Source organism: Pseudorasbora parva, chromosome 11 (assembly GCF_024679245.1).
Source record: "Pseudorasbora parva isolate DD20220531a chromosome 11, ASM2467924v1, whole genome shotgun sequence".
Classification (NCBI taxonomy): Eukaryota; Metazoa; Chordata; class Actinopteri; order Cypriniformes; family Gobionidae; genus Pseudorasbora; species Pseudorasbora parva.
The window spans coordinates 39024912-39095705 of record NC_090182.1 but is presented as its reverse complement, the minus strand read 5'-3'; the positions used below and the strand labels follow the sequence as shown (position 1 = coordinate 39095705).

Genomic DNA, 70794 nt, shown 5'->3' with positions numbered 1-70794 from the left:
ATGTAACATGAATGAGAGGAGAATTCTACAAAACAGTTAACTGTTATGCTCCTTTTACAATAACTGCTTATATATAGTATGACTATGTTGTAAGTTAGTGAAAGTATGTAATAAATGTTGGAAATCCTTATGTGTGTGAATTTATATTTTAGATTGTGCAACAAGTGTGTATTCAATCAATCAATCAATCAATCAATCAATCAATCAATCAATCAATCTTGTAAATCCTGTAGGGCTCTTAAAATGTAAAACCTACAGGATTCCTACAGGTATGTAAAAAAAAAAAAAATGTCCTGCAGGAATGTAGGATTCATGCAGGACATAATGCAATTCTGCAGGATAAGTCAGTGGACAAACCTACAGGATATAAAAAAAATCCTGCAGGAATCCTACATTCCTGCAGGACATTATGCAACCCTTCAGGACAGTATGTGGACAATCCTACATGACTCCTGCAGGAATGTACCCTGTCCTGTAGGATTTTCATTCTGTCTTGCAGGATTCCTGCATGGCCCCAGCACAGTCCTACAGGATTGCTGCTGGACATTTTTGTAAGGGGATATTGCTAGTGTGCAAGAAAGTGTGAAAGGACTGGAAATTCGGTGTAAAGGCACTGAGGACACAGTAAAGAAGATGAGTGACCAGATGACAATCCTGCGGGAGAAACAGGAAGAGTCTGAACGGTACAGTAGGAGATGGAATCTTCGCCTTTTGAATCTTCCAGAAAGCAGTAACGAGGATGTGAGGAAACAGGTTCTGGAGATTATTGCAGAAATCATTCCAGAGGAAAAAAGCAAGCTTGGATTCTTGGTGGACACCGTGCACAGAGTCGGACGCCCGAGAGAGGATAAAAGCACACGACCCGTTATCATTCAGTTCACCATGCGCACCTTCAGATTCAATCTATGGAGAGCTTCCCTCAACGCTGATGTCATGAAGAAAGGGAACCTTCGGATGACTGAAGACTTAACTCAACAGGAGAGACAATGCAGAAACAAACTGTGGCCTCTTGTGAAGCAAGCGCGTGCTGACGGAAAGAAAACGAAATGGCAGGTTCCTGCTGTCATCATTAACGGTGTGAGACACACAGCTTAACAGGTTAAAATGACTTTAACGTAGGCTACAATTTTTCAAGGAAGTGCCACTTATTCCTGATGGGTTAATTTGCTCTCTTTGTTTGCAACTATAAGAGCAATATGTTCACTCCAATAGTTATAAAAATAAAAATAAACAAAAAGTTTTACAAATTAGTTACTTATTTTTCCTGACTACAATGTGTTCAGAAGGGATAGAGGTGTAGGAAGAGGTGGGGGTGTATTGCTGTATGTTAAAAATAATTTGGAGTGTTCACAACTAAGTGTGCCAAGTGAGGTTAAAATTGAAAATGTTTCTGTAAAAATTTCCCTTTCTGCAGAGATGACTTTTACTTTGGTTTGCCTTTACCGTCCTCCATCATCCAAAGTGGAGTTTTATGAACAACTACAGGTACTACTTAAACATCATACAACACACAATAAGTCCAATGAAATCATTGTTATTGGAGACTTTAATGTGAACTGGGACTGCAAGAAAGATAGAAAAACACTAAAGCATACAATGGACAAATTAAATTTTTTCCAACTTGTTCAAAAACCAACGAGGATTACAACACATTCTAAAACTAAAATAGATCTAATTTTTAGTAATAGATCTGAAAGGATAATTAGATCTTATAATTTTCTGACTAGTCTTTCAGACCATAATATTATACTTTTTTCTAGGAAATTGTCTAAGTCGCGAGTAAATAATGATCTCTCTAATTCCACAAATAGCAGGTCTCCTTATGAGTTTATACCTAACAGCCAACGACAAAATGTGGCAACAGCTTTGTCATCTCTGGACTGGGATATAATCCTATCTGGTGATAATCCTGAATGTTCTAGTAGTAAATTTATTAATTCTCTGAAAGATGTAATTTCTACCCATTCGAGCAAAGGGAGATACAAACGTAAAAAAAGGTGCCACTTGCCATGGCTGAATAAAGAATGTAAAAATCTGATGTCAGCTAGAGACCTGCTATTAAAACAATTTTTGAAATCAGGTCTGACAATAGACCGTCAGAAGTTTACCCACATGCGAAACATTGTAACACAGAGCCTGAGACGGTCCAAAGCAAATTTTTTCATTAAAGTAATAGAGAATGCGAACGGTAATGGAAAATTGGTTTGGCAAAATTTAAATAAATTGCTTGGCCGTCAAACAACTAAAAATAATAAGGAAATGGAGCTTCACATTAATGATTCGATTATTAAAGATCCACTTTCCATAGCCACCAATCTAAACAGTTTTTTTATTAATTCTGTGAAAGAGATTACGCAGCATTTTGGTCCATCTCTGTGCTCTGACAATGTTACTGATCTACAACAGTCTGTATTTAACATCACTGAAATTACGGACTATGAAGTCACACAAATTATTATTGGCATGAAAAATTCAAAAGCCGTCGATGCATTTGGTCTTAATATACATTTATTGACAGAGTACAAAGACCATTTGGTACATCCAATTACCCTTCTTCTTAATATGTCTTTTAACCATTCTATAGTCCCTGCAGATTGGAAAGTTGCTGCAGTGACACCGATATTTAAATCAGGTGCTAAAACAGACATGTCAAACTATAGACCAATTAGTATACTACCCGTTATATCAAAGATCGCAGAGAAGTGGGTAGTCAGGCTGTTGACGGCCCACTTAGAAAAGGTCCACCCTTCATTGCATCGACTACAATTCGGTTTTCGGACCCATCACTCCACGGATAGTGCCCTATGTGTGTTAACAGAAAACATAAAAGGTTTACTTGACAAGAGTCCTTATGTCGGGGCTGTCTTCTTAGATTTAAAGAAAGCCTTTGATTCTGTAAACCACCAGATTTTAATATCTAGGTTGACTCAGTTTAACATCTCTGATCAAGCACTTTTATGGTTTAAATCTTATCTGTCCGACAGGAAACAGTATGTGGTAGTAGATGGTGTCAAATCTCCTTGTTTAGATTCGGGAGTAGGTGTCCCTCAGGGGTCTATCCTTGGGCCGGTTCTGTTCTCTCTTTTTATTAATAACCTACCAAATTCATGTCCAAACGTCTTCTCGCAGATGTACGCAGATGATGTAGTAATTTACACTCAAGCAAAAACTATTCAACAAGCATCTGTTGATCTCACAGCTGCTTTATCTCATGTGCAGAATTGGCTCAAGGACTCATGCCTCATGTTGAACACCAGAAAAACTGTGTGTATGTATTTTTCTAAACGTCATGTGGAAATAACTAGATCAAGTGTCTTTCTGAATGGAATGGAACTTGAACTGGTGTCAGAATTTAAATATCTTGGGGTAGTCCTTGATCGAACATTTTGCTTCAAAAGTCACGTAAAAAAAGTAGCACAAGTTGTTAAATTCAATCTCCAAAATTTTAGACATATTCGAAATAATTTAACCGTGGGTGCGGCTAAAACATATTTTTTTGCAATGATTATTTCTCATTTTGACTATTGCTTGACTACCTGGTCTCTTGCATGCCCAGCAACACTCCAAACAATAGAAAGTCTCTACAAAAAAGCATTAAAAATATTTGATAAAAAAACAGTATCACATCACCACTGTCATGTTTTGAAAAAACATAGACTATTGGGTTTTCAGAATATGATAAATTTGAAAATGGCCTGTCAGATTTACAAGGTTTTACATTCCCTCGCTCCTCCACCTTTTGAAGGATTTTATCAAAACTAAAGATTCTTCACAAAGAACCACGCGCGCCTCCACCAGAGGAGACTTGATAATACCCCACAGGTATACCACCTTTGGACAGACAGTCCTGTCTGTCCGAGGTGGGAACATGTGGAATAGTCTTCCTCTAACATTGAGAGAATGCCCTACATATAGTTTGTTCAAAGTCCAATTAAAAAAATGGTTATGGGCAAACCAAAGTTGCACACATTAGTGAGTATGTTGCGTCGTATTTTAACTTTTGTATTTCGTCTTGTGCATATGGATGTATTTCTGATGACTAATTAATTTTTTATTTTTATGTAAATATAGTTTATAGGACATTAGATAACGGTTGTTTTTGTGAGCTATGTGACCTTAGCTCGTGGGACTACGGATGGAAATTAGCCCTCGGCTACAATCCGGCATGTTTACATGCATGTACTCCATGTTGTGTTCATTAACATGCACTGTCCCAATCAAATAAATAAATAAATAAATAAATAAAAATACTTAAAGTACTCATGTTCAGAGCTTTCTACTTAGTGGTAAGCTAATCTCTGAAATTTTCTATCTCAGGTAGTTTCTTTTCTCTTTCTTTCTTAACTTGTTCTTATAACTAACAGCCATCTAGTTATTTTTTCTTTTTTTTCCTTCATTATGACAGACTTCCATTTTAGTTCTTTAAAAATAATATCGTTGAATGTCAGGGGGATTCGTGACAACATCAAAAGGAAATCAATCTTTTTATTCAGTAGACGAAAAAATGCTGATTTGATTTTTCTACAAGAGACTCATTCGGTGGACAATGATGTGAGGTTTTGGAAAGCACAGTGGGGTGATGTTTGTTATTTTTGTCATGCCTCTCAACAATCTGCAGGTGTTGCTATTCTACTTAATAACTTTAAAGGAGATATAATTGAATCGATGACATCAAATGAGGGTAGATGGATAATCTTGGTTTTCAAATTAAACAATTCCTTCTTTATAGTTTGCAATTTATATAACTATAACAATACAGCTCAAGCAAAAATAACGTTCTTACAACTTTGTATGAAACTTGAAGCCTTTAAAAACAAATATAAGAATGCACACTTGATTATTGGAGGCGATTTTAATGATGCTCCAGACGATCTTGTAGATAGAATACCTATAAGAGTAATCCCACATTCAAGATTCAAAAGTACAGCATATATTTGTGAACAGCTGGGAATTATAGATGTTTGGCGTTTTTTGAATCCTAACATTAACGAATTTACCTGGACTAATGTCAATAGATCCTTACAGTCTAGAATTGATTTATGGCTTATATCTCCATACTGTCTGCAATTCGTTTCAGAATCATCACATAGCTATGCCCCATTTTCTGATCATAAACTAATCTCGATCCATTTAGCAGGAACAAAACAACAAAATGGTAATATACGTGGTTATTGGAAACTAAATAATAATTTATTAAAAGATAATGAGTTTTGTGATTTAGTCAAAAAAACAGCAAAAATCATATTTGATAATAATGAAGTGAATCATATACAAAAATGGGAACTTTTCAAATTTAAAATTAGAGAAATAGCTATTAAACGAAGCAAAGTAATTAAAAAAAATAATATAGCCAAAGAAATAAGTATTATGGATCAATTAAACATTTTAATGAATAAGGATAATCTTTCAGAGGAAGAAGAAACAACAATGAAAAAATTACAAGAGGAAATAGAAAATATGTATGTTGAAATGGTTAAAGGTGTATTTATAAGGTCTAGAGCTAAATGGCTGGAACAAGGGGAAAGAAATTCCAGTTATTTCTTCGCTTTAGAGAAACGAAATCGCAAGATAAATAATTTAACTACTCTTAAAATTGATAATAATAACACTTCTAATTCTTTAGACATTTCAAAATACATTGGTAAATTTTATAGCAATATTTACAAGTCTAATATTCAATTTGATGATTGTGACAGTTTTATTGATTCAATTAAAGCATTTACACCAACTATATCGAAACAATTTAAAATGGAATGCGATCGTCCCATTACTAAAGAGGAAATCTCAGAGGCTGTTAGCTCAATGAAAAAAAGGAAATCTCCAGGTAATGATGGGCTTTCGGCTGAATTTTATCAGCACTTTTGGGATGTTATTGAAAATCCTCTATTTGAACTATTTAAAGAATGCATCTCAAAAAAGGAAATGTCCACGAGTATGAAGCAAGGTTTGATATGTCTTCTCCCTAAGCCTGACAAAGATCATTTAATGATAGAAAACTGGAGACCTATTACCCTCCTTAATATTGACTACAAAATTCTATCATTAATTTTGGCTAAAAGGTTAAAAAGAGGACTTCATGAGATAATAAGTGAATCACAAACAGGTTTTATGTCTAATCGTCACATCAGTTCTAATATAAGACTAGTTTTCGACCTGCTGGACTATTCTGATAACATCAGTACTGATGCACTAATAGTATTTCTTGATTTTTATAAAGCATTTGACACGGTAGAACATTATTTTTTATTTAAAGCACTTAAGATTTTTGATTTCGGACAAAATTTTATATCTGCAGTTAAAATGCTTTATAAAAATATTGATAGTTCTGTGATATTATATCCAAACACCACTAAAAGATTTCCTGTAATGAGATCAGTTCGCCAGGGATGCCCTATTTCACCGTTTTTGTTCCTGCTGGTGGTTGAATTATTATCATTACATATTAGAAATAGTCCTGTTATTAAAGGATTATCTATCTTTGGCAAGGAAATTAGAGTTACTCAATTAGCAGATGATACTGCTCTTTTTTTGAGCGACAAACATCAGATCGAGAATGCTATAATTCTAATTGGTCAATTTTCAGCTGCTTCAGGTTTAACACTTAACAAATCTAAATGTGAAATATTATGTTTGTATCAGACTGAAGAGAATTTTTTTTTAATATACCTGTTAAGAAATGTGTAAAATACTTAGGTATTCATATCTGCAAGGATCATAAGGAACGACAACAACTCAATTTTTTGCCTAAATTGAAGAAAACTAAAACAATACTAAATTTATGGCTTCAAAGAGACATTTCCATTTTAGGAAGAATTATTTTAACTAAAGCTGAAGGGATTTCAAGATTTGTCTACCCTGCCCTCTCTCTTGATGTCCATGATTCAATATGCAAAGACATAAATACCATATTTACGAATTTTGTATGGAAAAACAGACACCATCACGTTAAAAAAGCAGTGCTCTCCGGCTCGAAGGATGGAGGTGGATTTGAACTTTTGGACTTTTGGGACTTGAATTATACCTTTAAGGGGAAATGGTTAAAGGAATGTTTGAGAGCACCAGAGTCCTTATGGTACTTTATCCCCAACAACATTTTTAATAGAGTAGGAGGCCTAAAATTTTTACTGAAATGTAATTACAGTATTACAAGATTGCCACTGAAACTATCCCAATTTTATCAACAAGCTCTTTTGGCTTGGAGGCTTTGTCATTCTCACAACTTTTCTCCACACAAATCTATATTATGGAATAATGAATGCATCACTAAAAGGAACAAGTCATTATATTTGCAGAAATGGATCGATAGAGATATAATTCTTTTAAAAGATCTTTTTGATTGTAATAATCATTTACTTAGCTATGAATCTTTTCTCAGAGAGAAGGCATTCCCAATAACTTTCAAAGAATATAACTCAGTTTTCAAATCTATACCTAATGGCATATTAGAACTAATGAAAAGTTATAAAAAACAAAATGAAGCTCCTGAATTTAACTGTACTCTTTATATAAATGGAATGGATATTATGAGTAGCAACTGCACTAATAAACATATTAGAAAATGTTTTCTAAATTTAAAGAAAATAACACCTCGTGGAAAAATTTTCTGGAATTCTCATTTTACTGAGATTAATTGGCATGCGGCATGGCTTGTTCCTTTTAAATTTTGTATTACAAACAAAGTCAGAGAATTACATTTGAAAATACTGCATAATATATATCCCACAAATCTATTTATCTCTAAATTCAAGCCTATTGATAGTAATTGTAGCTTTTGTAAGACTGAACAAGAATCGTTAATTCACCTCTTTTATGGTTGTTCGTATTGTATAACATTCTGGAAAAGTGTTGAAAATTATCTAGCATCTAAAACAACACATACGATAACAATTGGAGGAAAACAGATTATTACATACTTTGATTATAAAGACAGAAATGTATGTAATGTTGTAAATCTCTTTATTTTATTAGGAAAGTTCCATATTCATAAAGCAAAATTCTCCAAATCAAGACCAATTTTCAAATTATTCCAAATTGAAACTGACATGTATTTTGAGTCTCTTAAATTGGTAAAAAACAAGAAAGCTATGGCAATAACTGATATATTTTCCAAATTTCAATCTTTATTAACAATTTGTAAGTCTGTTTTTTATTTGATTTTATTTTATTATTTAAAAAAAAAAAAAATTTAATTTAATATATTATTTTCTTTTTTTTACTATTATTATTGTATTTACTCTAATTTATTATATGTAATTATTTGATGTATTAATAATGTTTGCTACTGTGATGGCTGAATGTTTGTAACTTGTTTTCTATAATAATAATAAAAAAAAAAGTTTTCAAACGTGAGTATTACAAACTAAAATCACGATTCTCTTTTGTTCAAATCACATTTGTTGAACTTCTGTAGAGTAAACCTTTGAATTGTTGAAGGTGCAAACTTGTCTGAATAGTTGTGATTGTGCTGTAAAAACACGTTTTATTGTGTATAGCTAACAGGGGAGCTCCAGTAACACACATACGTCTCCAACGTGGATTACATATACATCTTTAAGATAAAGATACTTACTAAATGTTTATTTAACACCTGACAGGCATTTTTTATAAGTTTTGCAGATGAGCACATCACAACATAAAATAGACATCTGATACATCTGAATAGATCAGAATGGTGTGTGTGTGTGTGCTATAATGTAGAGTTCGCTGTTGACAACTCTCCTTATTTTACATGAACCTGAGCAATGTAAATAAACAAATCTACATAAAGTAACTAAACATAAGTTATCAATTTAATTTGTCCATTAGTACTGTTGATAAACTGAGGAACATTAACACATCAGCAACTACATTTAAATGTAGTATTGAACATAAGTCACATAGGTAACATATCTTAATGTTACAGGGACAGAAGAGCTCGTGTGTCTGTTTATCTGGTGGAGAGCGGCTGATGAAGGAATGCTGTCATCAAAGGCTTTGAGTCAGTATACTACAGAAATGAATAAAACATCTATTTAAATCTTAAGTTTGTTTCAAAGAGTTATTTCAGCACTTTTCTGATTCTTGATGGCTTTGCATTTGCTGCAGAGCTTTTGTGATGGAGCAGGGCCTGCAAGACACGGGTGTCATGTGTGGGGAAAACCTGAAACAAAAATATAAAGTAATATCATTTAGTTACTTCTAATACAGAAATCAAATGACATTGTGCTATTTAAATGAGTGATTTTGTATTATGTTTGTGCATTTTTATAGGATCTGAGATGTCAGCATGCCAGGCGTGAGCACTGAGGATCCTGGACCCTTCATCACTTCACCGGCCCTTAGTGCCTCATCTGGGCCAGATGTTGCTGTGGTCTCTTCATCCTCAGTAAACCCAGAGCCAGTGAAACTTCTAGAAAAAGACCAAAAGCAGTGCACTTATTACAGGGACGATCCCCCTGGAGCTAAAAGCCTTGCTCAAGGACACACTGGTGGTGACGGTTACGGAGATCAAACCAGAAAGCCTACTACACTGCTAAAGTCAAAACGCTATGAGGGACATGATGGATGGCTAGGACAGGCGAAGGTGTTCACGCTGGTCAACTGCTTCATCAATATAAAGCTGCAGAACTGGCACACCTGTGTTGAGACGGTAGCAGATGTGGCGTTCACCTTCTGTGATCGTTAGAACAATACATTTGAATAAAGCTTTGTTTCATGTGTTGACTTTTATTCATTTCTTGTGATGTTTACTTTTATTAATTCTTTTACTCATTCATTCATGTTTCCGCTGTCAGTAAATAAAATTATTCACATCATAATCACATTGGCTGCATTTGTCTAATGTGTATTCATTCATGGCATGCGTCGCTATGTCATATGACAAGTTGCCTTTTGCTCGTTTTACTAAAACGATATAAAAAAAGTAATATAATTAAGTATTGCTCAGCATTTGTCATTATTATTGTAAGTGTCTGCTGGTGGGCTAGCAGTGCAGTTCATTCTGGGGGAAATCGTAATTTTTTTTATAGTGATACTTACATTTTTCGAGTATAAAATCAACAGTTTCCTCCAAAGGCGAGATCTTCGAGCAGCTGATAGACGTCTCTGAGCAGACATTACAAACACTGAGGGAAACCGCACAGGTCGGGCTGTGGAGTTACTGATGCTATGAGCTGTTACTGCACCGGTCACTCATCTGTTATTCTATTGTTTTATAATTGCATGGTGGTATATTTAACAATGAACAATCATAGTGATAAAACTAATGGGTTTGTGTACATTATATACAGAGGAAAAAAAAACAATAACAGGGTTAGATATCTTGAATAAATCATAATGCATTCATTTTTATTTATTTTTTTGTTTTAGTTGTTGTTTCATAAGCCTGGCATGAAACAGGAGTTAAATTTAACAAGAAAAAGGGAAATATAAAGGACATTTAGCCCACTTTTGCTTGTGGATGACATTTTTTGGCATATAAAATAAAGAAATTAACAAGAGATCACGATTTTGGGTTTTTGCAAGGATAAAAAAGGATGAAACTGTCAGATTAGTAGGGTTAAAATGTATTTCTTATACTATAATGACAAAATAAATGGGCAGCTGTTTCTTAAACAAGACCAAAAAAATGAGCACGTTTAAACCAATATACAGATGAATTAAACCTGTCACACGAGTTGTTGCGCTTGTGATATCGTCATGGCTCACATGATAACGTCAACATGGCGCATAAAGTGCGGATCGCATTCATACTTAACGAGATCTGGATATATAGTACCTACTCTTTTAGCGCTCGTTAAGTAAGTACTTATTGAAATTGAGTACCTACTCAATGAGTATGCGGTTCCGAACGCAGCCAATGAATTTAGCCCTTTGAAAGATTCAGTTCGAAGGCCGGTAAGCGCCCTCTGGAGGAAGAACACTGTATCGCATCTTTGGGACAGATACGGATAGGCTTCTGTGCATTTGTGAATCAAGGCCACGGAACGACAGTCTCAAAACATTCCACAGGTACAAAAGCGCATATTCAGGGGCATTCTAAGAAGAACACCAATGCAAAAGACTGTGCATTAAATTACAGGTGTGTAATTTGCACATAATTAAATGTGTGTGTGGATCTCTCGCGTGCATTTGTGGATTGCTTTGTGTGTGTGGATCTCTCGCGTGCATTTGTGGATTGCTTTGTGTGTGTGTGTGGATCTCTCGCGTGCATTTGTGGATTGCTTTGTGTGTGTGGATCTCTCGCGTCCATTTGTGGATTGCTTTGTGTGTGTGGATCTCTCGCGTCCATTTGTGGATTGGTGATTAACCTAACTAATACAAACAATGCAGTTCAATGCAGCAAACGCGGCTCATGCAGTCTTCACACAGACGAGCGCTTTAATCTAACGCTTAACGCCGTTGCAGAGACTTTCTGTTTGTTCCGGTCAGATCGCGAAACAAAACCCACAAAAACTGTTCCTGCTCTTGATGTACAACCACTGATGGTATTCGGTTTTGATGAGAGAAAAAATAGACCACGAGGGCAGATTAGAAACGAGAACTTCTGACAAGTTTAACAGACTAGACCTCACCAGGGATTAAGCAAAGTGTGCAAATCTATTTGCCTTTATTCACGTGAAAATTCTTTAGATGCAATAATTAAACGCAATTAATAAATTTAATTATAAACTCAGTATGTCTCATTTAGTTGGTAACTTTAAATTGGCCACAGTGTGAAATGACAAAGTCATTTAACCCTTTAAAACCGAACGTGTCGTCGACGACACAGCCAACCAAGCTGTATTGAAGTTACCGTAACTCTTCAACCCTTTGCACTATCATAATAATTTAAATTGCTCCTGAAAGTAGACAGCCTGCGCTTTCCGCCTATATGCGGCTTATTACGGTAATGTCATGTTTTCCATCGGCAAATCACCGCGGCTTTCGGGGGGGAGCGGGAAGGGGCGAATAGAACGGAGATACGGAGCGCGGCAGAGTTTTATAGGATTTTTAGATTCCAAAACATAATTAAAAAAGGACAAAAGCATGGTGAAGACAGTGTATACAAGATAGGAGGCTATTGAGTTTATCTTTGACACTTGGAAAGCGGCTGAGAGGGACTCTTCAGACCCAGAGACTGCATATTCAGATGTTGAGGAGGCATTTGTTGCTACCCTTGATCTAGACATGGATTGGTAAGTGAAGCTTGTCTTTTCTATGCTGAAACTGTGAGAAATGTCGGTGAAATAGGCATAGATTCAATGTTTTAGTTCAAAATATCCCTGTTTCATGCATCATAGTGTGTGTGTGTGTACACGCCCGTATGCGTTGCATGTGTCGTTCATGTGTTTACATCCACTACATTCATGTGTTTGCGTGTGTTCAAATGTGTTTGCATGCATGTCGTTCATGTGTTCATGTGTTTGCATGCATGGCATTCATGTGTTTGTCTGTGTTCATGTGTTTACATGCATGTGTATGTGTTTACATGTGTGTGATGTGTACATGTGTGTGTTGGCATGTGTGTAAGTAATTATTTTGTATTATTACGTCATTGTTATTTGGTTGCATTTATAAGTGTTTATTTTGTTTTTTTTTACAATTTTGCTTCAATGTATTATTTTATAATGGAAAATACATTTATACATATATTGTGAGTTTGTAATACAAGCTTGTTTTGTTTTTTTCCCCAGTGTGGCTTGTACAAAAGCAAACGGGCCCTCCACAACACCACCTCAGAGGGGCCGTGGGGTAAAGAAAAAGGCTCCTGAGTGAAAACTCTGCATCCCAGTGTCACAAAAAGACTTGTATATATGTATTATAGTTTATTCTTCAAGTTTAAAGTGTTAGATTCTTTCGTTCAGTGGGTTTCTGATTTTTTTCTCAATAAAAAGCAGTAAAATGTATTCCCGTTTTTGCAGTTTTTGCCTATTTAAATTCTATTTTCAAACTTACCATATACAGTGAGGGTCAATAACTGTAATTTATTGAAAGCCAGTTGTCTTCTGAAAAAAATAACACCTTGCACTTGAGGATAGCACATTGTGTTATAATTCTACAGTCAAAAAAACAAAATATGTGAAAACGCCCCTTTTTAGCTTTAGGTTCTAAAGGGTTAATAGAATATAACAGTATACTGATAACTACAAGCAGGTAAGCACTACAAGATGTTTTTGAAATCATTAGAGAAAACGACAAAATTACTTATTCACAAAATTACGTGTGTGAATAAGTGCTGTTTAAAATGTGCTTGCACCCGATCATATTCAGTAGAAGGTAAAAAACAAAACAAAATTCCCTTAAACTTTAACATCCCGCTCATGCCCATCGCCGTGATCATCTGTAGCTATAACGCTGGTTGTTTACCGTGAGTTCTGAACACTGCACCATGTGCTTATTTAAATCTTTTCGTTTCTACACATATTAGGCTACATATTCCTCATGTCTGAGGCAAGCCTGCCGAGTTTCAGTTGGAGACGCGCTTCGGTTCATGATGAAAGCGATTGCTTCCGCGACCTAGTCTACTTATTTATTTCTTATTAATTAAATACATGCAATTAACCGAAGAACCCTTTATTAAAATTAAGAGACAATTTGTACAAAACGAAAGAAAGGCTTTTTACAAAACAAAACTTAATATTAAACTAAATATAACCACCAAAATCATTTCTGACCCACTCGCATCTTTGCACATATAGCCTATCATAATCAGATGAAATCTAAAAATAATATTATAATATTTAAACATAAATATGAAGAAAAAAAAACATTGTTTAATGGCTACAACAAGTATAGTAAGCTACAGATTTATGTCATGTCTGAGCTGGATTTGAACGAACATCATTTTACCGGTGGGTTCACAGTAGCCTATATAAATGCATGCGCACTCGCCTTTCAATTATGCAATGCGTCGGCATAACATGTTTCTTTGTTTCATAATATAAGAATAATGTTGGGAAACTTGTGTCATGTGCTCTCTGCTTGATTTTTAATATTTATATCATGTTAACCAAGAATAGTACTTTAAAATGTATTTCTACTGAGTGCGCCATACAAACAGACACAGATCGGAAGTTAACTTCGGGCCAGGCGCGTAACCGTAGCAACGCGCGTGCGTTCGATGAAACCGACAATAACGGCCATTTAACGTCATCAACACTCGAGGTCACCAAACATGTACCGTAAGTACAGATTTATATCACACTTTTTAATATAAAAAGCCATTTTTAAGCTATGTTGTTGTTTATTAAAATCTGTTTTAATCTAAAACTTCGTTTGACGTATAACGTTACTAGTTGAGGAAGCAGAAGATGAACCATACGATCCGTTGTTTCTTCCATTGTCGAAATGTGAACCTAAACTGCGAGGCCGGGGGTTCCTCCGGCGCATGGGCGATGTGCTCAGATTCCCCTGGCTTTCAAACAAGTCACCCGAAGTGAGCTTACAAGTTTGCTATCCTCTGCTTTCTATTCGTTTATTGAGATGAACGCATCAAAATTCCTTGGATTAATGAAGTAACGTCCGATTGCATGCTTTTACCTTTTACCCAGGACGTCGAAGCACTTCATCAACGGCTGCTGCCCTCTTTTGCAGGCAGATGCGTAGAGAACAACGACTATCTGTCTTTACAGGAGATTCTCAAGCATGTAAGATCTCTTCTCTTTCATATGACCAGTTTTAAAATTCTTAATCCATGCTCATAGCCTGACAAGCCAGACCCACATCGAGATGTTTGGCAGATGTGCGGGCAGATTAAATTTGCTGCCGCAGGGTGCGTCTAGATTTCTAGGCTACCATGCTCAGGTTTGGGAAGGTTACTTTTAATATGTATTTCACAACAAATTACAAAGTACATGCTTTAAAAGGTAATTTGCAATGTATGTCGTTAATTACACCCGTTTAAAAACGTTAGAATGCTTTGGGATACTAATAAGACATCTAACACGAAAGGACCACCAAACGTTGGACTTGGTTTTCCTCTGCATATTATTTTAAACAAAAATATTTTTCGAAACAAAACATGCTCAAGAAGCCAGAACGATGCTGCATCCATGTTGGGAAGAGGTAAAATATATAACATTTTACAGTATAACAGCATATAAATGAGGGAGAATTGTTTTTATTCTGATGCTGCATTTACATTCTTTCACAAAGTAAAAATCTATCTATCACTTTTTATATTGAACATAGTCATTTTGAGTGTGTTTTTTCCCCAAATCAGCGACATCATCCTAGATTTTTTGAAAACATTTAGGCCTAGTAGTTTTGATCAGGAGTGAGGTTGATTAACAGATTTATGCAAAATAAAAGTTGAAAGTATTTATCTGATACATTTTGACAGCAGTTTTAGTGGATACTTTCATCCCAAAAATAACTAAAATTATTATATATTTTATATTATTGCACACCAACTGAAATATTTCAGGTCTTTTATTGTTTTAATACTGATGATTTTGGCATACAGCTCATGAAAACCCAAAATTCTCAACAAAAAAAAGCATATTTCATCCGACCAATAAAAGAAAAGTGTTTTTAATACAAAAAAAGTCAACCTTCAAATAATTACGTTCAGTTATGCACTCAATACTTGGTCGGGAATCCTTTTGCAGAAATGACTGCTTCAGTTTGGCGTGGCATGGAGGCGATCAGCCTGTGGCACTGCTGAGGTGTTATGGAGGCCCAGGATGCTTCGATAGCAGACTTAAGCTCATCCAGAGTGTTGGGTCTTGCGTCTCTCAACTTTCTCTTCACAATATCCCACAGATTCTCTATGAGGTTCAGGTCAGGAGAGTTGGCAGACCAGTTGAGCACAGTAATACCATGGTCAGTAAACCATTTACCAGTGGTTTTGGCACTGTCAGCAGGTGCCGGGTCGGGCTGAAAAACGAAATCTTGATTCCCTGCCCTTGATAAAACACAGTGGACCAACACCAGCAGCTGACATGGCACCCCAGACCATCACTGACTGTGGGTACTTGACACTGGACTTCAGGCATTTCTTAATGGCATTTGGCATTTCCTTCTCCCCAGTCTTCCTCCAGACTCTGGCACCTTGATTTCCGAATGACATGCAAAATTTGCTTTCATCCGAAAAAAGTACTTTGGACCACTGAGCAACAGTCCAGTGCTGCTTCTCTGTAGCCCAAAGTGGCTTGACCTGGGGAATGTGACACCTCTAGCCCATTTCCTGCACACGCCTGTGCACGGTGACTCTGGATGTTTCTACTCCAGACTCAGTCCACTGCTTCCACAGGTCCCCCAAGGTCTGGAATCGGTCCTTCTCCACAATCTTCCTCAGGGTCCGGTCACCTCTTCTCGCTGTGCAGCGTTTTTTGCCACACTTTTTCCTTCCCACAGACTTCCCACTGAGGTGCCTTGATACAGCACTCTGGGAACAGCCTATTTGTTCAGATATTTCTTTCTGTGTCTTACCCTCTCGCTTGAGGGTGTCAATGATGGCCTTCTGGACAGCAGTCAGGTCAGCAGTCTTACCCATGATTGCGGTTGTGAGTAATGAACCAGGCTGGGAGTTTTTAAAAGCCTCAGGAATCTTTTGCAGGTGTTTAGAGTTAATTAGTTGATTCAGATGATTAGGTTAATAGCTCGTTTAGAGAACCTTTTCATGATATGCTAATTTTTTGAGCCAGGAATTTTGGGTTTTCATGAGCTGTATGCCAAAATCATCAGTATTAAAACAAAAAAAGATCAGAAATATTTCAGTTGGTGTGCAATGAATCTAAAATATATGAAAGTTTAATTTTTATCATTACATTAAGGAAAATAATGACCTTTATCACAATATGCTAATTTTTTGAGAAGGACCTCTGTGTGTGTGTGTATATATATATATATATATATATATATATATATATATATATATATATATATATATATATATATATATATATATACAATTGGTTGCTAGGCAGCGTGGGGGAGAGGACGCTGGCGTTGTCTGTTCGCCGCTTCTCCACCCACAAATCATGTTACTGTACTATTAGATTTTGATTTTATTTTATTTTATTTTATTATGTTTGTGACTAGCCTAACAGTCAGAGCTACAATTGGGACTGTTGTTGATTGCTGGCAGTCACTGAGAGGACTTTGTTCGTCGCTTCGCCGTTTTCCACCGCTTCTCTGATGTTTATGTTTAAATTGCCGCGGTTGGTTCTGGTTTGAAGGACATTTGATGTTGCTCGCCGCGGCTGCTCACTGGTGGTCTCCCTCAGGCTTGAGCTGCTTGGTGGCTGAAGTTTGCAACGGGCTAGCGTCATCCGGGCCAGCGTCATCGGCGTCCGGCATGATGTTGGGATGTTCCGCTTCTCGGCTGCGCCGCTGTTCCGTCTTGCATTGCGGCCGTGGAGCGGCTTGGACTTCTGCGCGGACCCTGGTGTGTCCACAGAAGTGCCCGGAAAAATGTTCTGCCTCCTGCATGGTGCTGCGGTGGTCCCTATCGTCTGAATCGTCATAAAGACCCATCATCTGGTCTTCAGCTGTCATGCCTCGACAACATCATCAGGACACTGCCGCTAGGAGAAATTTAAAACATGGAGTGGACCACAGTGTGCTGCGGAGCTAGCAGAGACTACCACCATCAGCTGTTTTCTGTTCACCATCAGCTCTGTTTCTGTTCACCATCAGCTCTGTTTCTGTTCACCATCAGCTCTGTTTCTGTTCACCATCAGCTCTGTTTCTGTTCTGTTTTCTGTGTTGGTTGATTGTTTGTAGTATTCTATATTTTTACTTGTTTTTTTGTTATTTTTTTTCCCTTTGTTGCACTTTGAGATTCTTCGGAATGAAAAGTGCATTATAAATAAAATCTATTATTATTATTATTATCCACAACTTTCCTGTCAGTCTTAGTGGGCGTCGCCATGACACTCGATACTTCCGGTTGACGGTATCTCAGTTCCGGTTTAGCACACATAAGTTATGCAGCGTTCACACCAGACGCGAGTGACGCGAATAAATAGCTATTCGCGCAAAGTTGGACGCGTGAACATTTTGAGTCCATTTGCTTTATTCACGTGTGACATTCACAACACAAAAGACGCGAATTTGCGTCATGGGAGGGGCTTCTGCCAGGCAGCGGCAGTCAGAAGGAAGGCTGCTTGGCCGGGGTTAATGAGCGCTGAGCGCCTGGGTCTCACACATAGACTGTAAAAAAATATGGACGTAGTATCCATGATGTCACCCATAGGATTCTGATAAGCCGTTCTGAAGCTTAAAGGGGTACTTCAGCGCTGGGAAGATGAATCTGTATTTAAACTGGGTCATCAATGCAGTAGAAATGTGAAATTATTTTTGAATTTGGTGTCTTCTAGACTGAGAAAAGACAGAAAAAGTATTTTTGTCCCATGGGGATGAAAGACTACATTTCCCCGAATGTTTCGCTGCCCTGTGAGGCCATTCCCAACGCCACCAACTTGATTACTGTGACTGAGTTAGAGAAGACACTACAATTAAAAACTGAACGTGTCTGTTCAATATAATGAGTGAGTCACCGCGCGAGTATCACAGCACTGAGCACTAACTGCACGAGTGATGAGAGCTGAGGTAATCACGACTACACTCGCGGCATACATTCACAACGCGAGTTCAGTCTGGCGCGTTTCAGTTCATGCCTTTGCAAGCTTAACTTTCATAGAAATTAATTTGAGAAGTTAAAAGACTTACATTGCTCACCATAGCTCCGTTTAAATGAGTGCCTGTAGCTGCGAGCTGAGCTCTCCCTGCAAGCTGAGTGTGATCTCCATCCCCCATGCGCGGATTCAAAACATGCGGAAATGGCTCCTTCTGCTGGCTGTAGTCTTTAGCCTTTGGGCAAACATTCCTCCTATGATGCAAAAATCATCAATTTGCATCATAGGAGGAATTTTTCCAGAAATAAAATGCATAAATCTCTTGTCTCAGGGAGATATGAGGAGGGAAAGCACAATCATTTGAATATACTCCAGGGTTTCTACTGATACAAAGCCATATGCTAATCGCTGAAGTAACCCTTTAAAGTAGGGGCGAGTTGGGCATTGCCATCTTGTGAGCGAGTCATCGCGTGTCACTCCCGGATAACAGAAAATGGGCAAAAAGGCGGGATGGGGGCGGAGCTACGGTGACGCAATAACTATAGATGGCGGATAAATGGCTATCCACCTGTAACCACGCCCTTAATTATGCAGAATTTTAAGGCTTTATATAAACTAAACGAATGAGTTAGAAAAAAATTCACCCCCCTCACAGTTGTCATGAAGGTCAAAATTAGCCGTATAGGCAAAAACCACAATTTGTACCAGGCTGTAAACATGTTTTTTTCTGCTGTAAAGTTGGGCACTTTAACATGGGGCTCAATGAGATTCTTCTCCCTTCTGGAGCCTGCCTCTAGTGGCCAGTTGAGGAATTGCAGTTTACATTACTTCCGTATTGGCTTCAAGAGAGATTGTGGGAGGTTGCCGCTTGGTCTCACACCTCCGAAACATTGCTTCCATAAACCATGCAATATAAACGGACCCGTTTGACATGTTGCCTATCACCATACGCACTCCATTCAATGCCCAACGAGCTTCAAACAAACTCAAGACATGTGATGTAGAAGTAATATTTGTATTTTAATATTTGTAATTGTTGAAATGTTGTTCATGTCAGACATTGTCAGTAGACTTTTTTTAATCAACATGAAAATAGATGCATGAACTTCAATGAATTTTGCATTGTAATAAAAATGAGCATTTCATTGCTGTAAATGTAATTATTTAGTTTATATATTAGTTTAAACTATTTAAAATACTGCAGTAAAAGTGTATAATTTTTGCAAGGGTATGTTTATTGTTTTCAATAATTTACAGATTTAATGTGTAGCAAGACCGCTCTAACAGCCTGACGTTTCTTTCCAAATAGGCAACTGCACTCCTGCGGGACCCAGCACAACCGAGTGCGGCACAGGATCATATTTGATGGGTGAATGCGTATGCGGGCGGCAAGATATTATTGTGTGCGAGTTGCGGGAAAATACAATTATTTTGCGGGACTTCCGCAAAGTGGAAATGTATAAAAAAATAAAATAATTAGTTTGAAACAACTAAACCTTTATTTATAATAAAATAAAACCGATTTACAGGCGCATGGACGGAAGGTAACTCTCGCGTGGTTTATAGCCTACCAGGTGAGTGCATTATTATCGATCCGTTATGAACGATATTTTGAATAGATTATCAGACGCACTTTCATTCTCTCGTCTGCACTGGCTCATTTGTGTTCACAGAGATCGCAAAGAACAGCTTTCAGTTTAGCTCTTAATTCAAAAGTCCTCATATTTGGAGAAATATTGACATCACGTTTGCAAAATATTTCGTCATACAGAATACCATTTCTATTCATTTCTATATTATTTGATATAAAAGAGTTAAAACATGCGCAGACCTCTCTCTGTGTCTCTTCTTAATGATATGCATCGGATATCAGTCATCAGGCGTTCATTCGCCCTCTGATCTGTCAGTCTTTTGATATTGCTCAACACCGCCCTTGCATGACGCGCTCCCTGTCTCGGATATTTCCTCATTCTGGCTCTGTAAAGAACGAGTCTGTTCTACATTTCTACGCGTGAACTAAGAAGCTAACAAACACACAATAACTATGGAATAAGGTTTTTGTGTGATTGTTCATGTGATTTCGGCTATTTTATATCAATAATGGATGTTTACATTATGACTGCTAACAGGTGTAGTGATTAGGTCCATATAAAATGATAAATATAACATATTTTAACATCGAGTTTTGATTGATATTGCAGATGCTACGAGTCATTTAAGTTGATCATCGCATCAAATCAGCTGGTACACGGCACGACTGTTTGCACCGCGAGCCGGCCGCGATCACACAAGCTTTCGTGTTAAACACAGACACCAGAGCTTTCAATGTTGCTGCTATAGCTTCAGATACAAAAAATAAAGAAAAAAATGTGTGCAAATGATTTGTTGAAAAGCAGAGAACTGGTAAATAGTTAGATAACAGGGAAATAGACCATCTACAACAGCAACAGTCACTAAAATAACTACTCAATGGTAGGCTGAGGCTCATTTAAAAATGATGGTAACTGTTTGTAGACTAGCGCTACATCTACTAGACCAAGGTTAGGCATTTCATGTATTGCTATCTCCTGAATTAATGAATCAGTCCCTCAAGGCTCAATCATCATGTTAACTATGTCTGAATCCCAAGCAATTTACTAGCGATGCCATAGAAACGCTTCGGCTTTTGCCACCCGGGAGAACGTTTATTACCGTTGTGACGTGACGTCATGGTGAATTGTCCTATAGATCGAGGCCAGACCGAACTGCCCGACCTAAACACTTTGTGGGCGGGGCTAAATTCGGCTGGCATCCAGGCTACCATAACACATTTTCAAACATTTATTTTAGCATTAATTGTAAAAATCCATTCCAGTGAGATTTTTAAGCACTATATAAATGCCTCATTCATTCATTCATTCATGTTTAATTTAAATAAATGACAAAGTAATCACTTTGGTAATCTAAAATATTTTTTGGATGTAACTAATTTGTTTAAAATCCAAATATAATGAAGTACATTTACTTGAATTTTGTATATCTTAAATGAGCAACAAGTTACATGTATTTGTTCACTCCTCAACCCTGTCTATGCTTTATCTCGTGCTTTCTTTAGATGGACATAGATGATAGAGACTATGATGGCAACACTGCAATGCACAGAGCTTGTGAAATAGGGAACACTTCCATGGTATTGCAATTACTGGGTCTTGGAGCAACATACCAAATAACAAACCGTTTTGGTTACACACCTCTACATCTTGCCATAAAAAACAAGTAAGTGGTTGGAATAAATTAATTTAAAGGGTCAGTTCACCAAAAAATGAAATTTATGTCATTAATAATGACTCACCCCAATGTCGTTCCACACCTGTAACACACCTGTAACTTGCATAGTGTGCAAGTGTACACACACTACACTGTCCATGTCCTGAAAGGTAATAAAAAAAATCATCAGAGTAGTCCAAATGTGACATCAATTAGTTAATTAGAATCTCTTGAAGCATCGAAAATACATTTTGCTCCAAAAACCCCCACAAAACTCTTGTGAAAAACTGAATTTTATTCAGCATTTCTCTTCCAGGTTTGTTTTCAATCCTCAAATAAAGATTTGAACGGTTATGAATCAGCGTATCGATTCAGAATTCGTATCACCAATGTCACGTGATTTCAGTAGCTTGGCAGTTTGACGCACGATCTGAATCACGAATCAATAAGCTGATTCATAACAGTTTGAATCTTTATTTGAGGATTGAAAACAAACCCAGAAGAAAAGACAATGCTGAATAAAGTCGTCGTTTTTGTTATTTTTGGACCAAAATTTATTTTCGAAGCTTCAAGAGATTCTAAACTAACTGATGTCACATATGGACTACTTTGATGATGTTTACCTTTCTGGACATGGACAGTATAGTAGTGTCCATACACTTTCAATAAAGGAACAAAAAAAGCTCTCGGACTAAATATAAAATATCTTAAAATGTCTTCAGAAGAAGAACAGAGATCTTATGGGTGTGGAATGACATTAGGGTTAGTCATTTAATGACATAAATTTCATTTTTGGGTGAACTAATCCTTTAAGTAGCCTATATTTCATTATTTTACACCATTACCTTACATATGCCAGGCACTATGACACGATCAAGTTTTTGATACAGCATGGAGCCACAGTAACTCAACATCCTGTGCGAATGGCCATGGACCTTATCAAGTCAGTCTTTCAAACAACAAATTAAATAGCCAGTTTGCTGTGGACATTTGCATTCAACTGTTCTCTCATATTTAGGGCAGTTCGGGCTAAAGACTATAGGCTTGTTTATGCATGGCACTTGGCTGGTACAGACATGAACCAGCGTGATTACAACGGACAGACTGCTTTACATGTAGCAGTGGAGAAGAGGAACGAACTCATGGTGTCCAAACTTCTTCAATGTGGCGCTTCCCCAGAGGTATAATAAAAACAGAATTTTGTTAACATACTGTATATAGTGTGAACATTATGAATGCATAATCTGTTTTTTGTAATATTTCTTTTTTGTTTAAATTTAAAACTTTTTTTTTTTTTTACTATTCTGACTTGTTAAACTAATATGTCAAATATTTAACGCTTATGCTCTCCTGTAGCTATAGCACCCCCTTCCCCTGCTGGTCAAAATGACCCAAGGCCCTAAAATTATTATTAGGGTTTTCCATGTGGTTGATGTCCAATGTCACTAGCTGAGCAGAAATACTTAATCGTGTTTCACTTGCTCCCCTCAAAGTTGCATTGTATTGTCTCCTTAGCATTTGATGGCCCATATATCACATTTTTCCGTTCATGTAGGCTGTGTGCACGGCTTGTTAAAAATGGTGGGTGCTATTTCGCATGCATTCTACCTGTCAGCGTACACTTTTGTGACTGGTAGTTCCTATTATGCTGGGTTAATCCCTACAATGAAGTATTCGCCTCTTACAGCATAACATGCTCTAAACACCTCTTAAGTATGCAGAATAATATAAGTGCTTTTTTTTGTAATCGCAGCTTTGAATGATTACATGTTCTTGGCATCTGTAATCATAATCACGATTAGATATTCAATTCATTGTGCAGCCCTACTCTAAATTACTAGACTTTATCAATGATTTAATTTAATTCTTCACATTCTTTTAACTTAAACACAAAACAACTCCATAACATGCAAAAGCTTGTTAAAACTGTTCAAAGTTGCACATTAGGAAAAGGACGTAACCATGTCTTGAACATTGGGGACGGGATGGACGATAGTTTATTTTTATAAAGCATAAAGAAACAGAATATAATCATTTTGGAACTATTTGCAAATAATATTTTCATTAAACATTTAAACATAAACATTGAGTTCATTAGTGGTCTGGTGGTAGAATTTTTGTAAACTGTGTCGAAGGTTACAGGTTCTAATCCACCAACATAAAGTTTACCTCTTCATTAAAATCAAAGATGTTCATCAATGATTGCATATTAAGAGCATGGGCACATTTGTGTGCATTTTGTTTTGTGATTTCACCAGAAAGAGTCCCCACATTGGCATATAGAATGACACGCTCGTCTATGTAGACTGCCCGAGCCAAAAGAGAACGTAAACCCTGCCCATCTAAATAATTTTGACATTGACAAGTGCCGTTAGACCTGAGGCAGACCAGACTAAAAAAATGTTATTTTAAAGGGGTCATATAAGGCCATTTTTGTGATTCTTTAGTGTCTAAATGAAAAGTTTGTAATATACTTAATTAAAAATTTTCCTTGGTATTGTAAGCAAACACTAATTTTACCTGGACAAAAACAGCTCTGTTTTCACCAAGCCATTTCAGTGCATACAACTTTAAATGATAATGAGTTTTGTTCACCCCGCCCCTCTGTTGTGTTGCCCTTGACAACCGTTGCCGTATGAACTTAAAGGTGGTATGAACTGGCTTATATATATATATAATGAAAGATTATATTATATAATCTAAGATTATAAAAGATTATATTCTGTTTCTTCCGCAGTGAAATAAAGCGAACTATATTAAAAATAAATGTAGTATCACACGTTCCTAATATTAGGATCCGAAGGAAGCATATGCAGCGACTGTTCTTCCACAATATCTTGCTATCTTCTTCAACATGTTTATTGCTGCTGGCTAGCATGATCCGATGAGTCGGTGGGCGGGGCTACTGAATTACATGCGCTTATTATTCTGTAGAGCAGGGGTCGCCAACTGGCGGACTCCAGTCCGGATCCGGACCGCGAGATGCATCCATCCGGACCGCGAAGCCTTTTGACACACTGAAATAACTAAATGCCTAATGCGATTTAAAATAAATAAATAAATAATCACATTTATATCAGGCAGCTCAGTAGAACCGTTTTTCCTGTGTTGCCTATGTCGCGCATTTCCTATGTCGCGCGCATTATGCGCGAGCTCAGTTTTGAATCGACTCCTGACAGAAGAACTTCACGATGAGTGTATCTCTTGTAGCACAGGGTGAAATCAGTATGTACATGGAGGATTTGAGGGAAATATAATATAAATGTAATACATCGTGCAGCTCTTCTGTCAGAAGTCGATTCAAAACTGAGCTTGCGCGTATGTGAGCGTCCAGTGTGAGATCCTGAGACGCGCCCATGAGCTTCAGTCCGGTGTGCGGCTACGTTACTATGCTCACTATATGTTTAGACGCGCAGTGAAGAGACTGAAGAAAGCGGCGCGCAAAACAGAGGCTGAATCAGAAATTGGCCCCTTAACCCTCATCCACTATTCCCTACGTTAGTCCACTATTACAGTTCACTTGAAGGAGTGAATGAAAACGAGTGCGTGAAGTCGGACAGCTGTTGTGTGTACATCGGCTGTACACTCGTTATTGCGGTGCAACATGTGAGTACACTCAAACATGTCCACTGTGACATGTCCACGCCACTACAAATGGCTGTCCCCTCAAATAATGCCCTATTTAGGGTATAGGGGCGATTTCTGATTCAGCCATACACATTTTAAAGACCCCTTTATCCTCAGCAGTCTGAGGTAAGGACGCAGAAAATAAATGAGCCAATTTCTCACATGCACTGAAGTTCAGACAATGTAGCTATATTCACTTTTTTATTATTATTATTATTTTATTTTTTTGGAACAAGGAATGTTTATGCTTCCATTCCATCTTTAAGTTCAACTCAGCTCAGCCTTTTGAGAGGTTATTTACGTTTTTCTGGATTTAAAGGAACAGTTGAAATAAAGAGATAAAATATTTTGTGGACTTTTTCATTTTTCCAACACTGGTGGCACCTTATTTTTGCCTGTTTGTGTTTCTGGATGATATTGCAAATGATTTTTTACCAGTGCAATTTGAAGCACAGAGAGAGCAGTGCTGAAGATAGTCTCTACCTAACTAAATGTAGGCTATACATGTGAATGAACATAACATTATGTTATGAGATTTCTGTTTTGTTTTTTTAACCAGGAGGGTTTGTGTTCATTGATTGTTACTGTTTATCTCAGTTCAGCAGAAAAAGCACTTTAGTTGCTAGTAATGTTGAAATTAATGTATTTTCAGTGCAGATTTAGAGATGAAGGCATTTTTTCATTCATCATATTTTTGTCAGACATGGCTACTGGTTGAATTAGATATTTTGTACCAAAGCAAACAGAATAACCTCAAAATTAAATACATTTTTTGAAGGATTACCTATGTTTGCTTTAAAAAAATGAAAAGACATACTTTATCTATATGAGAACATATTATATTTTGTTCAATAAAGACATTTTAATCTACACTGATTTCTTTAGTCTGGCAAAAAGACATCGATTCATGTTTTTAGGTATATAACTGTCCGGACCTCGGCCGGTGAGAAGGTTTTTTTTCTGGACCCCAAGCTATTTTAGTTGAAGACCCCTGCTGTAGAGGCTTGTTTCGTCGCACGATCACGTTAGGATGAAGCACATGATCGTTTTCTGGGCCTGGTGTCTATAGAAGCTTTTCTTTGACTAACAAGGATGTTTTTTCAGCTCTGTAACTTACAGGATATTCTTATATTACCATGACCTTTTATATATCAAAGCTCAAGCGAAAGTAGATTTCTCAATTCATCACCCCTTTAAGTTAGAAAATAGGAAGAAATTCTCAGTTAAGAAGAAATTTATTCTTAAGAATTTTTTGTGAATCCGGCCTCTGGTCTACAGTCAAAAGTGCAGTATTTGTGTCTTATATGTGCAGTAATATGCACCTATTTGCGCTGCGGTGCACACCACACATACACTCTGCACTGCACAACTAGCTTTTAAAGGGAATGGGTGATAAGACTCTGATTGGGTTATTGCACGGTATGCCCAAAACACACCCATGACTCATTAAGAGACTAGGTACAACCCTTCTGGACCATATGCCTGGACTACACAGACCATTTTTCCCATCGTTAAACTAACGTGTGTTAGTTGTGTATTCAGTACTCGGAAGTGTATTCGGACACACGTCCTAAGTGCACCTGCGTCATGCACTTCAGATCATGCACTCAGTTCGTTAAAATAGGGCCCTGGGTGTCACTGCCAACCCCTTGTGGAAAAAACATATAACATGATATTGACTTCTGCCACTAGATTGCTTTATAGCTCTATATGGAGCTAACAAACTGTTCCTCTGTGTCCTGAAGTCAGTTTTTTTTCTTCATTATGCATCTAAAAATAAAAATAGACTAATTATATTTGACTACCCCATTACAATAGTCACTTTAAAAGTAAATGCTATCATACAAATACACTTGTTGTAGGTTTACAAATCTACTTATGGCACATGTCCAACAACAAATATTTTATTATGTATATTGACAAAGTTCTGCATTGTAAACGTGTTAAAATCTAACCTCTTCATATTTGTAGTCTGCAATGTGATTGATTTTTATTTAAAAAAAAAAAGAAAAAGCTTTGCCCCAGTTATATGACCCCCCCAATTAATTGTAATGGGAATTCCTCGGTGTGCATGTATGCATGTGCATGTCTCATGTCTTCATTTGTGGTGTGTGGAGTTTACTTTTTTTGACAACTCTATTTCACATTCATACCTATTTTGGTCCAAATGATGGGATGGGAGTGCTACTATTTTTATTACAACCACATAAACTCCTCGAATCCAGTAAAAATGTTTGTGTATTTCGAGATTAAGTGTAACAATAGTCCTAAGGTATTGGACCACTCCGATTAAAAGCATTTTTTTAAACATTTTTTAAAGAAAATTTAAAGAGAGCATAAGACTGTCAACATCCAACATGTATAATTTGTCTTTTCCCTACCAGATTGCTGATATTTGGGGAAGGACAGCAGCAAGTGAAGCAAGAAAGAATAACCTGCATGACATATTGGTGCTCTTCAACCTTCCTATTTGAAACTCACCCTTCAGCATCTCTTTTCAGTCTGCTGTGTAGAAACTCAAGTCGGACCAGTTGACATCAGGTGCAAAAGCACAATCAGTTCAATCCCCCCTTAATGATTAAACAAAAAACAACTCAAACAAAATGTATCATTTATTTAAAATGCAATAAAGCTCAAACTAATTCAGGGTCTGTTTGAGTCTGGTAGAACATTCTTTCTTGTACAATTAAGTGTACACATTGAGTGGTCAGTAGGGGTTGAACGACTTCAGATGTTTCTTAAGTGGACATTTATTTGAGTAAAGTCAAGTCAATGTCGACTAGTCGCTGATGACATCATTAATGAACAAAATTGTGCACAGTTACTTATTTGTAATTTTGTTGGAAACAGGAGCAATCAGCGACAAGTCGATGTCAAGCTTAAAGCGTCATGGCAGAGCATTAAAGTCGACTAGTGAACTGTGCAACCCCTAGTTGTAAGATCATCTTTAATATCTTTTGGTATCTTTGCATGTACATTTTGTATTATCCAGAACAAGTTGCTGTTTTTTGTTGTTGAGTTTAGTAGACATAGCTGGCGGTAAAGAGGGACTGTGTCGATGCTTGGTCAGCCTGGCCTGAGGGTTTGTATTCGCCTTTTGATGCAAGACTATTAATCTGAAAAAGAAACAAAGAAGCATGAACATATGGCACTTTATTTGATATGGTAGACCTATAAACTGACAACACGATAGCTGCGTTTCTACTTTTGGGCGAAAGGCGGTGTGCTAGTGCGTGCCAGGGCCAGTCGTGTTTCCACTGCCACTTCAGGGGCTTGATCGGGCCTCTTCCGGGCCAATGGCCAGGGTTTTTTGGCCTGTAGGATACCTTGGTCCAAAGTGGGCCAGCTAGGTGTTGAGGTGTGTTTAAAAACAAAGCTCATCTGTTTATCTGAGACGGCAGCACTGCAGATAATTTCATTCAGCTCAACTCATTTTCAGACAGCAGTGAGTGTTAATAACTTCTGTTTGTAATCTGATGTGATTCTGATCACTGTAATATTTATATGCGATGCAAAAGACTGCACAATTATAGTCCATTTCTATAGTAAATATTCCTATAGCTACCATTCCTATAGTAAATATAATAAATACGACTGCTTGCAGAAAGCAGACAAGCTGTTTCTCTGACTGATAATATAACTATTGGGGTTGTCACTGGAGAGAGTGTACTTTTGGTGGGAAATTTGTTGAAATGATAATTTCGCTAGTTTCCAGTGATATCTTTCTGATTCGTTCCATTTGTTGGTGAAACGATGGATTTGTGTGATGTTGTTCCAGAGATGCGTGTTACAGGAGGGTTTTAGTGAAGCTACAGGTCTGGCTATTTGCCCAGCCTGGCCCATTGAAAACCCTGGCTCGCACTGGACAGCGGAAAAGCGGCTAATGAGGCACGATATTTCCCACATGCAGTATTTTAAGTTTGACATTGGTTACCTTCGCACGTGTGACGAAGGCATCCTGTGCAGCCTTCTTGTTCGCTGCTTGTCCCTTCCATGCAGCAAGAGCTGAGGCCTGGAGGGCACGGCCATAAGAGAAGCTCAGTTTCCAGGGTCTGTGCAGGGGAAGCTGATTCATGGCATTCAGATTCCGAGAGGCCTCCTCCTCACTTTGACCACCAGAGAGGAAGCAGATGCCTGAGAACCAGAAGAGATGTTCAAGGATTGAAGAGCACTTAAATGGACGACTTCCTCTAATGACCTGGCGCTGACTGACACACCTGGTACAGCAGCTGGCACAGTGCGTCTGAGAGCAGTTACTGTTGCCATGGCAACCTCCTGAGGGGTGTACTTCTTGGTGCAGGAGTGTCCAGCGGTGACCATGTTTGGTTTGAGCAGAGTTCCCTCCAGATACACATGGTGGTCAGAGAGAGCCTTGTACACAGCCGCCAGGACCTTGGTTGCAATTAGTTGGGAGTTATTTTCAATGGATAATTTTGCATTGCTCTGCTTTAATCGTTTATTCTGGAAGGACGCTTACCTTCTCAGTGGCGTACTGGCACCGTTGCAGGTCATGATCTCCGTCTGGGAGGATCTCAGGCTCTACAATGGGAACCAAACCATTCTAAAGGAATTGAGGAAGAATTAATCAGAAGAAAAGATCTTCTAGCCAGTTATAGAAACAAAATAGACAAATGGCACGCTGGCTATCAAGTGTTCAGTCATGTAAAGGCTGTTCATGAACAATAAGTAGGATCACATGAGCCAGCCGCATTCTGTTGGACATACCTGTTGGCAAATGCTGGCATATCTGGCAAGAACGTTAGCATTTTCAGCAATTGCGAGAGCAGAGGGGCAGCTCTCAGAGATCTTAAGTACACAGCGCCACTTGGCAAAGTCACAACCATCCTTCTTGTACTGGGCACAGCGTTCAGACAGACCATCCAATCCTGAGTGAAACAGATCAGGCAAAAATACCTTCCTTTAAAAGGGGTCCTATTATGCTTTTTAACGTTTTCAACTTAAAGGTGCTATTGGTGATCTGGGAAATGCTAACTTCAGCCTGCTGGCATCGAAACCATACGATCCCACCCTCCCTGCGAATTGCTGCCCAAAGCCACGCCTCATTTTGTTTGACCCTCCTAAGGCTGACAAACTTAAACTGTTCCTGAACATTCAAACCCAAACGTTTATCTGTGTGCTGCACATTTTATGGAGAACAGCTTGTTTTCTGTACAGCTTGCTTTTGTACAGATGGTTCACCGCTCCTTAGGAAAATGACCCATGGTTTTGTGATCGATAAATGTTTGTATTACCATAGTTTTCCAAAAAATACAATTAAATGGTGGATAGCACCGTATCTATAATGTATAATAAAATGACACACACACAAAAAAAAACACTCTAAAACGTACTGGTGAATCTCTGGCTGCAAAGTCTTTCCATGAAATCAGTTCTGCACACTTTGAATTGAAAATGTTTTTTTTTCAATGAATACATTTGGATTTATGAAAAATACATTTGGAAATCCAAATGCCATTCAATGTATTATTGAAATTATTTATTGCATTATTGGTATTAATAATTAAACTGTTTATTGATTTTATATTTTTAAGTAATCACAGTATAGTTAAATAATTAACATTTCTAGGCTTTGTGGGTCTGGGCTTAATGAAAAAACATTCCCTTCATGCAAATGACATGAGACTTTTCCAGTACTTCCCATCATACTTCAAAACAATAAAAGTACTAAAGTTTGCTATAATAGTAATTTAATAATGTAAATAATTATGGCAAATGAGCTCTTCAGCCAGGTACTGGTTATAATGGTAATTTCATGCCATTTTCATTTTAAAAGTGCTTGTTTATCAAAAGGTGGCATGAATCGTCCACTATGCATGGCATATTTTCCATGTAATCTTCATGAATAAAAAATGTATGTATTCTTTAAATTTAATTTTATTTAAGTGTAATGTTGTTGTGAGGTTGATTTGTGAATGGATTTCGTTTGGATTGTAGTTGGAGATATTGGGCTATATAAGCAAAATGTGTTATTTTCCAAATGTTTGTCTGGAAATTTTTATTTTTAAGGGTTGCATTTTGCATGTCCTGTACAGCCAGTCATCTGCCTGTTTAAGCGATGAACTGTGCTACTTGTGGTTGTTTTATGAGATGTAATGTACATTACAATCCTGCTGACCTGCACTACAAAACATTTAACCGCTAGCACCAGTGCTATGTGCAAACAAAATTAATGTACAGCCCTGGTTAACACTGCCAGGCTCTGAATCAGGCTCAAATTGGTTTGAAATGGACACCATCATCAATATTTACACTAGAGAAGAACTTATGCAGTTATGAAGGGGAAAGATATTTCCCAAAAATGCTAGGTGGCGCCAATCACAATACACTGGGCCAGCGAACCAATCATAGCACATTTAGTTTTTTGGAAGGAGGGGCTAAATTGAAATTGGCATGTTTGAGCCAGACTCGAAAAAGAGGGGCTATAATATAAAATGTGTGAAAAATAATGCATAAATCAAGCATGAAGGCATATTCTAGAACACCCCAAAAACAAATCAAGACTTTGTTAAGGGGCATATAGGACCCCTCTAAAATGGATACAAGTCAGGATAGATTACTGTCATGTTAAGAAGTATTTGAGTAAAAAAGTTACCCTGCGTGGTTGTCTCTCCATCTGTACCGGCCAAGCCGGCTGTGCCTTTGTCCACCTTTGTGCACAAAAACACAAAACTTTCATTTAATAACATCACTGCCAACATTAGTGAGAAGATCTTACGTTTGCAGCTTTGCACACCATTCATTAACTACATCATGAGTAAATGCATAAAAACATGTTTAACTAGGAAAATATCTTCAAAAATGCACCAATATCTCACCTTGATGCCAACTACGATGCCCTTGTCCTTGATGACTTTTGGAAACAGAACTCCTTTGTCTGATTTCTGGTACAGAGTTTCATGGAAAAAGATGACACCACCAATACTTTCAGAGATAGATGTGTCTACAGAGAAGAGCAGGTCACGGAAACTACGACGGTTCTCTTCAGTGTTCTCCACATTTATCTTTTGAAAACGCTTTGCCATGGTGCCTAGAATATGAAACAAACATCTAAGAACATCTGGAAAGCGAGCTTACAGCACATATTCAAAAATACATTTCATTATTTATCCCTATATCTTTAAGCTGATAGAGGAAATGCACTAGGATAACACCGATAATAACCCTTAATAGTGACAGTTGAAGCACATTCATAACTTGCTGTTGCTCAATTAAGGCATTTTACATAAAGGTGGTACTCTATCCTAAGCAATACGCTGCACATTCCTACCTGTGGACTCATCTGCAGCCAAGATGCCTTTTCCAGTTGCCACAATACGCTGGGCAATCGTGGAAAGCTCCTTCTTCTGCTCCGTAGAGAGAGCTGGAAACTGATGTGTCATGCTGGTAAAAAGAGGAATAGGTCATATTATTAACTAAAATACTAAATCCATAATTTAAAGAACTTGTGTTCTTCGGCTCACTGGGTTATTCACTCCTATCTGTAAATATCCATAATTTACAGAACGTATGTTCTTCGGCTCACTGGGTTATTCACTCCTATCTGTAAATATTTGGCCTAACTGTTGAACTTTAGTCCACAGAAACACACTGGCTCCTCCCACTGAACAAACAAGTCCAGGGTTCGCTCATCTGGAAGACTTGAAGATTTAGCAGTTTTCTTTGCAATTGTATACAAAAAGTTCCAAACATCCGTGCAATATCTTTAAGAACTGTACAGCAGTGTCTTTCATTCACTGCATTAATGAACTGCCTCCCTTTTTCGCAGTACACGAAAATGACAAAATTGCTAAATGCATGCGTTCATTGCCAAACTAATTTCACTGTCAAATTAATACACGCAGTCCTGAAATCAAATAAATCTTTGGGAATCTGTTAATGTGATTCATGACATGAATGAAAGAGCAAATCTTAAATATTTAACGTTAGCGGGAATATTGCATAAGACGTCTGCATGTCGACGTTTCAAAACAGACACGTTTATCTATTAGTAGGTACCTAGGATATAGGCTACCCTTCCAAACTACTACAGTGACATTTACAACATTAATATTACTTATAATTTCGCAAAATGCGATGACAATACAAATACAATCCTTACTTGAGTTGATTGTTCTGCAGGTGCGTAGCACTATGTGAATAAATGAAGAGGTCTCTCCTCACTGACGCTGGGGGGTTTTAATGAATCGGGACCGAGCGATGCGAACAAGTGGGTTTTTATGCGAGCCGAGCGCAGAAGTGATGCGAACGGGCGTGATCAGCCTCCGGTAACGCCATTGGCTGGGATATTGGACGGGTGTGTGAAAATATCTGCCTATGTGGACTTTGGAAGAAGTTTTTTTTTTAACTCAAAAATGTCCATAATATGTAGGCTAACACATTTAAAACTATTATTTTGGGAAGTAATGGGTGAACTGTGAAGCGCATGGTAAAAGTTGATATTCAGGTTCTTCAGTTTCCGCATTGCTATTCTCAAGCATGCTCACTTTGGAACCTTAACAAATAAATCACACTCCTTGTTGTATATTCAGGTACAAAATGTCTGGTAATGGCCTTGATATTACATATGAAAGAACCCACGTTGGCAATAATTTAACTTGTGCAAAATTAAAAGCTATTATTGATCCAGATGACCTGATATAAGGCCTGCTGTTGTGGGGTTATTAAAGGGTAGTTCACCCAAAATTGTAAATTCTGTCATCATTTACTCATCCGCATGTTGTTCCAAACCTGTGTGATTCTTTATTGTGCTGAACACAAAAGAAGATATTTGGAAGAATAAGCTTTTATTCTCTTTTTATAAGGACTTTTGTCCTCTGTTGTGGACATCATATTTTAGTGATTTTCTCTGACATCATATGTCACAGTTTTAATTTAATTTAATTGTTAGTCTGGATGCATTGTAAAGAACACATTCAGGGCTTTTCACAGATACCAAATGTTTGGAATATTTTGTAGTTATTTATCATTTAAATCTGATTAGCGTTTTAAATAGTTAGTAATAAATCAACATCTCAGGAAAATGTTATGGGTTTTCAAATCAAAATATGACTTTCTGTTACGAAACAGGGCATTGATTTCATTCACGTCCACTGTAGAGGACACCACCTTAAATCATGTATATCAGACACCCAAAATGGGTGAAAAGGGAAAGAAAGTATATTTTAATATTCCTATGAAATAGATATTATTATGAAAATCCTGCCGATTACTACTACCATTATTACACCATTATTTTTATATATAACCATTATTTTTCCATTACATATTGCCCTGAGAATGTTGCCCCCCCCCCCCCCAAAAAAAAAAAAAAACATTCATAAAGGTTATACCCCTACATAACAACTTGAGAGTGAGAAAATGACGAAGCTTTCATTTTGGGGTGAACTTTCCCTTTAACTGTGTTTGGCTGTGCAGAGGAGCCTAAATAGAGCATTCCTTTGATGCTTTTAAAGACATTTTCACATTCTCCACATACTTCACAAACATTTATTGGAACTGAACATCCTCAGTTGACATTTAATGTAAATTATACACTAAAAATAAAACAGGCCTCTCTCTACCCGTGTGTGTGTGTGTGTGTGTGTGTGTGTGTGTGTGTGTGTGTGTGTGTGTGTGTGTGTGTGTGTGTGTGTGTGTGTGTGTGTGTGTGTGTGTGTGTGTGTGTGTGTGCTGGATGAGTGTGATTATGTCACTTTATCATAATAAATATTATATTTGATTATATCAAATTTGTATGATTGCTTTGACGTCAAACAAACACAGAAACTGTGTGCTGGTGGGTAGAATTACATCAACAGCAGTCAATGAAATGATTTTGGCAAACAAACAAGAAATGGTCTGATGAAAGGGTTTGAGTTGCTCAGGCCAGTGATAAGCTTCATGATGAAGAAGAAGATTTCACAACATGGACTCTGAATTCAAAGGCAAGAGTCTGAAATGCACACTCAAGGACAGAGTCCAAATAGTTTGTGCACAGAGCGTGACACAAGAGTCACTTTCACATTTTATGTATAAGTCATCATCATTAGCCTATTATTAACAGTTTTTGCTGCATAATAATGATTGTTGTGTGCAATAAAAGTTGCCATAAAACTTGGGGAAAATGTGCTCTATGGCAATACTGTACCAAAATACAAAATGGTCAAAAAGTTTTTCTATAAAATTATGCTTTTCTTATACAAACCAAAAATAAGTAGTTTGAACCTATGTTTGAAGTATTTCCTGCTTTTGCAGCCACTCTTCGTGCAAACTGGATAACCATCTTCAAGGACAACCCCGCGGTCATTTTTCGAATACCTAAAGTATTCCCATACTGCAGATTGTAACTTTTTTTTGGTCAGGGGATAGAGATTAGAATTTGTAGCCTCTGGCTCTGACATTTTCTCAGTTGTACATGGATTGGAGTCTAAGCAGTGACGTGTAATGACGTTGTATATGCGCAGTAGCGCAGGTGAGATCTGTTTTCATTTTTTCCTCCAAAAACGTGTATGCTCACGGTGCGATAATCGTACATGTCAATATCGCGATACAGCCGTACCGGTATACCGTTGCAACCCTACTCACACCACACACCAGCTGATTGGTGGAGAGGAGACAATCAGTGTATGGGGTTTATTAGAGGCCATGATGGACAGGGGCAACTGGGTTATATCCCTACTCTTTTTCCGAATGACATCCTGGGATTTTTAATAATTTGTTACATTTATATAGCGCTTTTCTGGGTATTCAAAACACTTTACATATAAAGGGGGAATCTCCTCAACCACCACCAATGTGCAGCATCTACCTTATGATGCGACGGCAGCCATATTGTGCCAGAATGCTCACCACACACACCAGCTGATTGGTTGAGAGGAGACAGAGTGACGAAGACAGATGCTAATGGGCAAATTTGGCCAGGTTGCTGAGTGACCACGGAGAGTCAGGACCTCGGTTTAATGTCTTATCCAAGATACGGTGCTTGTTACAGTAAAGTACTTCTAAAGTATCACTATACTTTGGCGTCAGGACCCACACAGCAACCTAGTTTTACCAGGAGGTCTCCCATAGGTACTGACCAGGCACATCCCTGCTTAGCTTCAGTTCAAATATTAAGGCCTGTTTAATTCCCGTAGTGCAATATATTGTATCTTTTTTCTGAAAAACAAGGAAATGAGTAGAAATCAATTCTTGCCATATGGCAACTCCGTACATAAAGGCAGGGTTAAGTAAGTTGTGTCAGCGATTATCGCACAGAACTAGGCCTCTTGTCAGTCCTACCACCATGCGGTGGCGCTGCAGTTTCAACGACCGCATCAGCTCAGCGCGCCGGAGAAGAAGAGAAGCTACGCTCTGTTTCCGGGAGGTGGTTCGGCCGCTGGATGAAGCGCAACTGCTACATCCATAAAACCATTTCACAATCAATAGTAATCAAAATTAGGTAAGAAATGAACAAAAACCTACTTAGCTCTTTATTAGATGATGAACAGTGCATTTTCAGCGCGAGAGGCCTCTGCTCTCACAGGGCTTTCATAGACCAGTGTAGTGCTCGCCGCGGTTTAACAATAAACACACTTTCTTACATTCGTATTATCGTTACTGTATATATTTATTAATGACGCCTACGAGTGTGTGCTAATGTGTCCACAAACAATAAAATGCCATTGTATCCTATGAAATACCTCGGAGTACCATGTCAATATATCTATAGTATATAGATGCCATGGTATTTTTAAGGTGCCATATTATAATATGATACCATTACTATCAATGTAATATGCTACTAATACTTTAAGATCAGTACAATGTTAGGTGCTACTTTATACTGTTATCGGTACTAAGCGTAATTACATCATTATTACTATTACATCTTAAATGTGCAGATACCTCTGTCAGGCATATTATAATTTAAATATTATCATAAGTAAAGGGTTTAAAATATTACTATTAATATTATGTTATGATAATAATAAACAACCATTATAATTTTTTATACAAAATGCACAATCATATTTTTATTATTATTATTAGCCTGTTGTTTAGAAGCATAACTTAAGTATTCAGGTATTTTCAGATTCCTTTGATTCCCTTCATAGATTTTTAACTCCTGTGTTATTCATTTTCACACAATTCAACAATAATACAGATACTCTGCACTTTATAATCCATCAGTACTGTTGTGATTTATTGTATCGACGGATGGTGTCTGTCTCTTTGTTTTCCACAGTGAGGTACGTGATGTCAGGTCAGAAGCGCCCCAGTGATCCCAGTAGCTCTGCCACCCTCGGCGCTCCTCCAGAGAAGAAGAAGGGAGGTGAGGATGGAGAGGGTATGAGCACTGGATCAGGAGGAAGCACTGCTGTAGAAACCGTCATCAAACTGGGAGGAGGATCCAACCTGGTGAGATGCTCTTTTTTGGGATTTGAGCAGTATTTATTTATTTTTATAATTTTCACAAGCAAGGTATATATTTTCAAAAATCTTAGGACTAATATCACAAAAGATTAGGGCTGCACTATATATCAAAATATCGCAAATGTATATATTGCAATATGCAAATCGGAACTGCACGCAATATCTGTATGATTTTAATAGGCTGCTTCAACATTGTGAAAAAGTGTACGTTTTAGGTGAAGCTGTGACGCATATAGCAGAAAATAGACTGGGCGCAAGACTTTTACTTATGTGACTTGCTTGATGTTAAAGGGTTAGTTCACCCAAAAATGAAATTTATGTAATTCATGAATCGATCAATGATTCGGATCGCCAATGTCACATGATTTCAGCAGTTTGACACACGATCCGAATCATTGATCGATTCACTGATTCATTAGCCTAGAAATCGCGACGCACCCTAGCGGCAGCAAATTTAATTTGCCCGCAAGTGTCGTCTAGGAACTCTCAATACCATTCTGAGCTGTGTTCCTCAAAATCTGGACGGCCCAATCACATCATGTATAGAGTCGGTGGGCGGGGCCATAATGACGACGGCCGAGTTGTGTTTGTGTGCTTCTAGTAAACACAGAAACTGGCGAACGGCGGTCTTTCGAATCAGCTCTGACCGCGACTCTGGAAGACTTGGCGTTAAGCTTTTCTCTGAGAAAAGAACAAAGAGCGGCACTGAAGTCATTCTTAAAAAGGGAAGATGTGTTCGTAGTTTAGCCGACCGGATACGGCGAATGTTTAATCAGTCAGCGAGCTCTGTTTCACCTTCGTTGCTCTGGTTGGTGTAGCGCTATCCTATCGCGTGCAGAGGGAGTTTGAAAGACAACCGTTTATCCCGCCCCTCGGATTGAGCCGTCAATGGTGAGTTTCCAGACCAAACATCTTGAGGTCTGGCTTATCAGGCTACTGATTTCATGGCTGTTTGAATCTTTTTTTGAGCCGGAACACGGAAGAGAAGACAATGCTGAATAAAGTCATAGTTTTCGATATTTTTTGGACCAAAATGTATTTTTGATGCTTCAAGAGATTCTAATCAACCAACTGATGCCACATATGGACTATTTTGATGATGTTTTTATTAGCTTTCTGGACATCGACAGTAAAGTGTGTAGGGGGTTTAATGCTCACTATGTCAGTATTTTTTCTAGAATTTATCTTTAATATTTTTTTTGTGCAAAAGTCAAAAACCACCTCAAGTGGGCGTAATTGCAATTTTGTTTTTTAGGTGAAATTTGCCATTTTCATCACTCGTTTCTGATGCGAACTTCAAAATGTGCATAAAAACGGTGATGAAACATAGCTAATGACTGTGTAACATCAGATGAGTGATAAGGTGATTCAACCAAATGTTCACATTACATATTACAATAATATTGTGTTTAAAACAATTATGTAGGAGATTATGTAGAATGTTAATATGTACTTATTTGCAGCTGTATCATACAAATAAATAGTTAAAAAATCAAAAATTCATATATTGTCATCTCAATGTTGGTTGCACTCCTGTTTTTATTTTTTTGGGGAGCTGATGCCGATTTTAACAAACAATTATTGGCTGATACAGATATTTGTCACTTACCCTCATATTTAAAAATGTTGTCATTAAAATAGATAGTGATTTTAACATGTTTTAAATCATAAAAGTAAAAAAATCAAAATTTACATTAACTTATAGCCTACTAGCTAGTTTATTGCTGCATTATCAAATACATTGATTCTAATGAACATAGACTGGATCTATTTAACATTCAGCAGCCCAACATAAATACAACAAAACAAAGATACATATGAAAGAAAATAGTGATTTTTAGGCATGTTTAGCAGTTTCTGGGTACAGAAAAGTATATATATATATATATATATATATATATATATATATATATATATATATATATATATATATATATATATATATATATATATATATATGTATAAAGCGCTAGTATATATTGTGATTTGATTTAAGTGTACTGACCCACGTTTTATTTATGACAGCAGCGCAGCAGGATTTTAGCTACATAATCTTGGATTATGCAGCAGACATTATGCAGCTCAGTGCCTTCACACAGTTAATTAATAAACCATCGGTTTGTCCTATATGCCCTTTTCATGCCATAGCCGATATGCTGATGGTTGTAAATTAATCAAACATCGGCCTATAAATATCAGAAGTGCATCTCTACTTGTGTGAATGTGTGAGAGTGCTATGGAGAAATTAAGTCTGAATTCTGACTTCTGATTCTGGTCCCTTGTCCATTGGTTCCCACTGACAGTGTATTTTTTTCTTGCAGGAAGAACAAGATATCAAAGCACTGCAGATCAAAAACAGGAAGTTGGGAGAGGCCCTCGACCAAAGACAGGTAGATACAGACCTCTAATATATGTCTAACATTCAAAAGTTTGGGGTGCGTAAGGTTTTTAATTCAAGAACTCTTTAAAATGGTCGGAAACAATTAGAAAATCCAGCTTTGCATCACAAGAATACATTTAAAAAAATATATATATTACAATAGAAAACTATTTTTGATCAAATAAATGCTGCCTTGGTGAGCAAAAGAGAAAAAATGTAAAATGTTTTGAAACTGAACCTTGGAATGATTTATATAAAATGAAAGTATTCAGTCGAATCTGTCATCATTGAAAAGTGGAAACATCGCATGTATACATGCAAACACAGACTCTTCCCGTTGTGTTGATGTAGGTGATTGAGGATGAACTGAGGGAGCGAGTTGAGAGGTTGGAGACTCGTCAGGCGACAGATGATGCAAGTTTGTTGATTCTAAACAGATACTGGAACCAGGTAAAAAAAAATTGGGTTGTATTTACAGTACATCAATAAAAAAAAAAATGTTTTTTTCTTTAATCCTGATTTTTGTTCCACTTTGCTTTTTCAGTTTGATGAAAATGTGCGATTAATTGTGCATCGCTATGACCAATCGGGGAGTGAACCTGTGGAAATCCAACCACCTGAAGGGCGGAGCTTAAAACCTGGAACACCGGAACCAGATGGAGACTCAAACCAGGAGCGAGCAAAAGACAGAGGTACAAAAAAAACATTAAAGTTGATGAGTGAATAAAACTAAACACCATTTGTAGCACGCCTATAATCCGTAATAGTAATAGTAATTCATCATTTCTCATCCTCATGTTGTTCCAAACCTGTATGAATGTCTGTCTTCTGCTGAACGCAAAAAATTATATTTTGAAGATTACGGGTAACTAAAACCCCATTGACTTCAATAGTATTCCATAGTATTTTTTTCTGTACGATGGACGTCAGTGGGTTTGGTTACCCATATTCTACAAAAATTATTATCTCTTGTGTTCAGCAGAAGAAAAAAATTCATACAGGTTTGAAACAACTCTGCTATTCCCTGTTGAACCTGGAAGCTTGACCTCTGACCCATTTTCTGTATGATCTGAATTTCTGCATTTTAAATGTTAGAATATTGAATTTGGTGTCCTCGTCTTCTTGACAACTTGAGGCCAAGTAAGGCCAAATGTTTTCTTCACCTTTTTACTACCATTGGTCCGTGGCGATTACATAATAGGTGGGTGTGCGCAGAGGCTCCGCCTTCTTTCACATGGAAATCTTCTCCAGTTCATTTCTTTTGTTTAAGGTCAGACGTCCGTGAGTTAAAACATGAACACACTAGAGAGCTACTTTGAAGTTCAACCTCTGTTGAAATGGGACACTGACAAAATTTTTTTCATGTTTAATACACTCAAGTTGTTTGATAAGCTATCTATTGTATAAAGTGCTATATAAATGTGACGTGATTTTACTAGAGTGCTACATTGCAGAGCTTGTGTAAACATATCCATGTTGCTATGATCAGATTCTTTTCTTATGCTTTATTAAAAATGCTGGCTGTTTTCTCATTTTTGTTTAGTTTATTTTGTTATTGAGAGGAAAATGCACAGCACATATTACCATATTAATCTAAACTTCATTCTCAGCTTGTTTCCACCACAGAATAAAACATTTTAAAAACAATTGCGACTTTATATTTCAATTGTGGGTTTACATCCCGCAATTCTGAATTTTTTTCTTCTCAGAATTGTGATTTTAATTCTGAGGATTTTTTTTTTTTAGAATTGCAAGAACAAAGTCTTGTGAATTGTGATTATCAATTACCTTTTTATTGTTTTATTCTGTGGCTTTCCACACTTAGTAGAGTGGGTGGCGTCGGGAGGTTCGTTATCAGTATATCACTGGTCACACATTTCAGACTTATTTTTACCCCTAAGTGAAGAAAGGAAAATAACTTTGCCGTGACTATATCTGGGTATTTACACTATAATAGCAACTTGGGTGAGCATCATAGTATTTGAATTTAAAATTGCAATTCATTCTCCATTCTCTCTGTTTCAGTTTTACAATTATTAAAATGGACAGCCTGGTTCATTTAAGGCCAGGTCTCTGTCTTTTCTAAGAGTCTAATCTTTCCTCTAACCCTGGTGGAAATATGCTTCTCTTGTCATTTTTTTATACAGGTCCACAGGGGGAGGGAGTGAGCTCTTTTCTGGCCATTCTGGCCAGCAGCAGCAGTGAGGAGATAGACGCTGAGCTGCAGGAGCGAGTGGAGTCCAGCTGCAAACAGGCCAGTCGTGTGGTAGAAATCTACGAGAACCTGAAGAACACAGTTGATCAACTGAAGAAGGATGTGGATTCTGGAACGGGTGAGACCAACTCTAAGCAGCTCGACATCCGTTGTTGATCAAGCCATCGAATTAACTAAAAAACACGAATGCTGTTTATGTCTGTCTGTTCATTCGGTATTTAATTATGCGACTTCCTTCAGGTGGCAGTCTCTGGGATGCCGCTGTCCGCCTCAACACCCTTCTGACCAATGAGAATGAACGTCTCCGCCAACTGACCAACAGCCTCCAACAGAAGCATAGTCACATGACCAGCGAGGTTGGTGGTTGATTTGTTGGCGTGTTTATCTGTTAATCTTACTGTATTGCTCACAATGTATGTGTATTTAGTCTCGTTCGTTGGGCCGTGCGGCTAATCGTGCTGATAACAGGATCAGTGAGCTGCAGGGTCTTATTGAGGAGCTGCAGTGGGACATGGAGAAAATCAGACGGAGAGAGAATCGCCTCAACACGCATCTTGCAGAGGTGCTGGAAAGGGTAAGTGGTTTTTGCCCTACAAAGTTGACATGAAATGGACACTACTTACCATCTTGAGGCCCTGATATACTTCAAGCTAAATCAAAGAACGAACTTGTGTGACGTCATTTAGAACAAAATCAGTTTATTTGGAGTTCTAAATTATAATTTAAAGCGACACAAAAACTTTATACTGCTGCAAAGTTATTTTGAATGTCTTTTTACCCCTAAGTGAAGAACAAAAAAGAACTTAACTGTAAGTATATCAGGGCCTTTAAAGTCAGCATTAAAGCTACACTGTGTAACTTTTTTAGTTTATTCTTAGCTAAAAACATTTAGTTCTTTCAAAAATATGTGCTTATTAATGTATATTTACTTCTTTCAAGTAATAAAGTATTCTCGTAAGTTTATAATATGCTGTTGAAAATACATACGGGTGAGGGGTTCGAATGCTGGTCGCCATGTTGCCTCTCCATCTTGAAAGTACATTAGCCAAAGAGGGACATACCCATAAATTCAAGCTTCGCTTTTCGCGTTTTAACACTCGATGGCAGTGTCGAATGTGAAAAGGGGGATTGCTAAGTTAATCTTGGACTAAATCAGCCACCGTAGGAGTTAAAACGAAATCAGAATTGAGAGGAACAGAAACTAATATTCACTGGATGGTCATATACCTTTTCACCGCTAGATGGGGGAAAATATCACAGTGTTGCTTTAAGTGTAAATTTACCTTCTGGTGAAACAACAGACTTCCCTCTAGTGAAGAATGCAGGACTTCTCCAATCATTTAGTTTGCTTAAGCCCTGGGCCTGGTTGCATGAAAGCCCTTAAGTTAAGAAAACCCTTAGGTTTAAGGTTAAGGCTACCCTTAGTTAAACATGGTTTGCTAGAAAAAGAACCAAGGCTACACTTAAGGAACATTTAAGGGTTAGTTCACCCAACAATTTAAATTCTGTCATCATTTATTCACCCTCATGTCGTTCGACACCCGTAAGACCTCCATTCATCTTCAGAACAAATGAAGATATTTTTATTGAAATCCGATGGCTCAGCCTTCATTGACACCAATGTCATTTCCTCTATCAAGACCCATAAAGGCACTAAAGACGTCGTTACAAAGCCCATCTCACTGCAGTGGCTCTACAATAATTTTATGAAGCGACGAGAATAGTTTTTGTGCGCAAAAAAACCTAAATAACGACTTGTATAGTGATGGACTTGTATTCGTGATGCTTTGAACTGTTATAAATCAGCGTATTGCATCAGTGGTTTGGATGCAAAAGTCACGTGATTTCAGCAGTTTGGCAGTTTGACACATGATCCAAATCATGAATTGATATGCTGATTCATTAAGCTCCAAAGTATCTGGAAGCAGTGTTTTGAAATCAGCCGTTTCTTTATAAGTCGTTATTTAGTTGTTGTTGTTTTTTTGCGCACAAAAACTATTCTTGTCGCTTCATAAAATGATTGTAGAACCACTGTATTGAGATGGACTTCTTAACGTCTTTGGTGCCTTTTATTTTAGTGCTCAGTTTATAATGCAATTGACAATGGATTTAAAAAATAAATAAAACACTAGGATATGTCAAGATGTCCCTGAGGGAGAAGTTACAATTATGTCACTGCTTTATGTCAACTCTTGACACACATTTGTGATAGTGAACCCAAGATATAATATTTGTATTGTTTTTAAATGTTCTGTTCTGTCCTATCCAGGTGAACAGTAAAGGTTATAAGGTGTGTGGCGAAGCCAGCAGTGTATGTGGAACCATCACGATCAACAAAAGAAAGGTAAATGACTATGTCCTGTCAACATTTGATGTCAAATGTTTGCTTAGCATTAATGAATCTCACCGTAAACATGAAGTAAGCAGGTATTTGCAAACATGTATACAGTATATAAAACATATATATACACACACACACACACACACACACACATGAGTGCTGTCAATCGATACATTTTTCTGTGATTAATCACGATTAAAATTAAAACATTGGAGTTTAATATTTTATATTGTAATAAATTCACATTTTTGTGAATAATGGCCAGCACTGATACTAATGCTGCTACTGATGTTGCTGTGAAATTTACACAAAACATTAATTATAGACATTCAACATTACAGTATAATTGAAAGCAATCAATTTCAATGTTACCTAGGCATTCAATTAAAAAAAAAAAAAGTAAAGTTAAAATAATCTTCACATAAAACCATTATAATAAGTCATATTTACCTGTGGCCTTTATATATAATCAATATACAGAAATTTAATAACTATATAAATGTCTTAACTGCATAAATTATTAATTAAATATAGATTAATCCTAATTAAAACTACAATTTTCTCTGTTACCTTGGTTCTTTGATTAACATTAAAGGGATTGTTCACCGAAAAATGAAAATTAGCCCATAATTTACTCCTAACTGTATATGACGTTCTTCTTTCAGACGAATACAATCAGTTATATTAAAAATGTCCTGACATGCACCTATTTTTCTCTTTACTCTCTTTACAACTCTTTATGTTCATTTAAGGCTTTATTTAACTCATTTTAGATTGCTCTTATGAGGATACTTAACAAAACATTATTTTGGCATGATTTATATGGCAAAATTCTTGTTCGCTGTCTGTGCGCAAGATACTGGCACTCTTTCTGTGCATCGTGTGTGTGTCAGGACAGCGCATTCTCTTTTTGTCTTACCATGTGTAAATGGTTTAAAAGCTTTTGCATGAATAAGAGCGTAATCATATTATGTAACGCTAGCCAAAAGGATGAAAGCAAAAATGGATGGTGTTTTAATTATGTTAAATATTTTGAATGTGTTACACTGAAAAAAAATATTGCATTTATTTTGCACTTATTTTGACAGCACTAAATATTTGCTTAATGCTGCTTAATATTTTTGTGGAAACTGTGATAATTTATTTCAGGATTATTTTATGAATAGAATCATAATCATTTATCATTTATTAAAAAATAAATAGTTTGTAACATTATAATTGTCTTTACTGTCACTTTTTATCAATGTAATGAATCTTTGCAAAATAAATGTATTAACTAATTAAATATATATATTAAAATATGTATATATATTAGGGCCAGGACTTTAACACGTTAATTAATTACGCAAAAAAATAAATAACCTAATTTTAACCACACTTATTTTTGCACCGCGGAACGTTTTTCAATGAATGAGTTTCAACGGACCGATTATACTGGAACACCAACTAGCGCTCACGAGTCACGTCACAACAACAACAAACCAGTGTGAACATGAACGAAGAAGCTGATGAGACCGCTTTGCTTGGCCCCGTGGATGGAAAATTTTGTTTTAAAAAAAGAAAGGGTGGAAGCGTCGACAAGAGCATGGTTGTGTGCAAGCTATACAACAATAAATTAGCGTATCACCGCAGCACATCGAGCCTCAAATATCACAAATATGCTTTTGCTACACTTAATGGCAAACATTGCACTGGTCTGCTGGACTGAAAGAAATAAACAATATTTTGTTGATTAAGCTTATGTATTCAGTCATTATTCAATGGTATACTAAAATCCATGTGAAAAATTGCTTCTCACTGTTCTCAGGTCAAATATTTATATGCAATTAAAATGCGATTAATTTCGATTAATTAATTACAAAGCCTCTAATTAATTAGATTCATTTTTTTTAATCGAGTCCCGGGCCTCATATATATATATATATATAAAATCTTCACCCCAAATTTGTACAGACAATTATGTATCTTGAATATTGGCAGGTCTTTGGCAAAAATCTTTGTGGTGAAACATTTATTGTGGTGTTAAGGTTTCTGAATGTTGTCTTCATTAAATCCCTTTTCCCATCTCTTGTTAGTTTGAGGAGATGGACAGTGAGTTGGAGGAGAACAGGGAGCTGGCAGAGAATCGGCTCAGTGAGCTCCAGAAACTCCAGCAGGACCTGCAGACAGTTTACCAGGAGAACAACAACATGAAGGTAAAGCCCTCAAGACCACATACATCATCAACTTGTTAGATTAATCTTACAGTCTTTGGGCATTTTTACACCTGCCTCGTTTGAAGCATTTGTTTTGGAACCTGGCACGTTTTCTCTCTAAGTTTGGTTCATTTATGTATTTATGAAAGTGGCAGTCGTCCTCATATCCGCATTAAAACAATCGGCCCGAGATCACCTGAGCATGGTGGTCTTGGCCATCTTGAAAATGAACTGTGGATCAGTTTGTGGTAAGAAAGCAATCTGACCCTACGGATCAACGTAATGTAGAAAACTGCAGTGTCATTTTGACAGTTTTACTTTAATGACTTGCATAAACAGATTTTGGTATGATTTGAAATATTGCTTTGTGAAATCAATTGGAACCAAGGAGAAATTGCAACATTGTAACAACATTTTCTCTGTTTTGGAACAAAGCAAATGATCTGCTGGTCTGATTACACCCTTAGATTATAATATTAAGGTCACCGTCAAATAAACACCATGCATATACACAAAAATAGGTGCTTTTTATAGACAAGTTCCCCGTACACTACTTTGTTCAGTAGTGTGCAGTTCATCGTAGGAATCATACTTTTATATTTCAAAAGAATCCAGAAAAAAAATGTATCACTGTTTCTACAGAAATATGAAGCAGCACAACTGTTTTCAACAATGATAATAATGCGTGTCTCGATCTGCTAATCATCATATTAGACCGATTTATGAAGAATCATGTGACATTGAAGACTGGAGTAATGATGCTGAAAATTCAGCTTTGATAATAGGAAAAAATTACATTTGAATATATATTAAAATAGAAAACTGATATTTTAAACATATAAAATATTTTTTTATAATATTTCACATGGTTATTGTATTTGTGATTAAATAAATGCAGCCTTGCTGCTGAGTACAAGAGGCTTCATTCAAAAACATTGAACAATCAAGCTGACATTTAAACTTTTTGAATGGTAATTCATTACCTAATAATGCTGTTAGAGTCACACAGATTCACTAACAGATTGTCTCTCTCTCTCTCTCTCTCTCTCTCTCTCTCTCTCTCTCTCTCTCTCTCTCTCTCTCTCTCTCTCTCTCTCTCTCTCTCTCTCCCCTCCCTCCCTCCCTCCCTCCCCCTCTCTCTCTCTCTCTCCCCCTCCCTCCCTCCCTCCCTCCCCCTCTCTCTCTCTCTCTCTCTCTCTCTCTCTCTCTCTCCCCTCCCTCCCTCCCTCCCTCCCCCTCTCTCTCTCTCTCTCTCTCTCTCTCTCTCTCTCTCTCTCTCTCTCTCCCCCTCCCTCTCTCTCTCTCTCTCTCTCTCTCTCTCTCTCTCTCTCTCTCTCTCTCTCCTCTCTCCTCTCTCTCTCTCTCTCTCTGTGTCTGTCTGTCTGTCTGTCTGTCAGGTGGAGTTGTTGTCCAGGGCTGAGGAGGTGGCCAGAGAGAGTGCTGAGTATCGCTGTCTTCAGTCACAGTTCTCTGTGCTCTATAATGAATCACTAGTGCTGAAATCTCAGCTGGATGAGACCAAAGCACGGCTCAACACGACCAGGACGGCCCGTCTGCGCCAGCTGGACCACATGGAGGTATGTGGGGTGATGATGTGAATGACGAGACAGTGCTATTTCGTTCAAATAGTCTCAAGAGCAAGGAATCATATGGTTTTATACTGCCGTGTGTTATTCTCCACATATAGCACGTTCTGTACCCTAAATGCGCTTTGTCACAAAAGCCTGTATTGTTCACTGTCAAGGCATTGTGAGTTCACATTTTACAGCAGAAACTGACAAGCACCCTTGTTGTTTTTGAACACAAGCTGATAAGTCTGTTTTAGCAAATCAGCACGCAGTATTCCAGTCAAGTGTCAAACCTAGTCACTAAGATGCACTAGCTGGGGTGATTTATGTCAGAGCTGATTAAAAGTGGTCGAGGACTCCTGCAACTCCTTGTACACCATACACCTCGTCTAACATGCTGAACGCTTGGTTGTCCTTATGTGTTGTGTGTGTAAGTGAGTCCCGGGTCTGTGTTTGTGTGTGCGCCCATCTGTTAGTACGTGTGTGTGTGCCCATAGTGCATCCAGGTGCCATGTGTTCCCCAGATAAGCGACGCAAACGCACCCGGCCATTCATGAAATGTAAAGGAAAATGTGATTCATCACACCAGACTACTTTCTTCCATTGCTCTGTGGTCCAGTACTGATGCTCATGTTCCCACTGTTGACGCTTTCGGCAGTGAACAGGGGTCAGCATGGGCACCCTGACTGGTCTTCGGCTATGCCACCCCATACGCAACAAACTGAGATGCTGTGATTTTTACTTTTGTCCACCCAAGGACACTAAGTAAGATATTGATTGGTACTCACATCACCGCTAACGTTGTGATTTTTGGATCACACGTTACTTAAGGTGTGGTTATGAGTACATCAGATGACCACCTTCCCCCCTCTTAGTTTGGGACACTAGTCAAGGCCTTTTACCTTGGCTGTATGAGAACACTCCGAACAGGAGGCTGCCCAGTCATTTATAATGAATGTAAAGGGGGGAGAGTTGGTCAGCTGGTTTATCTGAAAGATTGGTGAGATTTCTAACTTGTAAAGCCTTTTCTGCTTTATCAGCACAAGGAAGACACAATTGTAATAAAATAGATTTTATTAACAAAAGATAAACAGAACAATTAACACAACTACTAAATGAATACGATGAATGATAAAGGAATAAAGTGCGTAAAATGTATAAAATACATGTAAGTTAAGTGTGGCTATAGAAGAGTTACGTTATCTTATGGAAAGATAAACTGTTGTTTCTCTGAAATTAAGGTGAAGAACCTTATTATGCATTAAACAAATAAACGATAGATTATTTGTTATTAACTAGCATCAGTTATATTACCTCTACTGTAAATTAGAAAATCATATACTGCCATGCCAATACTAGACAATGCCAAGGTCTCTAGAAAGAGGTTTGGTTAAGTGATATTTACGTTCCTCGTGGTTGAGTAAGCAGTCTGATGGTGATGACTTCTTCCACTGGTTTTGCTGGGAGACAATGCAGTGAAGAAAGAAGCTGGAATCCGTTTCAACAGCCTTGAACACGAAGATCTGTGGGATGCCGATCTCCTGGGGCACCAAAGGGTCCTAAAATCTGGATCACGCAGATGAGGCCCTGAAGTAGGTGCAGAAGGTCCTTAATCTGGAACACGCAGATGAAGGAACCTTGATGTGAAGGTTTGCTCTCCTGAGCTTAACCTTGTTGCAAATGTCTCTGTGTGTCTTCTGCCTCTTTGGACCAGACACTCAGAAGTTGGTCAATCTGCTCTGGTCTCTTTAGCATGGAGACTCATGGAGACGTAGTTTTGTTTAATGTCTCTTTCCTCACAGGCTGGAGGCTCAGAACGTTGTCGTATCTGTTGCTGCCTCACAAGCTGTAGATTCAAAACCTCGGATCTTGTGTTGTCTCTCTGGTTAAACCAGAGGCTCAGGACTTGGTTGCTCTGTCACAGTCTAATCCTCAGCGGACAGACTCAGAACTTGGTTGCTCTGTCACAGTCTAATCCTCAGCGGACAGACTCAGAACTTGGTTGCTCTGTCACAGTCTAATCCTCGGCGGACAGACTCAGAACAAGGAGTGTCTATTGAAATGGTACCTTTATCCTTTTCCGAATAGGAGGAGATTGCAATTTGGCGCTTCTCCATTCCAGTGTTGCTATTGGCTGCTGGCATCAGAGAGGGCACACAGTGTGGCCCACCCCTTTCCCCTGTGGAACTCATTTGCATACTGTACACAGTTAGAAGTCTTTAAAGGGTCTTTAAAGTTCATCAATGCATTTCTCACTTTCCAAACCATCATCAGAATGCCCTTGGCAATATACTAAACAAATAGAAACCAAACATGATGGAAAAAGATTGAACTGTCATGTGTTCATTCATTTGTTCATTAACAGCTGCATTTGTGGAAGATGTTGTATTACAAATAGCTGTCACTGAGAATACTTCTTTCTCTGAATAAGTATGAAATGGATGTGTGTAGTTTACACCAGTCTTAAGGTTTCCAAACATAGTTGTGAATGGATTTGGATGGATCAGTTTTGGTCTTTCTTTAGCTCTTTTCACACTGCACGTCGGACCCGCAATATTCCCGGAAAATTGTCGGGTCGCCTTCTGTGTGAAAGCAACCACGTCCCGGCATTGATTACCGAATTCGACCCGAGTCGGGGACCTAGTAACATTGCGGTATTCGACCCGGGACGAGCGCTGTGTGAACAAAAGCCGAAACTAATGCCGCAACGTGTACGTAGTTATCGTGCGACTCCTAGAGCTTGTTTTTTCAATAATACAACCCTGCAGTGCCAGAAGAGCTAGTCTGTGTTTTAAACGCAGAGAGTGTTCGTATACAAAAGAAACTAAAATGAAACAAGCAGAAATGTGTGCAAACTGGACACAAGTCGAGACCACGGAGCTCCTTACTATCCGCACTGAAGCAGATCGCTCGCCATTATACGTCACATCAGGACATCACGTGTCAACTCGTTCCGGGACCGTTACCGGTTGTGTGAGAAAGCGCACATATTACGGTATTTCGCTGGCAGTGAAAATGGGCCAAATCTAGCGGCCCGGGAACAAATGCCGGGTCGCATTATCCGTGTATTTGCCGGAATCGCAGTGTGAAAGGGGCTTTTGTTTCACCCACTATGTGGACCAATGAGAAGTCCTGTCTTTCCTGGGCTTGGTACTAGAGGTCTTCTTCTTGCCCTCAAAGAAGTGTCTGGATGTTGTCCAAGCATCTTTATCTAATGCCGTTGGACATTTTGTTTGTGCTAGTCCAACAAGATCCAATCAAAATGGAGCAAACCTTTGTCCACTGTTACGGGCAAAGAGGGGCCTGGGCCCTGGAATGTGCTGTCCAATACACTGAGTATTCTGACACCTTTCTTAACTTTTTTTTTAGCATTTTGAGCTTCAGTAGCTTCAGTACCACACGGGCCAGCCTTCGCTCCCCACGTGCATCAATGAGCCTTCACCACCCATGATAGATCCACTGCAGACCGGGAACACCCCACAAGAGCTGCAGTTTTGGAGATGCTCTGACCCAGTCCTGTAGCCTTAACAATTTGGCCCTTGTCAAACTCGCTTAAATCCTTACGCTTGCCCATTTTTCCAATAGTATCTTTTTTAAATGGTTTTAATATATCATGCAGCCTTTGAAAAATGTCTAATAATGCTATTGAGTAAATTGTAGTGTAATCTATAATCTGTAAATTGCAATCATGGATTTTTTTGTAAATCGAGTACTGTGGATGTTATTGTCATTAAAGCATGAGTGGAATAATGATTTATGGGTGTTATTTCAGAATGACGAGGTGTCCTTGCAGCGTAAGGTCCGTACTGAAGTGATTCAGTTGGAAGACACGTTAGCGCAGGTGCGCAAGGAGTACGAGATGCTCAGGATCGAATTTGAGCAGACATTAGCTGCTAATGAACAAGCAGGTAACATTCTTTTGCTTGCTTTACAATGATGTGCTCATGTGTCTATTTTCGCTCAGATCAGCATTTGAATTGACTCCTTTAGTGCCCTCTCGTTCTTTCTCAGGCCCTATAAACCGTGAGATGAGACATTTGATCAGTACACTGCAGAATCATAACCAGCAGATGAAGGGAGAGGTGGTTAAATATAAACTCCGAATGAGAGAGTCTCAGCAAGAGCTCAACCAGGCACGAACACATTGCCTCTAAAAGAAGTATTAGAAGCAAATTTTTACTCTAAAAGAAAGCATGTGGTTGCTGAAGTTTCTGTTGTCCCCTATTTAGCTCCGTGCTGCTAAAGGTAATGCTGCTGTCCAATCACAGTCCAGCACAGAGATGGATGTGAAGGAAGAGACCGCCTCCCCGCTTACACCTGCTCCGACGGGTGATGTTACTGTGAAGACAGAGCCAGATAGCGGCTCCGCCACACCCAGCACTACTGGTACACACTGCGTTTTTATCTTTAATTGTTGCTGTTTGCTATGGTATTAAACCATGCATTAATCTTCTGATTGCTTTTCGTCCTGTAACATTTGTGTTACGGCTATGACTAAGTTGTGAGGTGTGTTATTTCTTCTCTAATTAATCAAAATAAGATTTTCACATGGCAGACAATATAAATATTGTAACGTAAAGGGCTGCACGATATATAGAAATAAAATTGATATCTTGATAACGTGTGCAGCAGGGTTATTATGATTAACTACAACTATAAACATCAAAGAAACTGTCACTTGAAATAAATTTTTTTTAACTAAAGGCTAAATGTTAAACTAGGCTAAACTTATTTTAGCTAGTTTCTGAGGAAATATTTATAATTTGCATTTAGTTTGTAAAATAAAATAACAAAAACTGAAATAATAATTAATATAAACTTTATAAACATATTTTAAAAAATGCAGATTTCTTTTTTTAATAGATTCTCATTTTGAAGAACTGATATTGATTATTAAATCCCTAGAATCGATCAGTTAATGCAGTTTTCTGTTGATGAATGAGCAAAGCTTTGTAGCACCTTCCATCCAATAAATCTCAAGAAAATGTATTACTTCTGATATGAAACCTCATCTCAGCTTTCAAATAAAAATAAATAAAAAAGAAAGAAATTTAAACAATAAGTATTAGTTTTAACACTTCTTAAATGTGACATGATATCAACTGATCATCTCTTCCTCTTTACTACTAGTTACAACACAAAATAAACATGAGTGAACATCAGAAGGGGTGTTGAAAGATACAGTACATATCATATCACATGTAATCAACCGTGCAAAGACATCAATAAAAAAATATATGTTAAAAAAAGTCACGTAATGTTACATTTACTTCAGAAAAGCCATTCAATGTCCGAAAACTGTAGAGAGGAGCATTTTTACTAAATATTCTATGCACTACATTCATTATACATTTTAATGTTCTTCAATGTTAATGTATGTTTGATTAAATCTGTCAAATGTTTATTACAACCACCATTTTTATATTTTAAATGTAATTGGATTAGAAATATAATTGTTATTATAATTTATAATACTTCATAATACTAACATTAATACTTTATTATTATAAGTGTTTGTATACAAATCAGTTTATTTGAACCTTCAATATTATAATGATGTACCAACTGACTCCCTGTATGCTAGTTTACAACATAAGTTAGTGAGAATTTTTTCCCTTGAATTTGCCATGTGCTACACACAAACGGCAACCTCCTCCATGTTTTTTGGGAGCCAATACGGAAGCAATGTAAACTGCAATTCCTCGGCTGGCCAGAAGGCTCCAGAAGGAAGCAGAATCTCATTGAGCCTCATGTTAAATTTCCCAATTTAACGGCAGTAAAACACGTTGACAGTTTTTTTCAAAACTCATTTGTTTACATTATATGAAGCCTTAAAGTTCTGCATAATTAAGGGCGTGGTTACTTTGAGTGACAGGTGTCTATCCGCTGTCTGTTAGTCATCGCGTCACCTAAGCTTCGCCCACACCCCATTCTTTGCCCATTTTCTGTTTTCCAGGCGTGATGAGCGATGACGCGTTGCTAAGATGGCAACGGTCAGCTCGACTCTACGCTTCAAAATGTCTTATTGGAATCCTATGGGCGACGTCACGGACACTATGTCCATATTTTCTTTACAGTTGCTACACCTATACATCCAAATGAATCCATATCAAATTGAATTGAATCGCAAGCTTGTGAATCGAATCGTGAAATTTGTGTCAATAACCAGCCCTGATTAAAAAAATAATAGAATCTCAATGATACAAAAATAATAGGGGTGTAAAAATATATAATTATATCAATATATCTGGATATAAAATGCAACAATATATACCGGTCACGTAAAGAATATGAATTGCGATATTTTGTTTAATCTGAAACTCATCTTATTGTATTTATTAGGGTAAGAAGTTCACCTAAATTTTTTAAAATTCTATCATTTACTCACCCTCATTGTTGTTTCAAACCTATAAGATTTTAATTTATCTTCGTAACACAAATGAAGATATATTTGAGATGTCTGTCTCGCCTTTTAGGGTGTGTTCACACTTGTAGTTCGGATCTCTTGGTTCTTTTGGTCTGGACCAAAAAATGAAAATAATATATTTAATCCTGGCTCGTTTTTAAGGCCGAACCTAAAGAGAAAAAAAATTGTAGTTTGCAAAGGAACTGAGCAGCTGAAAATTTGTGAAGAGTTTATAAACTATGTAAAGGAGTCAAAACAGCAGCAGGAATCCCTCCATCTCTCTCACACGCACACACAAGATCTGCTGTAATGAAACGCGTTTATGACACTTGTACTGAACTGAGAAAAACAGGCATTGTTCAGCATTCTGTCCTATTAGGGTCACGTCTTGTGACATTACGTTCTGTTTTTAGTTTTCTTAGATGTGTTTGGTCCATGTTGGGTTCATTTTTCAGTTGAACTGCACCAGAGTTCATTTTGAAGCAGACTGAGACCCACATTATTGTTTTGTCAAAGTTGAGTGTATCTTATGCTTTGATTTTCTGAAATTATGTATTATATATTCTTCCTACAGGTGCAACGGTTAAGATTGAACCGGGTACGGACACAGAGACTGCGGTGAAAGAGGAGGAAAAAGAAAAGGAGAAAGAAAAGGAGAAAGAAAAAGACAAGGAAAAGGAGAAGGAACATAGAGAAAGAGAGAGGGTGACTCGTGGGAGTACTGGAGGTGTAGCGGTGAAAGAAGAAAGGGAGAAAGCCAGCACCAGCAGCAGCCAATCAGAAGACCTAGCAGTTGAACGCTGCGCTGTGATTGGAGGCCCTAAACGCAAGGAGGTGGAGCAGCTGAAAATAGTGCGGGTGGAGCTCAAGTAAGTCATTCTATTTCATTTAAAGTCATTCAAAATGACTTTGGGAAGGGTTAATAATGACTATAGTGAAGTTGTTGGTAACGATGTGATTATGAAACAGGAAAGCCCAAGAGTCCCAGAGAGAGATGAAGCTGTTGTTGGACATGTACCGCTCCGCACCCAAAGAACAGAGAGATAAAGTACAGCTGATGGCAGCGGAGAAGAAGGCCAAGTCAGAGGTACGTAGCCAATTGTACATTTTGGAAGTAAAGTGTAATTATCAGATTCAACAAAGAAAAGACCCACAGATTAATAGTTAATCGGAATAGTTTAGGGCTTAAATGTTTATTTGCATGTTTGTGCAGGCCGAGGAGCTCCGTCAGCGGTTGCGAGAGTTGGAGGAGCGAGAGAGGAGAGAAGGAAAGAAGATGGCCGACGAAGAGGCCCTGAGAAAGATCCGCTCAGTGGAGGAGCAGATCGATATACTGAATAAGAAACTCTCTCTCGCTAAGCAGGTAGAGCTCAGATTTACAGAAATATATGAGAATGACAAACTTTCTTCTGAAAAACTCTGAATCGGTCTCTCTCTCAGGAAGAAGATGCTTTGCTAAGTGAAATGGATGTTACTGGCCAGGCGTTTGAAGACATGCAGGAGCAGAACATTCGTCTGATGCAGCAGCTCCGAGAGAAAGATGATGCCAACTTCAAACTCATGAGCGAACGCATCAAATCCAACCAGATTCATAAACTCCTCAAGGAAGAGAAAGAGGAGCTGGCTGACCAGCTGCTCACACTTAAAACACAGGTGGGTGGGGTTGGAGTTTTTGAGTAAAAACCCCTGGCATAACCCAAACGACACAATGTCATAAACAGTGGGTCTGCATTCTGACAAAACCTAGTATTCAAACTAGAAATACTAGTTGTATTAGGCTGCTGTCACTTTTAAAGGGTTAGTTCACCTGAAAAATTTAAATAGCTTCATCATTAACTCTTGTGTCGTTCTAAATCCGTAAGACTTTTGTTTATATATTCGAAACACACATATTTGGTAGTTACGTAGCTGTCAATGGAGGAAGAGAAATCTTTAAAATTTAAATAAAAAGATCTACATTTGTGTTCTGAAGATGAATGAAAGTTTTACTAGTTTAAAACAACACTAGGGTGAGTAATTAAAGGATTATTTCACTTCAAAATTAAAAATTTCCTGATCATTTATTCACCCACATCTCATCCAAGATATTAATTGGTTTCTTTCCAAGCAATTAAGTTTTTTGAGGAAAACATTTCAGGATTTTTCTCCACATAAGAGACTTCAATGGCAACCAATGGTTAAAGGTCCAAATTAATGCAGTTTCAAAGGAAGGGCTTCAGAGGCTCTGCACGATCCCAGGCCAGGAATATGGTTTTATCCAGTCAAACTATCAGTCATTTAAAACTATACAGTTGTTTATAAACTCTTTGACGGGCCAGTGATTACGTCATCATGCCGGAAAGGTCAACTTAGATGTAGGCAAAGGTACTGCCCCCCGTGCTTACAAAACACACATGCGAAAAAAAGGTAACACAACAGTTTTGGATAATTTTGAAGGTGAAGATGGAGTTGTTGTTTTTTTTGGTAAAGGCCATTTGTATTAGTATTTGCATGTTCGCTCGGCGGTACTTCCACCTACGTCTAGCATGACCTTTCTGACGTGATAACGCATCAGTGGCGCATCGTGAAGCAACGCAAGATGAACAATTTAGGTTAAAATTTATATAGAAGTTCCTTCCTTTGAAACTGCATTAATTTGGACCTTCAACCGTTGGTTGCCATAGAAGTCCCTTATGTGGAGAAAAATCCTGGAATGTTTTCCTCAAAAAACTTAATTTCTTTTTGACTGAAGAAAGAAAGACACAAACACTTTGGATGAGATGGGGCTGAGTAAATTATTAGTACATTTTCTTTTTGAAGTAATACTTTAATGACAGAATTGTCATATTTGGGGGAACTATCTCTTTAACATCAGCTTTCTTTCTTAACTGTTTACATTCATTTGAGACACAAGCAACTGTGCTGACTTAAGTACTTGCCAAGACGAGCAATTTTGACATATAAGTGTGTGTATTTGACCGTAATAAGCCACAGAACTCAATTCAGGATTACATGCTTTCTGAGAGGAAGCTTTCTGTGCAGAAAGCTGCACGTCATCACACGAGCTCTCTTGCACAGTTTGTGTTTTTAATAACTTAGCTAGCATGTTACGTCTTTATTTTCTCACCCACCCATTTTTTACTGTGTAGTTGAAGAAGCTGTTTCATACCTGCACATGACAATGGCTCTCTCTGAATCATCGCCAACGCAGATCTGAATGTCCGGCTGTGATCTTATTACTTGTCAAAGGTTTAATAGACAGACTAATCGTTGTCACTTAGGAATAAGATTGTGTGGGTGTTTGATTTGAGATTGCTATTTTTTTACGATTAATCATGCAGCTCTAGGGCTGCACAATATATTGTTTAGCACTGACATTGCATTGTGTGCATTCACTATAGTCACATCGCAGGATGTGCCATGTCAAGAAAGCAGGGATCATAGCTGTTCTTTGATCCATACGGACCAGGCCTAATGGTTCGGAATGCATGTGATCCGAAAGACTTATTGCAGGGTATTTCGACATAATTTTGCAAGTGTGTGTCCGTTCATGCACAAAAAATCAAGAAAGAGAACTGAATTAATTGTTCACATGCCATATTGTGCTTGAATACTTTAAACTTGCTTGAATGTTTAAACTGACAGGACTTAAATGATATGAAACAGAACAGCACACAAAATGTCATTTTTCTGTCTGTAGGTGGATGCCCAGCTGCAGGTGGTTCGGAAGCTAGAAGAGAAAGAGCGCCTGCTGCAGGGCACCATCAGCGCTGCAGAGAGGGAGCTGGGTCTTCGCACACAGGCCTTAGAGATGAACAAACGCAAGGTACATATAGAACATTTAGTTTTAATAGACCCCAAAAAGAGATTTAAGCATGAATGGGGAGGTCACGAGTAAGGCTGCATGATTACGATACGTGATTACGTGATAACGATATCTGGTTCTCTCGATCGATTTCAAATAATCATCACAATATTGGCCCGCTTGTAATTTATTCTTAAAACGTGTTTTTTTGGGGGGGTTGTCCTTGGTAATGAGCCTCCACTAGCAGTCATGCTTGTGGTTGCCAGATGTAAAGAGCTTAAATCCCCTAAATGGAGCTTTTCCCTTAAAAGGATATACTTTCTTCCCAGTGTTTTACTTACAATCTGGCAACTCTGCACGTGCTCCCTCTAACTGCGGAAGGAGCGCTAATGATCTAAAAACTGTATGTAAAAATGTACGCTTGAGTTCAGCGTTCTCCACAGCGACATTCTACTTAAATGAAAGTGTCATACAGCCAGTCTTTGTTATTGTACTATTTGTGTAACTAAATCTGCCATGATCAAACCTTCAGCGATGAATTTCAACAAATGCGTACGGATCTCCACCTTACTGTTTGCAGAATAAAAGCACCTTTGCCATTGATGTGACTATTCAATCGGGAAAATGAACCTAATTTAGTATTATTGGAAATAATATTAGGAGTGTTGGCGCTGCCATCTCAGTTAGAGCTTGGTAACCGGTACATGACGAAGGAATAAAAGACTTGCAACTCAGACATTATCTGACGTTTTCCACCTGCACACTGCGCAAGAGAGCAGCGGCCATTTTTATTAATGATTGCACACCTGTGTATATTACTCAACCCACTTCATGAAAACAGATCACCGTCAATTAGAGAACATATACAATTACATAAATCAACACCCCCACTTGTTCTTAAATTGACAGAATATAACACAGTGCATCACATACATGCATTTCTTCACACTCCAAATAAAAAACACATAAATTTATCCATCCTAACTTTAGACACAGATTTTGTTAATATGTCTGCCACCATATCAGCTGTAGGACAATAATGAAGAATTATCTTGCCATCATTCAGTACAGATCTAACAAAATGATACCTTATATCGATATGCTTACACCTTTGTCGACACACTGGATTCTTTGAAAGTGCAATAGCACCCTGATTGTCCTCAAAAATAGTCACTGGTGCATATTCAAGTACATTGTCCATTCCATTGATTAGATTGGTCAGATACACACTTTCTTGTGCAGTAGCTGATAAAGCCATATATTCGGCTTCACATGAGGATAAAGCAACAGTTTGTTGTTTCTTAGATTTCCAAGAAATAACAGGTCCATTCCCAGACAAACTGAAACAGTAGCCTGTAATACTATGCCTGTCATTCAAGTCTGCTGCCCAGTCTGCATCGCTATAAGCTACAAGTTTCAGATCTACATCAGTTCTCTTATAACATAATTCCAGATCTGCTGTACCTTTCAAATACCTCAACACATGTTTAGCAGCCACCCAGTGTTGTTCTTTTGGTGCCCTTAGATATTGTGCTAACTTACTCACAATGAAGCTCAAATCTGAGCGAGTACTTGTCATCATATAGATTAAACTGCCAATCACTTCTCGATACCTCTTTGGGTCAACAGGTTCACCATCATTGTCAAATTTTACTTTGATTTCACATGGGGTTGACCTTGATTTGCAGTGAGTCATATCAAATCTCTCCAAAAATTTTAAAATGTATCTTTCCTGATTCATTTTTACTTTACCATGTTCTTGCGTAAAGTCAATGCCCAAGAAATGTCGAAGTTTTCCCAGATCTTTAACTTTGAATTTAATCCCCAACATTTCCTTCACATCTCTGAGTATTTGATCATTACTCGCTGCAATGATGAGATCATCAACCCAAATAATCAATATGACTCTTTCTTTGTCAGTTTGTTTACTATAAACACAATAATCTACTGTGTTTTGGACAAAATCATTTTCAATTAAGAAATCATGCAACATCTTGTTCCAATTTCGTCCTGATTGTTTCAGACCATACAGTGATTTATTGAGCTTACATACCAAATCTTCTCCTGTTTTTGACTCGACTTCAAATCCTTCAGGTTGCTTCATATAAATTTCACAATCTATAGGAGCATGCAAATATGCAGTTTTAACATCCATCTGATGTAACTTCAAATCATATTGTGCTGCAAGCTGCATTAACACACGTATTGAAGTTATATCGGCAGTAGGTGAAAATGTCTCATTATAATCAATACCTGCCACTTGACTATAACCCTTTGCCACATACCTGGCTTTATATACTCTCCCATCAGGATTTTCCTTTATAGCATAAACCCATCTCCCCCCTACTATCCGTTTACCTTCTGGTAGTGTTGTTACTGTGAAAGTATTATTCTCTTTCAGAGAATTCATCTCATCTTCCATAGCTTCAACCCACTGCTCTGATTTTAAAGAGCCCAATGCTTCCTTCAGCGTCTGGGGAACATCACATGCAACACGATAGCAATAGTCAATAGTCAATGGCTGATCTGCATCATCTTTAACCTCATAATCATAATCTGCAAAGTACTGGGGGGGGTCTTCTTTCTCTTTTTGGATATCTAGTTCCTAGATCACTCTCTTTTCCACCCTTTGTACCGACTTCACCCTCAACTTTCTTTTCTTGTGGACTTACTTTAGGCCTGTCCAGTTTTGGTACTAAGGTTTCAACCTCCTTCCTGAATTCCAAAAAATCATCCTCATAGTCCACTGTCTGAGTATCCCTTTCATTTGTACTTTTTGTAACAAACTTCACCAGTCTACTCTTGAGTACGCTCCCTGTGTCTGGATAGTAAACAAGATAAGCAGGGCTATTTTTATCATAACCCACAAATATACCCTTTTTACATCGCTCATCCAACTTTTTCTTGTCATACCTGTATGCATAACACTCTAACCCAAACACTCTCATTTTGGATAAGTCAGGCTTTTTTCCAGTTATCAGATAGTATGGAGTTTGTCCCAGACGTCTATTAAAACATCTATTTCTAACTATGGCAGCGGTCTGTACCGCATACGTCCACAACTCCTTGGGTAATTCACTCTCAATTAGCATACACCTTGCCATTTCAAACAAAGTCCTCCAAGCTCTTTCAGCTGTCCCATTTTGATGGGGTGAGTAAGGAGCTGAGGTTTCATGTCTAATAGCATTTTTGCTGAGCAATGACTGAAATACAGAAGATGCAAATTCTGTTCCATTATCTGATCTCATACATTTGATTTTACCATATGGTGCAACATCAGCAAAGAATTTCTCGGTGGCTACAGCAGTGTCACTTTTGTTCTTCAAAAAATAGGTAAATACAGCTCCTGAATAGTCATCTGTGAATGCTAAGGCAAATCTAAAACCATCTTTCCCTGCTGGTTCTATAGGACCAGCCAGATCTGCATGAACAAGTGCAAACACATCTTTTGCTTTCTCATCCAGATCTCTATTTCTATTCTGAGCAAATTTGCCTTTTACACACACTTCACATTTCAAATTGGATCTGTCAATTTTACCTCTAATTTTCATCCCATCTGTAACATTCTCCAATTTTAACACATCATCATAATTACAATGACCCAGTATTTCATGCCATGTCTGAATATCATAACACGCGTTACACTCATCAATCTCATTAAGAACAGTACTCAAATAAAACAGTCTGTCATACATATGAATATCAAAAATTGTACCATTTTTGTGAATGAGTCGGTTCTGTCCCTCTTTGAAGATTACTGTCACTCCGTGCGAAATTGCCGCTTTGACGGAAAAGATGTTTTGAGAAAATGATGGCACATAAAGTGCCTCCGTCAACATCATGTCCACTATGCGGCCGTTGCTATTTCTCAAACGCAATTTTGCGGTACCTTTCTTCAGCGCGATACCACTGGCCCGTTCTCCATCAGCCAGCTCCAGAATGTGACTCTGAGGTTTGAAACTTAGGTCGAAATCCACGAACTTCTCAATGTCCGTAACTATGTGTTTAGTAGCTCCAGAATCCACCATAAGGCCCTTCATTTCCACTCCATCAATCGGGACTTTATTCACCTGCTCCACCATAAACGCAAATGTGTGATCCTCCTCTTCATCCACCGTTTGCTTCACTTTATCCCGCTTTCTCCGACGACAGTGCACGTCTTTATGTGAGGCGCTTTTACAGAACCTACACCATTGTCTCCGTTCCCCGCGCTCACCAGCAACCACCGTGCACTCCGCGGCTTTATGGCCTTTCTGGCCACAGTCGTAACAGGTAAGTCTCGTGCTCCAATTGTCCCTTCCTCTAACTTTCATTACGCTGTCCTCTCCCGAACCAGCAATGGCAAACTTCTCTGTGCTTTCATAGCTCCTCAATTTTGCTTTAAAATCTGCAAATGTTAATTTTTCATCACTCTGCGTAATAAAAATAGAGAATGGTTTGAAGGTATCGGGCAAACCCTTTAGAATCATGGCAGTCAACAAATCATCGCTCAAAGTCTCTCCCGCATTTCGCAATGCTGTGATGGCAGTCTCGGCACGAATGATGTAATCTGTAACGGTTTCATTTACACCTTTCTGAAGAGATGTCAACTCCGTATACAAATTTATCACACGTGGTTTCCCCTTACCAGCATAATGATCTCTCAAAATCTGCAGCGCCTTTCTGCCATCATCCGCAGCCTCTCTCATCACAAGCGACATACTCTTGTTGTCTAATAATTGGATCAGAACTGCATATGCCTCTTCATTTTTACCATCGTCTTCCACCTCCTCACCATCATTGTCATCCAATATGGTGGATTTCAAACCCAGAAGACGCAAATGTGCCAGGAACTTTGTTTCCCACAACTCGTAATTCTTTTCCTCTCCGTCAAAACATAAACGATTCCATCGGCTCCCAAACTCTTTACTGGGCCCATAACCTGTTGGCGCTGCCATCTCAGTTAGAGCTTGGTAACCGGTACATGACGAAGGAATAAAAGACTTGCAACTCAGACATTATCTGACGTTTTCCACCTGCACACTGCGCAAGAGAGCAGCGGCCATTTTTATTAATGATTGCACACCTGTGTATATTACTCCACCCACTTCATGAAAACAGATCACCGTCAATTAGAGAACATATACAATTACATAAATCAACAAGGAGTTTGGCCGTTTTATCTTTTGAAGTTCCTAAAGGTTTTAGCAGTTTTCATAATGTGAATCAGTTGAAAATGATATTGTCACTGGGACGTTCTAAAATGCTTAACATGAAAATGTGAAAAAGCTTAACATGGCTTAAGTACATAAGACCATGTTATTAACAAACCACATGTAGTGAACTCCATACTAAAGCATGTACAGAAAAGTAGATGAGCCCTGAATAGGAACGCAACACGTTTAATTGCATTTTCCTCCTATAAAGACAACGCTTAGCGTGGCTTCATGTACGGTGACATTGAAAGACCAAACTTAGTAAACATTAATAAAGCATACTTTACAGAAAAATTTGTGTAGAATTTTATCTTTTAATATCACTTAGTAGGCTTCATTAGTAGGCTTTGCTGTACAATAGCCTATGGTTTATTATGGGGTTTGGTCTTTTAATATCACTGCTTAGTGCATTAAGCCACATTTAGCGTTTTAGAATGTCCATCCAGAGATATATTTTAATATCATTGTTCTTTGCTTTAAGAATTTGTAGGGCAGTCTGAATCTGTGGTTTGTCTCATTTGCAAACTAATTTGTGTTGCTTTAAAAATCTAATGTGATTACAGATTACAAAGCGTTAACCAAAACCATTAGTGTTCGATTTGTGTTATTATTGATTTACCATCTAACAAAGTTGGTTAAATGAAGTTGGTGTGCCCCCTACAGGCCTTTTTGGTGAAGTGTAGGTTGGTAAAGCACATGTAAAATGGCCATAAATACATTACCCTTTTTGACAGAATAACTGTGATTTAATAATTATGATTAGGATTTCGAGCAAAATAATCGTGATTATCAGTTTAACCATTATCGTGCAGCCCTAGTCACGAGAGAGAAGGCAATGCTTTGGTTTATTACGGTGTTCACATGATAAATCTTGCCTCGTTTGTGTGTGCATTTCTGCCTTAAATTGGTCTAAATTAAAAAAAGAATGGTGTTAGTGGGAAGATTAATCCCAGTTTTGTCACAACACATTCAAACCTGAAATGACTTAACATGAGCTGTAAGGGTTTATAGTAAGCAGTCAATTTGGTGAAATTTGATCTCTTTGTTTGTGACCATCATGACATCTGCACTGTTTCCCGAGCTTTGATTATCTTAAAATAAGTTGACGATTAAAAAGGATGGCTGAACATCAGTTAAATATACATGAAAAATGAAAGTCGTTACTGCATTCTTAAGTTATTTTAGAATAAATGCAAAAATTACTCAAAGTCAAGAACACTAGCTCGTTGAGAAATGTAATTGTAATAGAGCATTACCGCATTGATCTAAATATAAGATTACCCCACCCTTTTGGAAAAAAAAAGGTAATAATAAAGATAATGCTTTTATTTGAAAATCGTTTTCATACTGCATATTTTAATTATTGTATTGAAACTATGGTAAATACTGGTATAGTGTAAAAAACTACCTTTTTGGCATACCATTAAAATAACCTGTAGCCCATCTGAATTAAATAACAATTAGGCTTTCCATCTCGTAGTGAAGTCAAATCTTCTTGTTTTGAAATCTGTTTACTATCTTGCGTTTTAAATCACGTACGGGGGAAGTTTGGTCCCGTCAGTGAGACACTCAAACACTTATCTTAGACGGTAACCTTTCCTTGTACTGTATGTGTTTGCAAATCTTCCGACATTACACTCTAACACCGTATTTCTTGGCAAACTTGTTTTGTGCGTATTTGCCGGCACCTGTTGTTACATGTGTATTCTTGACATGTAAAAGTCCAGAACCTAATATGACAAACCTGTTTTTTCAGATGTATTTCTAAGGAAAAAAAACTTTGCCTTGTATTCTAAAAAAATCCGTTAGTTAAATTGTAATTATTGTAAAACTACAAACTAGAATTGTAGTTTACACTGTATTTTAAAGTGTTTTTGCTACACAGTAATTATATAGTTAAGTAAGATTAAGTAACTACATATACTTACTATAGGGTTAGGATTAGGGTTACTTGCATGTAATTATGCTTAATTTATTTTATTGTTATTACTACAGTAGCTACATGTAGAAATGTAACAATGACATGTCAAATAAAGTGTTACCGAATTGTATATTGTCACCTCAGCTCTGCCCACATCCCAGCTCTTTGGCCATTTTCTGTCATCCGGGAGTGACACGTGCATGAGCAGCTCGACTCTGCTTTACGCTTCAAAACTGCTCTTCAGAGTCCTATGGGTGACGTCACTACACTACGTTCTTTATTTTTCACAGTCTATGTTCCACACCTGTATGAGTTTCTTTTGTCTGTTGAACAAAAAAGATGTTTTGAAGAATGTCTGTAGCCAAACAGTTTCTTACCCTCATCGACTTCCAAAGTATGTTTTCTTCATACTATGGAAGTCAATGGGGCCTATCAACTGTTTGGTCACCCACATATTTCAAAATATCTTCTTTTGTGTTCAACAGTCAAAAGAAACTCATACAGGTCTGGAACAACTTTAGGGTGAGTAAATGACCTTTTTTTTTTGGGTGAACCTCTCTAACATGAATTTACCTTAAAAAACATTGAGGACTTAGCCGCCGATTTCAGAACATCACTGATGAACGTCCATTAACCCCATACCCCGTTCACTTAACAGCCCTTAATTGCTCGTTCGTGGACAAATGTGGGCACGGAGGTCTCAGGTGTGATATTTTTTTTTAAATTATTATAAATGTTATATCACTGTCTTCGATAAAATTTATTCTATCCATTTATGGTGTTTTTTTTAATTATTTTTGCAGTATTTGAATTTATTTACTCCTAAGAGTACCACATTTTCTATGTAAATTATGTTTATTTTTATGTTAAATTTAATATTTATTTAACTACATTAAAAATATCATTCCATTAAGTTCTGAGAGTTAAAACCTAAATATGAGGTGTCTTTACTGCCATCTAGTATCTCATATTGGTATTAAATCAGATGGCTGTATAGTACTCAATGGCTGCATATAGGCTGAACTCTGTGAACCACTGTATAAAATGAATTTGACCTCTGAAGTTTTTGATTATCACAAGTTAAAATTGCAATTTGAAGAAATATATATCTGTGTTAGGTGAGACTATACAAAGATGCCAAAATATGCTTAGATAAATAGGACTATGCTATAATAAGGAAAAGACAAAGTAGTAGATCATTTATAGTTTAATTCAAAGAAAGAACATCAAATTTTAATTTTAAAACTAATTAGTACCAAACGGGTAAGAATGTATATATATAACAATACATAAGTAAAACAGCTAAGAACAAAAAGGTAAGAACAAACAGTTTAGAACAATCAAAAATAATTATTTACATTATTTACATGCACTTGTGGCAGCAGGTACTTGTAACCGAATGTTCTTTGCAGATATATTCTCTGCATTTTCCACATACAGTGCTGGTTTTCTGTTGGAAGTACAGACTTACTCATTGTGCTGCTTGCAGTGAACTGATAAAATAACCGCCACTGCAAGTTCAGGTAGCATATGCTGCATAAACGTTTTGTTTCGAAGTAATAAACACACCTTGCAGTAGCACTTTGATCTGACTCTGAAGTGTGCCTGCGTGTGTGTAAGTGTGAGAGAGAGTCTGATGAGCCAGGTGGATGATTGGTTCATACCAAAAAAACATGGTCAATTCTTTGTTTTTGTATGTGTGAGTGAGTTTTTATTTGAAAAAAGCCCATCTCTGTCATAGGCTCATTGAATGCATTGTTTGTTTGTGTGTGTGTGTGTGTGTGTGTGTGCTCGCGTGAGAGAGCGAGGGGGTGATGAGCCAGGTGGTTGATTGGATCATTTCATTGGTTGTCATCATTGATTGGATCATTTTTTGTATGTGTGAGTGAGTTTTTATTTGAAAAAAAAAAAAAAAAGCCCAGCTCTGTCATAGGCTCATTGAATGCGCTGTTTGTGTTTGTGTGTGTGTGTGTGTGTGTATGATTGAGAGTTTTTGCCATGTTGAGAATGTTGTACAGGATCAGCCCTTCATTTGTGTGTATGATAGATATACATTGCATTGGATTTAATTTTTTTTTTTTTTTTACAAAAAAACATCAAGAATGCTCTAAATTACAGTTTTTCCCATTCATTCCTATGGGTGGTCATTTTTGTCCACGAACGAACAATTAAGGAGTTTTTTTTTTTCACCCACTTAACATTGCAGCATCGAGTGTGTTTTTTTTGTGTGTTCAGGTGGCAAACTTAGGAAAAGTAGCCAAGTCTTGTACCGCTCAGATCAAGGGAAGTATTTTTAAAAAATTAAAATAATTTTGCCCACATTTGTCCCCAATAGGGTATTAGGGTTAAAGGGGTACTTCAGGGCTAGATGAAGATGAAGGGCTAGGGAAGATGAATCTGTATTTAAACTGGGTCATTAATGTAGTAGAAATGTGAAATTATTTTTGAATTTGGTGCCTTCTAGACTGAGAAAAGACAGTAAATGTATTTTTGTCTCATGGGGATGAAAGACTACAATTCCCAGAATGCTTCACAGCCCTGTGAGGCCATTCCCAAAGCCACCAACTGGATTACTGTGACTGAGTTAGAGAAGACACTACAATTAAAAACTGAACGTGTCCGTTCAATATAATGAGTGAGTCACCGCGCGAGTATCACAGCACTGAGCACTGACTGCACGAGTGATGAGAGCTGAGGTAATCACGACTACACTCGCGGCATACATTCACAACGCGAGTTCAGTCTGGCGAGTTTCAGTTCATGCCTTTGCAAGCTTAACTTTCATAGAAATTAATTTGAGAAGTTAAAAGACTTACATTGCTCACCATAGCTCCGTTTAAATGAGTGCCTGTAGCTGCAAGCTGAGCTCTGAGTGTGATCTCTCATCCCCCATGCGCGGGTTCAAAACATGCGGAAATGGCTCCCTCTGCTGGCTGTAGTCTTTAGCCTTTGGGCAAACATTCATCCTATGATGCAAATATCGTCAATTTGCATCATAGGAGGAATTTTTCCAGAAATAAAATGCATAAATCTCTTGTCTCAGGAGAATATGAGGGGGGAAAGCACATTTATTTGAATATACTCCAGGGTTTCTACTGATAAAAAGCCATATGCTAATCGCTGAAGTAACCCTTTAATTCTCTGTGTGTTTCAGGCACAGGAGTCAGTGCTGCTCTCGGAAGAGGTGCGCACTCAGCTCGAGGGGGTGCAGCAGAGGTTGAGAGCAGTCAGAGAGGAGGTGATTGAGAACAGCATTTCTCGAGAGAAAGAGTCTTTCAATGCTCGACGTGCACAGGTGAGTACTCCATAATGAACCATTCTTTACTCAACTCATACATACTGTTGGTCATCTGTAGATAGATCTTTTTTAAACCATGATGTTTCTTTTATCTAATTAGGAGGACATTTCCAAACTGCGCAGGAAGATAGAGAAGGCCAAGAAACCTGCAGAGAACATTCGAAATGGAGATGAGATCCTGAATGAAGAAATAAACGAATACAAGGTCATTTTATGTTGTCCATTTGGAGGGGAGACCAGAACTAGTTTTCTGTTCATGTTCTTTAAATACCTTATTTTCTGTTTTACAGGCCCGGTTGACGTGCCCATGCTGCAATTCACGTGTAAAGGATGCAGTTTTGACAAAGTGCTTCCACGTTTTCTGTTTCGAGTGCGTGAAGACGCGTTACGACACCCGTCAGAGAAAGTGCCCAAAGTGCAATGCTGCATTTGGCGCCAATGATTTCCATCGCATCTACATTGGATGAGACTTATGACTGGCGGTATCCGCATTTGTTTGGTCCAGTTACTCAACATTGTTCTGCGGGTGGAGCTTGTCCTGTAATGCAAACATCAACAGTTTTACATTCCATTTGAAATTGCTTTCAGAAAACAACCAACATGTTTAGTTGCAACGGTTTAGCAGAACTAACCTGGTCACATTCCACAGGTCTGTCTTAGCAAATGTTTTTTTACTCATAAAAGCTGCTGCTTACATTCAGGTGTGTCCTGAATGTTTGTTGACTTCCTTTGAGTTAATTCTGCCTCGACCAGATCTCCCATTCCGCCTCAAATTTCCATTTACTACCCAGAGCCAATGTGAACCCATCCACATGAGTGAGTCTACAGACCTGTCATTGATGATAAGCTGTCTAGTCGACTAGGCAGTAGTTCATGTGTGTTCAGTTTGCTGAGCAGCTGGTATTGTCATTTTTGTACTGTCTCTTTTGGGTGCTTATAGTGATGGTTGTGCAACTGCTTCATTGAAATCCATTAAAATATTGAAATGTATTGACAATGTCTTTATGCTTCCTTATTAAAGTTGCGGTAACACTATATTGTTAAGGTGACATTGCTACATGTGACTACATTAACTTACTATAGTAATAACAGCAAATTATCCATAATTATAAGAAACTAACTCTAACCATATCTCTATAGTAAGTACATCCGGCGCGATGACTCCGATCCTTTGAATATTCCTACTTTTAACTGTCATTTGCGTGATACCTCAAACTTTCAAATATGATTTCTGACCTGTAATGTTGCCAGAATAATAATCATACACTGTTTGGTAATAGGCCAGTGGAGGTTTATTTTTCAACATCATGCCCTGATTGAGTTTTGGTTCCTTTCCACTGTCACCTTTGGCTTGGCTTGCTCATTTGGGGACACTAAAATTACAGTCTTGTTCAAAATAATAACAGTACAATGTGACTAACCAGAATAATCAAGGTTTTTAGTATATATTTTTATTGCTACGTGGCAAACAAGTTACCAGTAGGTTCAGTAGATTCTCAGAAAACAAACAAGACCCAGCATTCATGATATGCACGCTCTTAAGGCTGTGCAATTGGGCAATTAGTTGAAAGGGGTGTGTTCAAAAAAATAGCAGTGTGGCATTCAATCACTGAGGTCATCAATTTTGTGAAGAAACAGGTGTGAATCAGGTGGCCCGTATTT

The 70794-nt window shown here is 37.8% G+C and overlaps 3 protein-coding genes across 4 annotated transcripts; 2 read left to right on the top strand and 1 right to left on the bottom strand.

The window, feature by feature from the left end:
• The first annotated feature begins 14309 nt into the window (after window positions 1–14309).
• LOC137093155 (L-asparaginase-like) lies at window positions 14310–28066 on the top strand. Its single transcript, XM_067457897.1, has 6 exons — window positions 14310–14395; window positions 14511–14606; window positions 21637–21797; window positions 22648–22731; window positions 22807–22969; window positions 27800–28066. Exons 1-6 carry the CDS (start codon window positions 14348–14350, stop codon window positions 27887–27889), a joined length of 642 nt encoding a protein of 213 aa, XP_067313998.1. The 5' UTR covers window positions 14310–14347; the 3' UTR covers window positions 27890–28066.
• LOC137093154 (fructose-bisphosphate aldolase B) lies at window positions 28010–33690 on the bottom strand. The gene is made up of 9 exons (XM_067457896.1): window positions 33535–33690; window positions 32704–32816; window positions 32252–32463; window positions 32029–32083; window positions 30141–30301; window positions 29893–29976; window positions 29633–29807; window positions 29350–29549; window positions 28010–28531 (listed from the first exon to the last, which is right to left on the bottom strand). Exons 2-9 carry the CDS (start codon window positions 32813–32815, stop codon window positions 28436–28438), a joined length of 1095 nt encoding a protein of 364 aa, XP_067313997.1. The 5' UTR covers window position 32816; window positions 33535–33690; the 3' UTR covers window positions 28010–28435.
• A 3028-nt stretch (window positions 33691–36718) lies between these two features.
• Window positions 36719–70122, top strand: rnf20 (ring finger protein 20, E3 ubiquitin protein ligase). Of its 2 annotated transcripts, none has more exons than XM_067457900.1 (22): window positions 36719–36855; window positions 37642–37814; window positions 40151–40219; window positions 40561–40659; window positions 40754–40901; window positions 42357–42542; window positions 42665–42780; window positions 42852–42998; window positions 44694–44768; window positions 46841–46960; window positions 48358–48537; window positions 52301–52436; window positions 52540–52661; window positions 52758–52914; window positions 55509–55803; window positions 55904–56021; window positions 56148–56297; window positions 56375–56587; window positions 58614–58739; window positions 68989–69129; window positions 69233–69337; window positions 69423–70122. In XM_067457900.1, exons 2-22 carry the CDS (start codon window positions 37653–37655, stop codon window positions 69597–69599), a joined length of 3042 nt encoding a protein of 1013 aa, XP_067314001.1. In that variant the 5' UTR covers window positions 36719–36855; window positions 37642–37652; the 3' UTR covers window positions 69600–70122. The 2 variants fall into 2 exon arrangements, with proteins under 2 accessions (XP_067314001.1, XP_067314000.1); XM_067457899.1 differs by having other exon boundaries at window positions 52519–52661.
• Window positions 70123–70794: the final 672 nt, after the last annotated feature.

Excerpts from the sequence above, each read along its gene's own strand:
- LOC137093154 (XM_067457896.1), bottom strand. The coding sequence starts at position 32,815 with ATGACACATCAGTTTCCAGCTCTCTCTACGGAGCAGAAGAAGGAGCTT. Across the intron at positions 32,084-32,251 it reads GCATCGTAGTTGGCATCAAG|GTGGACAAAGGCACAGCCGG; the intron begins GTGAGATATTGG and ends TTGTGCACAAAG. Across the intron at positions 29,808-29,892 it reads GCCAGTACGCCACTGAGAAG|GTCCTGGCGGCTGTGTACAA; the intron begins GTAAGCGTCCTT and ends ATTGCAACCAAG.
- rnf20 (XM_067457899.1), top strand. The coding sequence starts at position 37,653 with ATGTCAGGTCAGAAGCGCCCCAGTGATCCCAGTAGCTCTGCCACCCTC. Across the intron at positions 40,660-40,753 it reads TAAACAGATACTGGAACCAG|TTTGATGAAAATGTGCGATT; the intron begins GTAAAAAAAAAT and ends TTGCTTTTTCAG. Across the intron at positions 52,437-52,518 it reads AGCTGCTAATGAACAAGCAG|TGCCCTCTCGTTCTTTCTCA; the intron begins GTAACATTCTTT and ends TGACTCCTTTAG.
- LOC137093155 (XM_067457897.1), top strand. The coding sequence starts at position 14,348 with ATGGGCGATGTGCTCAGATTCCCCTGGCTTTCAAACAAGTCACCCGAA. Across the intron at positions 14,607-21,636 it reads TACAGGAGATTCTCAAGCAT|ATGGACATAGATGATAGAGA; the intron begins GTAAGATCTCTT and ends TGCTTTCTTTAG. Across the intron at positions 22,732-22,806 it reads ATGGCCATGGACCTTATCAA|GGCAGTTCGGGCTAAAGACT; the intron begins GTCAGTCTTTCA and ends TCTCATATTTAG.